Source organism: Pseudorca crassidens, chromosome 10, assembly GCF_039906515.1.
Source record: "Pseudorca crassidens isolate mPseCra1 chromosome 10, mPseCra1.hap1, whole genome shotgun sequence".
NCBI lineage: Eukaryota > Metazoa > Chordata > Mammalia > Artiodactyla > Delphinidae > Pseudorca > Pseudorca crassidens.
In genome coordinates, this window is record NC_090305.1 from 66,348,075 (window position 1) to 66,410,277 (window position 62,203).

A 62,203-nucleotide genomic window follows, 5' to 3' on the forward strand; every position below is an offset into this window, starting at 1 on the left:
GATGACCCATGACAGGTATGAACGTGAGACAGAAACAAACCTTTGTTGTGTAAGACATTGACATAACTTAGCATGAGTTAATGGATACAGCGATGTTAGATTTCGCAATTTTTATTTCAGCCAGAAAAGGGGATTTCATGGGCCTTTAATTTCACCTAAGTATCTTATTTATACAAGAAGGTTTATACGGTTCAAATATGATGTTTTATCTTGCTGGTATTATGACTAATATGGCTACACCATCAAATGTTGCTCCCACAGTAAACTTCTAGTTTACTAGTGAGGCTGGACTACATATCTGGGCCATAATTCAAAGTAGCAAAAAAGGGAGTTTTCATTCTAGGATTATGGGACCGTAATTAATGTCCTTCCTGACAGATTTCAGAGGCTTCTGCAGGCAGCAGCAGAACTGCCTATCTCATTTTTTTTTTAACATCTTTATTGGAGTATAACTGCTTTACAGTGTTGTGTTAGTTTCTGCTGTATAACAAAGTTAATCAGCTATACGTATACATATATCCCCATAACCCCTCCCTCTTGCATCCTCTAGGTGGTCACAGAGCACTGAGGTGATCTCCCTGTGCTATGCCTGCCTATCTCATTGATACTGGTCAATGCTGGCCATTCTTGTCTGCTCTCTGCCTTTGAAAGGGAAGATTCACCCTGGTTGACGCAGGTTTGCCTGTTGAGTCCAATGAGCCATTGGAAATACTAAAAACAGGAAAATGATCCTTTCTCAGGGAACAGTTACTAATCTAAGGTAGGACCCCAATGGGCCCTGTTTACTGGTGGGGAGAGTCTGTGCATTAGCAGCTAAAACCCAGCCATTTGGTTCTCTCTTAATTCCCTTCCCTGGCATCAAGATAGTGGGTCAGAATTGAAACTCTGGAGAAGAAAACTATGGGGAACACTTAAAGGACAAAGCATGGACCTTCAAAAAGGCAGAAAAAGGAAGGAGCAGCAGCATGGAACCTGAGGAAACAGAACTTCAAGGAGCACATGTCCACAGGATCAGACATAGTAAGGGGCTCAGGGAAAAGAGATGTGAACCCTACTAAGCTTGGCCATTTGGGAAGCTGGGGCTGTCCTATTCCAGAACTGCTTCAAGGGAGTGAACAGGTTAGAATCAAACTACAGTGGGGTGAAGAGAGAATGACCCAAACACCCACCTGACTTGCTGAAGTGAGGGCAGCCCTCTCTGACCACGCTTTAAAGAGCCTGGCTGAGAAAAGTGGGAATAAACTGGTGACCAGAGGTTAACCGGAGGTTGAGGGCCAATAAGGCCAAGGGATAGATGTACAGTTGTCCCCTGTACCTCGGTATTTGCAGGGATTGGTTCCAGGACACCCCGTGGATGCCAAAATCCAAGGATGCTCAAGTCCCTTATATAAAATTGTGTAGTATTTGCATACAACCTATGCATGTCCTCCCATATATTTTAAATCATCTCTGGACTACTTATAATACCTAATACAATGTAAATTGCAAATTCAAGTTTTGCTGTCTGGAACTTTCTGTAATTTGTTTTCAAATATCTTCAATCCTCAGTTGGTTGAATTCAAGGATGTGTAACCCATGGACATGGAGGGCCCACTGTGTTCCACATTTTCCTATGTCTATATTTGTACATTTACTATACCTGATGCTATTTACTTAAAATAGCAAATACTCATAAATCTTCTTGATACCCGGCTTCTTCCACTAATCCCTTGATTCCTACTCTCTATTCCTTCCCGCGCCTTAGAAACACACACACACACATGCACATACACACTCAAACACACACACACACACACACACACACACACACACACAACTATATGAGGGACCAACAGGTGCCCTTGAGGAAAAGAGTTGCTTGGCCCGACCTTAGACTCCAGACCATCAGGCGCTAAGCCCGAAACTGCCGGAAAGAGTGGGAGTGGGAAGTGGGAATACAGGGAAGGAAAGGTTCCACTGGGCAGGTGTTTGGTCAGACACATGATTCCAGTATGAAATTCTAGAAAAGATGAATGGCACTTTATAGGAAATGAAAATCAACAGCATTTCTAATTTTATTTCTTGTTAAGATGGTAGCAGGGATCTGTGAAAACTGATGGGCTTGGCAAAATCCGCCCTCAGGAAGGGAGAGGAAGGGAGAAGAAGGATCACGGCTGGAAGCAGGGAGGGGCCCCCGGGGAGGCGGGGCAGCTTCTCTTCAGGTTTGACCTCTCAGGAAGGCGCAGGCTTCCAGAAACGCTGTGGGACACAGCAAAGCAGGAGATTCAGAAACTGATTCCTTTTTTTTTTTTGAATCAATACATCAATCAAAGAGGACACTAAAACAGACTTTCCTCTGCCCTCCTACCACTGTAGGTCAAGGCTTGCCATCCCCACATTTCCCCACTGTCCGTCCTGCGAAGAGCTACAGGGCCCAAGGGAGCACACAAAAGCTCTGGTCCTTATCAAGCTGCGAGATTCGCTGTTCTGGCCTGAGTGACACAGCTGCCACCCACTTGTCTCCAGGTAAATCAGCGGTCACACTCTCAAGTTCACAAGGTATTGATGGTCCTCGAATTTGTTCTGGAATGTGAGCAACTGATCATCTTCATGCAAATCTGCTTGCAGTGATATCCACCTACTCATTCACTCATTCATCCATGAATCCCTCCTGAGCACAGGCTTTGTGTGAGCCTCTGTGTTAAGTGCTGAGGATTCAACACAGACAGATAAGCCCTGCCCTCAAGGGGTGTACCATCTGTGCAATCCTGAGCGGGCTGCTCACGAGAGTAGACCTGCAGCGCAATTTCTAAGCGTAGCCCTAGATCCACCTGCATCACAATTCCCTGAGATGTCCGTGGAAATAGCAGGGTTTCCTTGGCACTCTTGACATTTGGGGCTGGGGAATTCTTTGTTGTGAAGGCTGTTCTGTGTGTGCTCTGTTTAGTAGCATCCCTGCTTCTACCCACAGATGCCAGCAGCACCCCCTATATCATGAGAATTAAAAATACCTCCTGGCATTGCCAAATGCCCCAGGGGCAAAATGATCCCCGGTTGAGAACCACTGATATAGAGATTCTCAGCCCTTCCCCAACCCCTGGACCACCACACAACACCCACCGATGCCTCCAACTCCCCTGGTGAGGGACCGGGAATAGGAACCCAGACGACATCAGTGCACAGAGGAGGCAAAACTTGCTGAAACTCGAGAATCCTTGCCTGGAGGCTCACAACACTCTGCTAAATGCTTTTAAAGGGTTAAATTATTGTCAATACATTTTCCGGGCTAAAATGTTTTTTGAGAATTTGTATTCTCTATGGTTAGTACTTACGGTAACTGCCTAGAAAGCAGAATTTGTCATTTGTCAATATATATGTAAATATACGTATACCTTTGTGTGTATGTATATACATACATACATATATTTACAATCGCTATCAGCATTATAAAAAGTTAGCATATTACTAAGGGTTTATTTTATTCTCTAGCTCTTTCACCTCATCAATGAGAGTGTAATTTCCCAAAGTATAGAGACATTGTATTGCCTTAACGTTTTTTTTGTTTGTTTGTTTTTTTGTGGTACGTGGGCCTCTCGCCGTTGAGGCCTCTCCCGTTGCGGAGCACAGGCTCCGGACGCGCAGGCCCATGGCCACGGCTCATGGGCCCAGCAGCTCCGCGGCACGTGGGATCCTCCCGGACCGGGGCACGAACCCGTATCCCCTGCATTGGCAGGTGGACTCTCAACCACTGCGCCACCAGGGAAGCCCTGCCTTAACGTTCTTATACCCGCTTCATCCCTAGAATGTTTGGCCCTCCAACCTTGACCTTCACCCGCGGTGGTTTCCCAGTGATGCTACCTATGTTCCACTTACGGGAGGTTGAGCATTTTTTCAGGTTAGCAATGGCTGTGACATACTCTGGTCCCAAATATTTTTCATATGTTGTTTTGCCTCCAAGTTTGGCCAGACACTCAGTGTTGTCATTGAACAGAAGGTTTTTGGTCTCAGACTGGAATAAGCAAAACCTCTCCGGGCAGTGTTTTCCATTTTTCCCAAACTGAGCCTGTGTCAAAAGGGCAGACAGTAAGAGAGCAGCGGAGGAAAACAGGAGAGGTTATGGATTCGGGGAGGCCAAGGGCATTTCTTCGGCACAGGATCAGCCACAGGAAAACCATGGGGCAAAAGGAGCTAAGTTCTGGAATCACTCCACTGTCCTGGCTAAGTCTTCCCCTGCCCCATGGCCCCCTGCTCCACACCCCAGCCCAGTGCCCAGGCCCCTCACCACTTCTGATCTCACCTCCCGCCATCTTGCCTTTCTTTTTAATCTGTGGCCTCTCCCCTTAGAACTTCTTCTGTGTGACTGGGTGACAGCTGAGGATTTTGAGATCCACCCTCAAAGTAATCACCTCTAGCATTCTAATAGGCCAGCTCTCCCAGAGAGGCAGACTGCATTGGAAATCCTCTCTGCCACGGACCCAGTCATTGCCTTGGGCAGGTCACTTAGCCTCCCTTGGGCCTGGTTCCTCCTCCATGCCCAGGCCTCCCATGGAGGTGAGCTGCAAGAACCAACCACCTGCATGGCAGCAGACCTCTTACCAGCACCCGTGAGTGTGCACAGTGGGGGCTCCATAAATGCTAGTTATTGTGCCAATTTTTACATTCTAGGGCCAATTTCTTTAACGCACATCTAGAAACATGCCATTTTAATACAGAGCTAGATGTCCTAATAGAGAATCCCAGACTTCAAGGAAATTATAGGATTTCCTTCAAACCACTTCACGTAGATAGACTTAAATCTATACAAGTTCTGGGTTTGTTGTTTTTAGAGATTACAAATGCAGGGGCTCTGTCTAGAACATCCCCAGTCGGCCCGGGCTCTGGAAACATCAGCAGAGTAAATCACTCTCTACCTGGCTATGGGAGGAAGGCTCAGTCGCCTCCCTCATTTGCCTGAAGAACAACAGGAGACTCAAGGAGAGAAAGCATCTCCCAGCCAGACCGTGAGCGCACGTCCAGGGCCATGAGACTCAGGGCAGCCCCCCAGCGTGGAGCAAATACTCTCATCACCAGCTTCAAGCAGAGGGATGGGACAGAAAGGCTGGGGATGGGTGGATTCCCTGAGCTCTGTGATTGCCCCACCTAACAGGAGCCCCTGCAGGAGGCCCTGGTGACCCATACCTGTTGGCGGAGCAGCACCTCTTCCACGTGTGCTGCCTTATCGCTCCGAGATACCACGGCATGATTTGGGGCCACAGCCAGGTAGCAGCTCTCAGCCTCTGTCACAGGCTTCCTGGTGCCATCGAGACACAGCAACTCAAAGTCCTCCCGATTCAATTTCCTAGCCGTGGCCACAGTGTTCTCTCCTGGAGATATAAAGAAGGCAGCATCAGCCACGGCTGCCACTCTGAGGCAAAGCATCCTTTCCGGGTGGCTGTGACCATCCACCGGCCTCTTGAAACGCACACACTGGGGTTGCAGTGATGTGAAGGAGAGCAAATAAAGCTCCACAAGATACACAAACTTCAAACATATCAAGCATCAGTGCTATATCCTCACGATGGAGTATTACTCAGCAATAAAAAGGAGTCAAGTTCTGACACACGCTACGACGTGGATGAACCTTGAAAACATTACGCTAAGTAAAAGACGCCAGTCACAAAAGATCACATATCGTAGGATTCCATTTATGTGAAATGTCCTGAATACGCAAATCTATGGAGGCAGAAAGTGAATTGGTGGTTGCCAGCTCTGGGGGAGTGGGGAAGGGACTGGTAATAGGTGTGGGGTTTCTTCAAGGGGGTTTGTGAAAGTTCTAGAATTGGATTCTGTTGGCAGCTGCACAACTTTGAATGTGCTGGAGATCACTGAATCCCACTGAATCTACACTCTGAATGGGTGGATTTTGAAGTATGTAAATTGTATCTCCACAAAGCCGTTACATTTCTTTAAAAGAAAACCCTCCATGTATGCCAGATTCTCCAGTGAGTTCCAGAAAAAGAAGTGTTGGTTTGTGTTCAAGAAGAAATTGTTGGGACTTCCCTGGTGGTCCAGTGGGTAAGACTACCAGCTCCCAAGGCAGGGAGGGGGTCCGGGTTCGATCCCTGGTCGGGGAGCTAGATCCTGCATGCTGCAACGAAGATCCCGTGTGCCGCGACTAAGAACTGGCTCAGCCAAATAAATAAATAAGTATTTTTTAAATAAAAAGAAGAAGAAATTGTTTCCTTTCGTATTCCAATGCTCTTAGTGTAACCAGAGGAAGGACAGGAACATCTATGGGTTTATCAAATATGCTTTCAGTCAATTCCGATAAAATACAGTTGTGAAATCCCAGAGAAGCTTAAAACTAAATTTGACACCCATCTGATCCCTGAAGATCACTTAGATTCACGGTTCCTGAATTCGAAATGAATTCGAAATGTAACTGTACACAGTTATACCTGTGTGTGTGCAAATGTAGCTTTCGTGGTCAGGTGGCTGCTTCTCTCCTTTTGCCCTGTCCCCTCAAGAAAAGACTTCCTGCATTCTCTTAGCTTTGTCCATTCAATACTGAGATCACCCCAGATTTACATGTCTGGCCTCGATTGCTCTCCCCAGGGACTTGGAGGAGTGGCTCTGGCTGTGGCTGTCACTGAAGGGAAGAGGCAGAAAGTGGAAGCAGCCCCTTTGAGGGGGGAAGTGGCAAGTGCTCTGCGGCGGGGTGGAGGGCTAAGTGCAGCGGGTAGGGAGAGAGGTGCAGTTTGGAAAGCAGCACACTGCTGGGAGTCTTAAACTTGGTAATTAGTATTTTCACCAGAGGTCAGAAGAGAGAGTGACTTATTCCTCTATTGGCTGAGGGATTTTACCTTCTATCATCTGCATCTGCCTATGATTTTGTCCTCATTAACTCCCCAAGGAGTTTCCACACTGAGGGCTCACATGGGCTGAATGAAGGCTCCTACTTCCTTGTTTAAAAGGGGAAATTTAACCTGCATATGTCCAAATTTTTTTTTCATGTATCATCCACGTTCAGTTTCCAATAGGCTGAGACAGGAAGATGGTGTGCTTCTGTGGCTGACTAGACAAAGCCAGGGAGATAGTTGCCCCTGAGTATGGCTGGTGTGTGTGTGTGTGTGTGTGTGTGTGTGTGTGTGTGTGTGTGTGTGTGTGTGTGTGTGTGTGTGTGTGTGTGTGTGTGTGTGTGAGAGAGAGAGAGAGAGAGAGGAAATTTGGTTTCAAAATCAATGTGACACCTATAGATGTTACTATGTTGCATACTGTGGTAAAGTATTTTAGAATTAATTTGATCCAAGTCTGGAAAAGGTTATAATATTTCCCAATTGCAAATTTGAACAGTAATCTGTGTCGTGATGGCAAAGATTCTTCTTTGAAGGGGAAAGGGAAACATCTTTACCTACCGTTAGTATTCTCCAAGACAGTGGCATCTTTCACAAATGCAACATCCCCAGCGTCCTCAGCCAGGCACCTAAAATGTTTCAGAGAATAAAAACATTGCCAGGGCTTCCCTGGTGGCGCAGTGATTCAGAATCTGCCTGCCAATGCAGGGGACACGGGTTCGAGCCCTGGTCTGGGAAGATCCCACGTGCCGCGGAGCAACTAAGCCCGTGTGCCACAACTACTGAGCCTGCACGCCTAAAGCCCGTGCTCTGCAGCAAGAGAAGCCACCGCAATGAGAAGCCCGCGCACTGCAACAAAGACCCAACACAGCCAAAAAAAAACATTGCCAGAGAAGAAAAACTACTAGAGTTTTCATAAGTATTCATAATACACATTCCAAAAACTGAAACATGGAACTAAACATAGAAAACATAGAGACAAATATTTCCAGGAACTTAGAGTTTAAAATGGTAGGTTGAAGATATATGGGTACCTTCCCTCCTTCTAAAATTCCAATAAAATGACATGAATGAGATTTTTTTTTAAGCCATAAATCTATGAGCCAGAGGAAGGCAAGAGGGAAAGAGAGAAGATAATAATGACAACGTTTGGAGGTAGAGAACAAATGGGTGAGCAGTAATTGACCCAAAAGAGCAAAGAAAGCTGTGACATAAGTTGGAAGTGGGGGGCGCCCAGGAGAAAGCTGATGTGCATGGCAGAACTCCAGAAAGACTCAACAGTTAGAAGTACTAGGCACCACTGAAAGTAGCTGAGAACAGCAGCACTAGATACAGCCTATATACATGAAGGGTAAATATATATATGCCCAATCCGATGAATTAAAAGAAGACTCACTAAAGAAATATCATTGTGAAGTTTCAGAACACTGGAGGGAGATTTAAAAATAATTTTTAGAACTATTTTATTTTTTTAAATCAAAAACTTTTCACAAAAATAGTTTTCAAAGCATTTTACATTGGATGAAACACAAAACTCATTTTTTCCTAAAGAGTATTTTTCATTCATAGGTAAATCTCTGTAAATTTGGAGAGAAATATAAAACATATGTGTCTGATTTATTTACTCTTCACAAAATATTCTTTGTGTAGACCTGTTTGTCTAAGACACTTCATGAGCCTTCTACAGCTTCTCTCTCAGAATTAGGAAGCCAAAAATAAATTGTTGAAAACTCAAAAAACAAAATTCTTTTCAAGAAGAAAAAATGTCATATACAAAGAATCAGGGATCAAAAAATGGTACCAGATTTCTCAACAGAAACTCTAGCTTTAGAAGACAATGGATTAATGCTTTTAAATTTCTGTATTTGCTCGATTTTCTGTCTATGTTACATTCTGCATAATTTTTTCACATATTTTCCACATTGCTACTTCTCTTTTTAGCTATGTTTAATCTGTTAAACTGGTCAATTATATAGCAAACTTCAATTGCTGTCATTTTTTTCCTTTCTAGAAGTTCTATTTATTCCTTTTTAAAACTACTAACCTGTTTATTCTGTTTTTTGCTTCTGGCAACTTTTCCCGTGTGTTTGTTTCACATTGCTACAATTACTTTTTACTGTGTCCTGCTCATTGTTACTGATAGAGTATTTCTGAGCAGTCTTTGAGGCTTAAACTGAAGATGCTGTCTTCCAGACAGATTCTTAAAGGGACTGCTAGTCTGGGACCACTTTTTAAAAAATTATGAGTTGAGAATTTCTGGACCATCCTAGGGGACACAAGTTGGAGCTGCAAATCCATGCAAGAGCTGGCCCATGGTTTCAATTTTTCAGGGATGGCATGTATTTTCCACCCTGTTTTCCTCAGCATCCAGGCAACCTGAAGCCTCCTAGGAGTGGGGTGGAAGTTACTTCTGGTTCACTCCTACCTTAAAGGTGTATGTAACCTCTGAGTTCAAGTTTGTCAGAATAGCTACTGTCAGGACAAAGGGTCTCCACCTAGGTCTCTGAATTCCTATTCCCCTTAGATTTTAGTCTAATAATCCCTTGTTACTTTGTCAGTTATTCAATGCTCTTAAGAACACAGGTGTGTGTGTGTGTGTGTGTGTGTGTGTGTGTACTTAACCCAACATTTTTGCTTGTTTGTAGTGGGACAGTTGGTCAAAACAGTTAATGCTCCCATTTCCCAGATATGGAAATCATGTCAAAATTCCTAGGGAAATTGTTTTCCAGCCTGTACTTAGTTATCCAGCCAAACTATAAATCACTTCAAGAGTAGACTAAAGATGTCTTTAGACACGTAAATACTCAAAAAACAGAACTCCTATTCACCCTTTCTCAAGAACATGTGTTCTATTGCAACAAAACCAAGAAAACTAAAGATGTGGGATCCAGGAAACAGGTCATTTAAGAGGAAGTAAGACAATGAAAAATCCCAGAATGATGCTTAAGGGGAATCCCCAGACCACAGATATGTAGGGGGCCTCGAGAGGACCAATCCAGACTGGGGAGGAGGGTGGAGATCTTCAGGTGCAACATTCGCAGGTAAATGATGAATCTGGGACAGCATCCAGTCTGTTTGTGCATGAATTGCTAGATTTATGCTACTAGTAGAAGGTATGGGGATGAATGAGTGATTTTTTAAAAGAAGTACAGAAAATTAAGCAAATTTTAAAAAGACACCTATCAACTCCAGAGTAAACAAAAACTCTGTTCAATAAGGGAAATATAATTTTATTATGTCATATATTTAATATGAGACTAATATTTACATATTCATAATAAAGTAAGCACTAAATATGTCATACTCTTGTTGGATACTAAAAGGAGGTGAAGTTTGTGGTTACGGGTGGAAGAAACACAGGAGCAGTATGAGAGGCTAGATCTTCTTTCATAATGGAAAGTCAGCAGAAAATAGCTGACATTTAAAAATCAAGAACCAGCAATATATAAGGATGTTAGTTAGAAACACAGAGATAAATATGGCTCTGGTTCCACTTTCAATTTGAGCAAAAGACAAAGCATTTCCTTCTAGTATAAGTAGGAATACTAAAGTGTAGGTGTTTCCAGTGAAATAATACCTTACCATAGGTTTGAAAAAGAAAACCACATGGTTTTTTATCAGACATGTTGTCTATTCAATATTTCTGAGTAGAATCACATCACAACTCTTCCATTTGCAAAACTTTAGCCCCTTAAAGATATTTTTGTACATTCACGAAATTTTTTTTTATAAGTCACTCAGAGTATAGCAAAAGCTACTTTTATATCATGCCATCACTGGAGAGAAGGCTACTGAATTTACATTAAAAAATTCAAAGACCAGTTTGGGCAGTCATTCTCAGATACATGATGCCACCTGGTGGTGAAATATATTCTTGGAGAATACAGAAAAACGGATGGGGGAGAACCCTGCCCTTCAAACCCCTAATTGTACCACTGAGAAGTAACATCTAGATTATAAAATGAAGACTGTGGAAAGATACTGTGATTTATTAAGTGTTTATAATTGGTGAATTCTAAAAACTTATTTTTTGGTTTATTTTTCACTAGTGGAGAATAACACTGCGCTATTTTGCCATTTCTAAGGCCAAAATCAAAGAGAAAAGTAAAACGTGAAACATAACAATGACCTAGGCTGGGGTAGAGGGTAGTGCCTGTGAGAAAGAGAATTCTTCCCCATAAACTGAATTGCAGAAAGGACTGATACCACAACCTCTCCCCATTTGATGCTGAGGATGAGGACATCGAGGCCCACTGAGGTTGACCTTGGCTCCAGGCCACAAGGGGGAGACCAGCAGAGCTGAGGTCAGACAGCCCCGGGGCCAGTCCCCACTCTTGGGGTGGTGGGTGCGATGGGAGGAGCACTCCCCAGCCCGCCCATCAGCTGATCCCCAGGCTGCCCCTTGGCTCTGCTGTGATGGGCCACATTGGGCCCCTTAGAAATGCAGTGCCAAGATGCTGGAGGATGAGAAACAAGGCCCCGTCCTGGTGAAGCCTGCCCACGGCACTCACCTGAAAGCCCCGGTGTAGCCATAGTACCTCTCCTTACTGTTGGGCACACACTTGTCCATGTTCCGGTCATCGCCAACACACAGTGCACAGAGCCTGGATTTCGGGTCAGCCCCAGGGGCACAGCTTTGATCAAAGAATTCATCTGCAGAGAAGAAGCACGGGGAGTCAGCTCTTCCTACCTGAGTCAAGATAAGCGGTCTTTACCTAACAGGTGATGTGGCTTGGTTTCCATTCATCATATTGACCAAGGCAGATAGAACACAGTCATTATAACACACAGTAACATGTTACCACCAACCCGGGCCCCACCAAGGTTCAGAAAAACTTGAGACTGTAGGTACTTGAGACAGGAAACCTGACTGGGGCTGGGGAAGAGACTGTGTAATTGTACAAAGGGTCCCATCATCACAGCCTCGAGCTAGGGACTCAACTTGATGAACCTGATGGCCATCTCAGCAGAAGCTGCAAAACGTCCACTCCAGGATCTGATTTCCCCTTTTCCTCAGTAATAGGAACCCTGTTTTTTACCTGGGCACCTGGTCCCTTAGAACAGAGACAAGCCTTACTCTGTGGCTAGTAAGCCACATGGCTAAGTATCGCCAGTGAAATATGAGCAGGAGTGTTGGGTGCCAGTGTCCTGACATCCTTAAAAGACAGTTGGCACATGTGTTTTGCCCCTTCTCCTTCCCTTCCTTCATTCTGCACATGGAATGCAGAAGTGGGGACTGGACCCCCAGATGTGACATGGGCCATGAGCGACCTTGAGCACGGAAGCCACATATGTTTCAGAATAGCCAGATGTTTGAAACCTGGGCCCTTGACACCATGTAGTCGTCCTGCCAGCTCTGGACAATCCACCGCTGGACTCCACCCACGTGGGAGAGAAATAAACTTCTATTCACTTCTACTGGGGGTTTTCTGTCCTTGCAGCTGAACCTAATACAAACCAACCCACCATGTGATTTAACCCACAGTAAGGAGTTAACATGGATTAATACAGATTAAAAAGAGAGGAAATAAAGGTGACAAGAAAGCCCTGCCCTGACAAGCAAGTAGCACCCATTACCCAACTCGTGCAGCCCCTGCCACTGGAAGAGCCATGCCACGTGCCAAGCTCGGCCTAGGGCTGGGAGTGTCCCACTGTGGTCCCGGCAGCTTGCCCACAACCTGGAGGCTGCCGTGGGGTCATAGAGGGCGACACCAGTGTGCACTGCTAGTGAGGAACAGAGCCACACGAGAGCCCGCCAAGCCAGGATCACAAAACCATTCAAAATGCAGCAGGGCCCCACTTGAGCAGACGCCTGCCCGGGAGGTGAGCCGTGACAAGAATGTGGCACACAGCTCCACGTCACCAGGCCCACGGCAGGTGGGGCATGGCTCACATGTGGGGTGTGAGCACGGCGCGCAGCCAGGAGGCGAGGCTGAGCCAAAAGCCTGGAGGTCTTACACAGTTTCCTCTACAGCATGGAGTAAGACGTCAGTTCTGTTTAGTAACAGAAGTCATCTTTCATGAGGAAGGCAGATGGCTTTTCCCAAATTGAGAAGCCAGTGCCTGGGAGGAATTTAGATCCGGAGCTCCAGGAAGCAAAAAGTGACTTTTGTACTTCTCAGGACCTGCATCCATTCTTAGGGTGCAGAGAAACAGACCGATCCTCCAGTTTTGCGCCTTCGTGTGGGGTGGAGGGGGTGTGGGAAGTGCTGTGTGGAGAAGCTGCAGAAGGAAGCCGCAGGGGGATCTTGCTTACACCAGAAAAGGCCTGTAAGCCACGGTCAGCCTGCAAGTCCCCACACCTCCCCTCCCTGAGTTCTACAGAGGACCCCAGCCTGCCCCTGAGGATGGCCGACCCACGACTCCCTCGGGACTCCTACCAAATTTGCAGGAGCCTGTCCGGTTGGCGATCAGGCCCATGGGGATGTTCCAGCCTGCGGTCCTGTCCACGGCAGTGTGGCAGGACTTCTTGCCTCTCAGAGAATTCCATGTGAGCTCAGCATTTGCCTTCTTGACAACTGCCACGGCAAGATACCCTTGGACAAGAGAAGAGCAAGTCTTAGCCTCTCAGGGCCCGGTCCATGGACTCTGTTGCAGCTGTGTGCAACCCAAGCCAACGAAGGTCAAGAAGCATCACCAGGCAATGATTCCCCCGGATGACTGGCCACTGTCCAATAGACCAACAAAGTTTAAGCTGCTGCTCTATGTTAAGATGAGACTGATCTGGGTTATGAAATGAAATAGTAAGCTGATCCTTGAAGTCCTTGACCAGTCATATACTGCCCCTGAGTTATAAACCGGCAGTTCATTCTATTGTAGACGTGGGCTATTAAAGCCACGAACACTGACCAAGAAGCATGACCCCAAGAGTGCGTAGATCGCCAACTGCAACATGCAATATACCAACTGCATCAGGCCAGAGCATGATGGCTGCCGGAATAAGTGCTGTGTGGATGCAGGGGGTGTGTCCCTAAGGACCTCCCTGTGCTGAGAGAGGGTCAATGGGGTGCAGTCCTCCTCCTGAGAGCACGCACCGGGCAGACTCCGCTGCCGGCAAGTGCAGAGCTCTGCCGAAGTTGAGGAAGCACCAGCTCTGGCAGGCAGGTGGGCTGGTGCACAGGGCAAGGGATTTAGCACAAGGGACCTAGTTCCAGGCCAGGATCTGCCACAGTATTATCAACGACTGTGAATGACATCCAGGACACTGTTTCCGCGTCCATATGAGATGGGGGTGTGACACCCCACCTTCACCGTGGTCAGGACAAAATGAGGAACTCTTATATTTCTCTGCCATGTATGAAGGTCCGTAAAAACATAATTATAGTTACTCATCTGTGAATGATTTGCATCTGCAAAAGAACTTACAGCTTCCATGGCTGCATCTCTGTGAGGTTTTTTTAAGTTCCCACCACCTCCTCCTCCAGATACAAAAACTTACCCTTGACTCTGAAAGTGATCGATTCCAACTCACCTTCCGTTGGTCTGTGCACACAATCTAAGCTGTTGCTTTTGGAGGATTCTGAAGAATAAAGACAAGCAAAAGGTCATTAAACACATGTTTTATTGTGATCATATATTTTTCAAAGGTACACACATATCAAAGAACATATACTGGCATGGTTTTGTGTATATGTGTTTTTAATACAAATAAATGGCATTGTATTATAGACTTCACTAAGTTTCCTCCTTTTTTTATTTTCAACCCAATACTGTGTTTTTAAGCTCTTTTTTTTTTTTTTTTTGGCCGTGCCATGTGGCTTGCAGGATCTTAGTTCCCCGACCAGGGATCGAACCTGGGCCCTGACAGTAAAAACACCGAGTCCTAACCCCACTGGACCGCCAGGGAATGCCCTAATTGAAGTATAGATGATTTACAGTGTTGTGCTAGTCTCTGCTGTACAGCAAAGTGACTCAGTTATACACATACACATTTTTTTAAATATTCTTTTCCATTATCATTTGTCCCAGGAGACTGGATCTAGTTCCCTGTGCTATACAGTAGGGCCTTGTTGTTTATCCATCCTATATATAATAGTTTACATCTACCAACCCCAAACTCCCAGTCCCTCCCTCTCCCTCTCCCTCTCCCTCTCCCCCTTGGCAACCACATGTTTGATCTCTATGTCTGTGAGTCTGTTTTGTAGGTAGGTTTATTTGTGCCATATTTTAGATTCCACATATAAGTGATATCATATGGTATTTGTCCCAATACTGTGTTTTTAAGTTCAAACCGCCTTACTGTCTGTAACTTATTGAGCTGAGTTAGGGCTCCTAAGTTCACTGCTTCCAATATTGTCACTGACATCTTCATACACGTCTGGGGATGTACCCAGGGGTGGAACTGCTGAAACTAACGTCTGGACAGTTCAATCACCACATAAACCAATCAACTATCTTTTTTGTTTAAGCCACTTGGCAATGGGATTGTGTCATTTGCAACCAAAGTACTCCTACCTAATCCTCGCCCGTTGGAGGTGAGGGGCACCTTGTCTCACCTGCCTGACCTCCTCTAGTTCCCTCTGGAGAGGCTAAGGATAAAGTAGCATTTCTTATGTCCCTTCAGCATGGGGAGATCCACGCTTTCGGACTCAGTAACTGGCTTCTCCATAGGAAAAAGTCGCATCACTCCTGTTTCATGGGATGGATAATGTGAATCTGTAGGTGTTGTTTTATTGGAAAAGTATATTTAATTGGTTTATAACATTATTTAAGTTTCACGCATACAGCATTATATTTTGACTTCTATATACCTACCAAAAGTTTAGTTTCCATCCATCACCTATAGCTGACGCCCTTTACCCCTTTCCCTCTCCCCCCACTCCCCCTTTCCCTCTGGTATCCACTACTCTATTCCCTGAATCCGTGTGTTTGTTTTTGTTTGATTTGGTTTGGTTTGTTCCCTTTTTTTTTTTAATATTCCACATAGGAGTGAAATCAGAAGGTATTTGTCTTTGCAGAATCAAGTCCAAAGAGACTGTCCCAGCAGTTCCATGCAGCAGAAATGCATACACGTGCTCACCAAACGACACAGACACAGACGCTCATACCAACGCTATCCACAGCAGCCAACTGGAAATTACCCAAATGCTCATCCACAGTAGAATAAATAACTGCAGTGGAGTCACAAAATAGAACACTACAAAACGAGGTATAACGCTGAGCAAAAGACATTTTTAAAAGCACATGCTGTGCAACTCCTTTTACATAGAGTTCAAAAACGGGCAGAACTGATCTGTGCCATTTGAAGTCAGGAGTCATTACCCTTGCTGGAGTAAGGGGGCTGGTGACAGGAGGACACAAGGAGACTTGTGGAACCTGCTGTGTCCTGCTCTGGGCCCTAGCGCTTGGGGATGTACCACTGTGTGAAATGTCCTTGAGTTGTACACTTGTGTGCACTTTTCTGCATATATATTATACTTTACTAAAATCTTTTTAAAAATTAAAAAGAGGAAACCAATCTGGGCTTTGTCAGTTCTCACTACAATAGGCTGTGTGGGTAACAGGGCCCCTTTCATCTATTCTTTCCCCTGATTCTCCTGTTTGAACGTATCTGTCCATTTTAATGTCTCCACTTGGACCCACAGAGTGGGGTTACTCCTCTCTATACCCCACCCCCGAAGCCCTGAGGGAATAAACCAGAGAGGACTCTTCTCCACTTACTTTGGTTCTCTGCCAGGACAGGCACCAAACCACACTTGCCCGCAGTGTAGATATATCCTCCATCTAAGCTCAGGGCATCAGCTTCTCCTTTCTGCCAAGACAAAGCATATCTCCAGCACCACAGTGAGGCTGTTTCCTGTCCCGCCTGCCTTTACAGCTCTAAGAGAATGGCTGTCAGGTGCCCCAGTAAAGCAGCAAGGTTTGAACTGAGGACCCCAAGGAAACACCATGTGCACTATTAATTCTCTACCAGACCTACATGCCTTTCATGCTGTCGCTTCCATTGGAAAGACCGGGTACAGGTAGCCCGGTCCTCTGAACAAAATCCCTTTCTGCACTTGGAGTACTGTTGGGATGCCCTCCTGGACCAGCCTCCCTCACTGAGGAGACAGATGGGAAGAGCTGGTCTTGTCTAGTCTCTGCTCATTAGCACTACACTCAAAGTGCTACACAGAAGCTATTCAACAGGTGGGCAGAAACAATTAAATTCACTCACCATCAGAATGAACGAGCCCACGCTCCAGAATTGGAACATGGATTCATCAAGATTGTAAAACTCCCTCTTTGACTAAGTAATAATTTTTTTACAACATTATTAAAGCTAATAGGAGATGTGGATAAAGATTTCTATTCAAGGCTGCACAGCACAGGGTTATTGTTAACAACAAAATAAGGAGACAAAGAAGAATAGGGTCATGACTAAACTGTGCCACACCATATAAAAGATATCGTGAAATCACTTTTTAAAGTGTTTTCAAAGAATATGTCACGTGAGAAAATGGCCATGATACACTGTTAAGTGAAAAGGACTCAAACTACGTAACTGGAACGACCCAGTACTGTTCCGAGCCTAAACTGAGATGAACCGAGAAATCCTGGAGTGGGAAGTTAGCAAAACTCTAACTGTGGTATCTCTGCATGAGGTCCCAGTGTTTTGTTTGTTTTTACATCACATCTTTCTATATTTTCCAAATTACCTGCATTCATCGCAACTCGTTCTTAAAATCAGATTGGAAAGCCCACAGTAAACAGATTGCAGACGGAAAGCTGTGTCTGTTCCCACACTGCGCAGGAGCGAGCAGACCCCGCCCCCGGGGCCGTAGCGCTTCTAAGATCCGCCTCACTTCAGACCAGATGCCCGTGACCTCGGTCTCGGGCGCTGCCCCGCCCGCACCGCCCGCAGGCCCGCCGCCGGCCACCTACCAGCACCAGGGCGATGCAGTCCTCGGTGGTGGTGGCCGTGGCGCAGGACACGTTCTGGTTGCTCTGGAGGCTCCACTGCCGGCACTTGCGCTCCTCCTCTTGTCCCACCGCGCACCACACGACCCGCGCGCGCCGCGCCTCCACCTCCGCTGCAGCTGCCCGAGGACATGGCGGTCGGCAGGTGCCCTGAGCCCAGCGAGGGACACCCAGGCCCGCCGACCTCCCTGGAGCGCCGGCTCCACTCAGAGCCCCCTTCCTGCCCCGACGCTCACTGGGCGGGAGCTACTTCCTCCAGAGAAGTGGAATCAGACACCTGCGCCTCTTCCCTTGCACGTGCTCCTCTCCCCCCTCCACTCTCAGCTCCCCAAACCCTTCTTCAGGCATAGCCCTCCTTGTGTCTCATTTCTCTTCCTTTGGAGGCTTCCCCGGCTTCTAATCCACCCTTCAAGCTTTAGTGTAATGAAAGAGATACCGAGATATTGCCTAATATCTCTGTCCTACTGGATAAAAGCTCCAGGACACAGAAACAGTGGCAGCCCCAAGAGATGGCCTAGGGGACCTTAAGCCCTGTCCTGACTTCCCCTAAGGCAGGCAGTCACCACCACTGACAACAGCGCAGCTTCCCAGTTCACCCAGACTCCATCTGAAGCCTCCAGTGGAGAAGGAGCCATGGCTGAGCTGGCCCAATGTGGTATCCCAGCCAAGTTCAGGGCCCAGGCACTGGGCCGTGTCCCACCAGGCCTCTGGATTTATCCCAGGAGGGGCCCTGGCTCTCTTGGTTCATGTTCATACTTCTCACTTCCTGGGAGGCAAACTGACTGTTTCGTCAGGGCTGGGGAGCCTGACGCACACAGGGACCTGTGGCAGTATTATCAGGAGGCGACACATTCCTTTGGAGACACTTTTCACCTGACTTGGTGCACAGAGGATGCTCACACTCACATCAAACCTACCATGGTGAAGACCTCTAGTGGCTTGGAGATGGCCAAGTGACCACTACAGAGCAGGGCCAAGCTGCCCATGGGGTGGGGGTGAGGTGCTCCCCGAAGGCCTCACCCATGGCTCACCACCCACACCAGCCTGCCCTTGGGGCCTGCCTGGCCCTCACTCACTTTCCCTCAGGCCCTGCAATGCGGTGAGGTAGCGGAAGCCCAGGTACAGCCCAGAATCTATCTTTGAGGGGATCCTCAAAAACCCAAGGGCAGAGTCTTTGAACAGCAGGTCCTTCTGCCCAGGAGGAGAGCCAAAGAGCTGGAACCCCTGTAGAGCGCTTTTTCCAAACTTCTCCTAATTAAGGGAAAAGAGAATTATGATGTCAGTGGTAAATAGGAAACAAAAACACGATGTTGAAAAAGAACATCTGGAACTTAGGGATGACTCTGAGAGGAGGAACCTTGGTTGACTTCCTCCCATAGAGGGACTCCAGCCATCCCTGTGACATAGCTCAGTTATGGCTTCATCTTTAAAAAGTTGCTGGGTTCCAAGCACCTTAGAGTCCTGAGAATATTGCATTGTCCTCCCCCTGCTTCTACTCCAGCCCATGAGACACCACCAGTCCGTAATGCTAGAAGGGGCTTCGTTGTTCCTGCTGTGTGGAGTATGGCCTAGAGACAGGCAAGCCGCTGCATCTGTGCAGTGGGGCTACAGAGGACTTCTACAGTGGCAGGTAGTTAGGGAAAGAAGGAAGGAAACCCCCCCACCACCAAATCCAAGCAGGTTAGGGGTACTCTGGGTGGGGATACCTGTGCCTTGAGGAGAAGGTTCCAGATCAAGTCCTCCTTGCCATCCACACTTCGGGCCACAACAGCATGAGAAGGGATCTGGGCTAGGTGGCACTCCTTGAATGCATCCACTGGCTTCCGAGTATTGTTTGGGCAGAGCAGCTCATACTGGTCCCTGTCAACCTTCGCTGGCAGGTTCTCTAGGGAAAGAGGGAGGTGGAGGGGAGGCCAGATGAGGCAACCCCAGACAGTAGCCGTGAGCTGTAGTCCCCCTTCCCCCATAGAATTTGAGCTGGAGGAGACATCTTACACAGTTGACAAAACTGGGCGTCAGAAAGGCAGTGGATTGCTCCAGAATGTCCAGAAAGGTAAAGACAGTGCCCAGAAAGCCTTAGGGGCAAAGCCCACGTTCCTCTGATTGCATCATACAGGCCCTGGGGTTGCTGCAACTCCTGCCTGGCAAGTCAAGGAGGCTGAACCAGACCCATCTGTTTCCCCGGCAACTCCACCTAGAAAAGGGTCACATGACGGAGACAAGCCCAGGGGGCCAGCCAGGGGCTGCTGCCTTACCCACATCTCCAGCAAGAATAAAAACAAGAAAAATTTTAAAGCAAGAAATACAGTTGAGCCACTTCTCAACACTTGGGTGTATCAAAAGAAAAGATTATTTTTATGAGTGAGTTCATCCCAATTTGGAACTGTTCATCTATATCACATGTAAACTGCTTCAGAATACATAAAGTGACGGAAACTGACCCAAGTTGTTTTATGAGCTTAGTATAATCTTGATCTCAAAATCAGAGAAAGAAGTACAGGAGGGAATAATTACAGACCTATTTTACTTATGAACATAAACACAAAAATCTAAAATAATTGGCGAACTCAATATAACAGAGTATTTTAAAACTAATAGATCAGGATTAAGGTTTATCAGTTTATTCCATTCACAAAAGAATGGCTGAATGTCAAAGAAGCTAAAGTAATTCATGACAAGAATGGGTTAAAGGAAAACCATGAGATCATCTTAATCCTAGTAGGTGCAGCAAAAGCATTTGTATGTTCAACATCTATATGTGCTTTTTTTTAGTTTTGGAAAACAAGTAACATAGAGAACTTGGCAAAGGTATTAAACTTGATAAATGCCACATATCAAAATATCTACAGCAAAATCATTCTAAAAGAAGAAAATTTAAACAGTCACTTCAAAATCAGGAACAAGGCAAAGCTGTCATGTTGCCAACACAGTATCAGACGACCTGGATTTCACAATTTACTAAAGAAATAAGAGATGTAAGCACTGGGAAAAAGACAAACTCTAATTTTTTAAAGATGAGGTACTCACCTACATAGAAAAGCCAATGAAACCAAGAAAAAACTAATAAAACTAACAAGAGAGTCCAGCAAGGCAACACTACAAAAATCAAGTGTTACTCTCATTAGCAATAATAAAACAGAAACTAATACAGAATATGATACTATAATAGCAACTAAAACCATTGAATAGCTGGTAATTAGCCTCATTAAACAACGCAGGAAGGAGTTCCCTGGGGGCCTAGGGGTTAGGACTCGGTGCTTTCACTGCCGTGGCCTGGGTTCAATCCCTGGTTGGAGAACTGAGATCCTGCAGCCGTGCTGCGCAGCCAAAATAAAACAAAAACAAACAATGCAGGAGACCAAGAGAAAAACGTTAAGTTCTGTAAGTTCTATTAAGGGACATAAAAAGAGGTGTGATCAAAAGGGAGAGATTGGGCTTCCCTGGTGGCGCAGTGGTTGGGAATCCGCCTGCCAATGCAGGGGACACGGGTTCGATCCCTGGTCCGGGAAGAGCCCATATGCCGCAGAGCAACTAAGCCCATGTGCCATAACTACTGAGCCTGTGCTCTAGAGCCCGTGAACCACAACTACTGAAGCCAGCGAGCCACAACTACTGAAGCCCACGCGCCTAGAGCCCGTGCTCCGCAACAAGCGAAGCCAGCACAAGGAGGAACCTGTGCGCAGCACGAAGACCCAATGCAGCCAAAAATAAATAAATAAATTTATTTTTAAAAAAAAAGAAGGGAGAGATTTATCATGGTCAGGGATTGGACAGTTTGACATAAATATGTCAATTTTTCATGAATCAATTTAAATTCAATACAATTCTACTTAAAGTATGATGTTTTTAGAAATTCAACAAAATAATTCTAAAATTTTAGTTAGAAAATAAATAGCAAAGTGTTGGGGGAAGGCGCTTGCGTGCACGCTCTCTCTCCCCAGACCCCCACAAGCTATTAAGAACCATTACAAGCCAGAGTAATAAATGCAGAAAAATACAAATAGACCAATGAAACAAAATAGCTCAGAAACTGATCCATGATTATAAACAAGCTTGATGTATAGGAGGCTCCACATATCAGTAGGAAAAGGGTGGAATTTTTTATAGTCGTTACTGTAAGGAAAATGATCTCACTCTAAAGGGGGGAAATGCTGAAGCTAAATCCATACCTGATTTCCTAGGTAGAGTACGTATGAACAAACAAGTGTGTGTTAGGGAGGGGAGTCTATAAATCTTATTGTAGAAAATATTTATGATCTGGAGGGAAGAGGGCATCTTTAAAAGTCCCCAAAACACAAACCAGCAGGGCAAAAGTGACCAATTTGACCTTATCAATATCAAGGGCTTCTGTTCAACAAAGGTGCTACTGACAGATTTTTTGACTGAGAAAAGACGTTCCTAAAGTCTAGAACCAACAATGGCTGGATATCTAGAGAGAAGGAATGCCTAGCCTTGAATCAAAATCATGAAGAAACAGACATGAAAATCAAGAGGAAAATAGTCAGAGATCATAAAAGAAGAAAGGGAAGCCCAAACTACTAGCAAATATATTGAGATGATCAAACTCACTAGACGTCAGAGAAATGCAAAATAAACCAACAATGACACATCTATTGCTTTACAACCATAGATAATAAAATGTGATGTGTGTGGACTTCCCTGGTGGCGCAGCGGGTAAGAACCCGCTTACCAGTGCAGGGGACACGGGTTTGATCCCTGGTCCGGGAAGATCCCATATGCTGCGGAGCAACTAAGCCCGTGCGCTTAGATGCAACAACTACTGAGCCTGCGCTCTAGAGCCCGCGAGCCACAACTACTCAGCCCGCACACTGCAACTACTGAAGCCCACGTGCAAAGAGCCCGTGCTCCACAAGAGAAGCCACCACAATGAGAAGCCCGGGCACCTCAACGAAGAGTAGCTCCCGCTTGCTGCAACTAGAGAACGCCCACACGCAGCAACGAAGACCCAATGCAGCCAAAAAAAAAAAAAAAAAGTGATGTCTGCTTTCCATGGAGCATTTCTCATCTATTAGAACCACTGAACCAGACAAGTACAACAACACAGATAAATCTCCAAAACAAAATGCTGAGCGGAAAACCTTGATCACATCATGATCGATAACGATCAGTAAAGCTTCTGTGAGCTTAGAATCCAGAAACACAAACCAGCACTACATATTTTGCAAGACCACCTATATATCTCGGAGGACACGTGTCAAATACGTTGGCATGGGCGTCTTTGAGGGGGAAGAGAAAGACAGCGGGCATGGGAGATTTCAAGAAAACTGATCATTTAGAAATAACATAAAGTAAGAACACATTCCACTGAATTATTCCACATTCCATTGAATTATTCCATGAAATAACATAAAATAAGAGCTATGCTCTGTAGGGAACCTTGATGATCGTGGGGCCAGGAAGTGAGGAGTCAAATTAGCTCACGACTTGGAATTACAATAAAATGAAATGAAATAAAATAAGGAAAGAAAAGGAAAGGAGGCAGTACCCGTGGCTCTTCCTCTCTTACCAAACACTGTACTGTCTTTCACGAAAGCCACATCTCCAGCCCCGTCCTGCAGACACCTGTGGGATGAGAAAGCACCAGAAGGGTCAGCACAGAGCGGCCCTCCCCGACTTCTTCCTCGTGCCTCCCTGTGGAACAGGGTCCTGCGGCTTGTCTTCTGTGGGCTCCTGATCTGTGGAGGGCAGGGCCCTCAGGCTTTGGGGCATCCCCACTGGGAAGGCTTCAGGGGTCACCTCCAGGTGAATTCTGAGGAAGAAGGGCTCAGGTGCTGGCCGGAGACCCCTGCTTTCTGCTTTAAGGGCTGAGAGGGCCAAACTTTGTCCTTCTACGTAAAAGAGTTTCGAAGCCTCTACACCAGAGGGTAAAAGTAGTGTCCTTAGCCATGTAGCTTTTTTCTCCCAGGACTAAGTGGCAGATGTGCCCTGGCCAGTGGAGAAGCAAGGAGGCCTCCCTGCGCAAAATGCTTGAGTCCGAGAGGCAGATGGGGGAACAGGGGCAGCATCAGTTGGGTGGGGGGTTTGCAGAGAGGCGCTGGGGCCAGTCAGTCAGGAGGAGCCCACCGCCTCCTGGCTCTGGGACAGGCCAGGCTGCCCTGCCTGGCCAGGAGCCTGGGACTGGTCTTCTCATGACAAGACTCCTTCAGTCCCTCTGTGGTTACGGAGGGGACAGAGTCAGCAGGAGGAACCCAGGACAACAGAGGGACAAAGCCCGATTCAGGGTTGTCTGGGGGGACAGAAGGGGCCACTGGCCAGATGGCTGCTCATGGGGCTGGTGCAGAGGTAAAAGGGCACATGTCGGGCCTGGGGGGCTAGAGGGAAAAGTGCACTGGGAAGGTGCACTGGGCACCCTCTTCGGACTCAGTTTCTCTGTCTGCACAGCAGTAGGACTGGACCTCCTCGATGGTCCCCACTAGCTGACTGAGCTCTATTTGGGACCAGAGACACAAGCGCTTCCTAGCCGGAGGACATGTGGGCCGCTGGGGAGAGGAGGACAGTCTCACTCACTTGAAGGCACCAGAATAGCCAAAATATGGTTCCTGGGAGGAGCAGGCACATTTATTTCTCCCTGTCCCTGTGCACAGCTGACAGAGGTTGGGGTACTCTTTGCCATCCACGCAGGGAACACAGCTGGCAGAGAAGAATTTGGCCACAGCTGTTGAACAGAGAGAAATGAACCAGAGTGTGAGCCCACCGGGCCACAGCCAGTGGCACCCCCCAGTGTGCACTCCCTCCACCCCTGCCTGTCAGCGTTTGCAAAGCTAGCAGCTCAGAGAGATGTACTTTGGCTGAGAACAGACTCAGCTGCCACCTCGCAGGGCTGCTGATGCGGGTAGACCCTGCCCCTGCAGGCTTCACATCAGTTAACTTCACCCCTGCCTCGGAGTCATCCCACACGTCCACCTGGGCCATCCCGAAGTGGCTTGTGTATGTGCCACTGGAGTAGAGACCCCGGCCAGAGATCACCCCCAACACCCCTCCCCCAGCCATCTTACCTTTCTGGAGGGGCTCAGGTGGCCCTGTCCAGTTCAAGAACGGGCGAAGTGTCCCCATAGGTATGTTCCACCCGGCGGACCTGCCAAAGCCCGTGTGGCAGGACTTCCGGCCTTGTAGCTGGTTCAGCTGAAAGTTGCTGCCCTTCTTCACTACAGCCACGGCATAATACTGGGTTTGGGGCTCTGCAAAAGAGCAGAAAGAATCGAGAGCTCTTAGCCTGGACCGGAGGGAGAGAAACAGCCCACGCTGACCGAGCCCCCAGTGGGAAGGGGAGTGTGTGCTGCCGTTTCACCTGGTCACCGCAGCCCAGAGCCTGCTCTGTTTCCCCGGTGGGTCAGTGACCGGCCCAAAGAGCCCAGGGACTCCATTCCCTGTAAGTGTGATGCTGCCCGAGACATCACCTCTGTGGCTCATCCACTCTGACTCCACGGAGCCCAGGGCCCAGGCCACCCCACCTTCTGGGTCCCCAGGGGCAACTCACGCTCTTCTGTCCCATAGACCTCTGCCGCTACCGGCCGCAGTTTGTAGGGGTCCAGGCCTGCCTCAAACACCAAACCACCATCCAGGGTCACAGCATCTGCCTTTTTTGCCTGAAAGCAGAGACCAGACCGGATTAGGAGAAAACCCACGCTGAGCCACGCAAGTGAACTTCAGAAGGTCAGAAGCCTCCATGGCTGGAAGGATCTTCCAAAGGGTCAGCTTTCAGTCATGTCCTCGCAGGTGCCATGAGAGGTGGCACAAGCCCAAGGCCCCTCTTTTTGGGTAATGAGCCCCAGGGGAACTGCTTTGACTCCTGAGGCTGGCGGGTGGCCGCTTTTTCACGTGGCTTAGATCTCTCCGTGGATCGCAACCTTCGCGGTCATTTATATTAAAAGTTGTTCTAGGTGCTTTCTCCCCTGTTTTTGCTCTATATTTCTTTTAAGTTCTTGTTTATTGAATAGAATTTTTAACTCTTAATATATCTTAAACTTATCATAATAATAGACCACGTTCATTCCCTTTGGCATATTACCCCTCATATGCTTACCTATTTCTCATATTTGCAACCTGGTATAGATAATGTTTTGCGGACTGTTTTATTCATCTAAAACTGACTACATTTTCTTACTTCTCTAGTGCCTTTATTGATTTCATGATATTTCATTATAAATGTGGCTGTTCCGTAATTTATTAAGCTAAATTTTAAAAATTCCCTCCAATGTTCACCACTTGGGTTCCTTCTAACTCTTTGCTGTTAAAACTGTACTTTTATGGACAGCTTTGTCCTCATAGCTTGTTTTTCCTTCTGATGACCTGTTGCCTTCGGATAGGCATCTGAGGGTGGGATTGCCCAGACAATAGGCATTTTATCTTCAAGGCCTTGACTGTCATTGCCATTCTGCTTTCCAGCTGACTCGTTTCTAACCTGGAATGCCACTCGCTATGAGGATCAATTTCACTATAGACTCACCAGTGGGCCAGGGTTTCATTTTATTAAGGGTTATTATTCAGGAAATGCGAGTGCTAACAAATTGCTTAGATTTGTATTTCTCTTGATTATGAAGGGGAACATTTTCGTAAGTATTTTTATTCATTATGAACTCCATCTCCTCGTGTTGTTTTTCTTATATGATCCTACGTTTCTTACCAATTGACTTAGAGTTCTTTATAGAGTGTAAATGGCAGTCACTTGTCAGAGCTGCCGCATATTCACTCTGGTGCTTTCAAATTTTTGGCTTATTCACAATTTCTGTGGCAATCCCAGTTTCCCTACACGTGGTTCTCCACTTCAGAATGTTAATTTCTGCTTTCAAAATAGCATCATGTCCTATGAGAGAGGACAGCTCCCAGCTTACAGGTTTCCATGAAGAAGGACAGAGGGAGCAGGGAGAACACATATTCTATTGCGCTCGGATCCTGTCCCTTTCAGTCTGGTCCCACCCAACCTATGGCATGGACTTACTGCAATGGCCTGGATACATTCAAAGCGAGAGGTCCTCCACACACAGGTGACAGAGGGAGTACCCAGTCTTTTCATCCTCCATCGCCATCGGTAGCATTTTAACCACTCTGGTAGTGATATGGCGCACCATCGAACATTTTTCGTAGGGACAGCCAGACACAGTCCTGGGAGAAAGAAGCCGAGGAGTGAGGGCTCCACCACTGCCCATGGAAGAGACGGCCTCACCCTCTCATGGAGTTGTCCTCCCCTTCCCTCTCCATTCTGTGGCTAAGTCAGGCCACTCTCCTCAAATGGAGGTGTCTTGCTAGCCTAATGACAACACCATGCTGGCCAGAGGGCTGTACTTCTCAACAAATTAGAGGAGACGATCTGGATCGTTGCCTTCCTATGACTGACATACTTCCTATTCCCTGAAAAAAAACAATGATGCTGCCTTCTATCGGTTTATGGAGTTCTTCTACCTGCTTTCTCCCCTGGAACCTGGGAGGCAGGCAGGGAAGGGATGATTACTCCTGTGTTTCTGGTGTGGAATCTGACTCTCGAGGACACTGAGTGATGGCTGCTCAGCAGTGGCAACGTCCCACCTGGAATCTGGGTCTCTCTGGATTGTTGTGGCTACGAGCGTCTCCCAGAGGATGCCAAAGGAACAAAGGAAAATGCATCGCACGCCTTGTCAGTAGCTGCAGTAGGTGTTGTCAGTTTGGGTGGGTTTGCCTGAGTTATCACCGTTCACCACTGTACCAGAGAGAGGACTCTTATGGGGGGATGGAAATGTTCTAAAACTAATTTACCGTGATGGTTGCACCACTTGGTAAAGTTCCTAAAAATCGTTAAATTGTACACTTTAAATAGGTGAATTTTATGATATGGAAAATATACCTCAGTAAAGCCGTTACCAAAAACAAAAAACTCTTGGTTGCAAAAGCCGCCTCCCCTTTAGGATGTGCTTTGGGGTGGACCATTCAGCCCTCTGCAACCTCCTATTCATGAGCCTTCCCCTGCGCAGTCAGACCCACCAGGGTATTGAGACACCCGCCAAGGGTGTGGCTGCCACACCCTTCCTCCACCAGCCGTCATCCCAGGGACACCTCTGGGGGTGTAATCTATCCTTGGAAACCTTCCTGGAACTGTCCCGAAGTGAGAACTGGCCTTATCAGATTCAGCCGTTTGTGACCCAATAGCACGTCCTGGATGCTCTCTGTATACACAGCACTGAGTGATATGCAGAGGAACGTGCAAGCAGACAGCACCAGCTCTCACCTCCCATCTGGAGAGGCAAAAGCCCCCAAAGAGGACGCTAAGTATGATGAATGCTCTAGAAGAGAACAAATACCAAGCCAGGAGTGATGTCCCCATGACCTCAGCCAATAATGGGGGGGTGGGGGCATTCCAAGAGGTGGGAACAATGGGCCACGTGCACAACGACAGTTGCAAGCACATTCTACGCAGGTCTTTACTCAGCCCTTCATGTGTTCTGTCTCCTTCCAACCTCCCAGCCCCTCCTTATTGTGAATTTTGCTGATATCCGCATTTTCCAGGTGATGAAACTGTGGCTTCAACTAGTTATGTGGCTTGCCCAAGGTTTCACAACTAATAAGTTAGGATCTAGGATTTGAACCTAGGCAGTCAGACACCAAACCCCCTGCCTATTTAGGCTAACTGGGTTAGAGACGGGCTGCCATGGAGATGGGGCTGGTAAAGTGTTTGGGGTCAGATCATGGAGAGCCTCCAATGCTGGCCCAAGAAGTTCTTATTGGGAAGCAGTGGAGCAGTGACTCATTGGGAGGGCAGGGACAAGTGGACTGAAACCTGGGAACCAGGCAGAAAGGCATCGAGAATGGAGAACAGGGCCCAAATAAGGAGTTGGTGTCCAAAGTTAGCTTAGTAATAGATGGGACCTGAAGGGAGAGAGCAAAACGAAGACCACGTCTCAAGCTGGGGGGAGGGCGTGAGCAGGGGCAGGAATGGGAACATGGGGAAGAGCTCGTTTGCTCCCCTGGGAGGGGATGAACGAAGAAACTAAAGCGTCACTGAGAGGTTTTCTGAGATCCACAGTCCCCAGCCCCCCCAAACACCAGGGCCGGGTGCAGAACACAGCATTCTGCTCATCCCCTCCACAGCTCCCACCAGCCAGCTCTGAAGCTATGTGCCCCTCTCAAGACAAAACGCTCCCTGAAGCAGGTCTGGGCCTGGCCCCTCCTGTATCCCTAGCCTTGCTCCTGATCTGTCTCAGTCACTCAGATGCTGCCCACCTGAGCCTCGAAGGAATCTTCCTGAAAGTACAAATCCTCAGATTCCTTCTGTGCAGACATGTAGTGCCCCTGTCTCAAAGGCAGGGGCTGGGATGGAGTTACTCTTCCCACCCCACCCAGCCTTTGCCAGCCAGGACACACATGAGAAGCAGGGCAGGAATCCCCTAGGGCAGCTGCCACTCCTTCCACTGGGTAGGACAAGGGATTCCGTGACACTTTGGGACGTTGGCCACCATCCCATGGACTGCAGGATTTAAACTGCAGACCTCTGTGGGGGCCAAGACAACCAAAGATTCAAGTGAAAATGGAACCCAGTGGTGCAACTCTGAGCCAGAATCCAGACCACCGCCCGTAACCACCTCTAGGAAAGCAAGGCTTTCCTAGGAGGCCCTACGGGCCTCTCCCAGGTGGCCCTGACCCTGTGCTGTGGGCCCAAGCAGGCCACGTGTCAGGGAGCAGAAGGGAAGTTGGTCCTGAGCAGTTGGTCCTGGCTAGGCCAATCCTGCCTTAGAGAAGAGAGAAATAACCAATACCCATGGGAAGGAATTTGGAGAAGGGGACCAGAAAAGACAGGGACAGGTTTGGGGGCATAAGCTCATTGCTATCCTTTAGCCACCCCTTTTCATCCAGGAAGCTCCCAGCCCAGAGTAGATGCCCTAGGACAGGAGGAGGCTGCACTGGGCTGCCGCTGGGGGAAGGGGGTGACACCTGGGCTTTCACTCTGAGCCTCATGCACACACACTGCCTAGGTGCTGATGCCCTCGAGCCCTTACCGCTGCTGCCCTGGACCCTCCCCCTCCACTGCAGGAAGCCCTGCCCTCACATTTACATCACTAATGTCCATCATAGGTGAGTGTCCTGGGAACATCCCAGAAATTATTTCAGATACTTGGGTACAGAACTAACAATTGTTTAGTCCTTCTGTTTAGTCCCCTTCTAGTCCTGGCACATTAAAAACCAGAAACCAATCACCTCTCTCACACCCTCTGGCAGAAGGGTCCCATCAGCAGAGTCTGTGCCACCACCCCTGACCTTCTGCAGTGGGAGGCTTGTGTACACCTTTGCCTACCACAGAGCAGGTGGACCCTGCCCCCTCCTCACAGCTGTGTGGGAAGAGAATTGGACCATTTTTAAATGAAACTAAGGTTCAGAAAGACTCTTGCGCAAGTTACATAGTCCTTGCAGGAGCTGGGATCCCATCTCCAGTCTCCTGTGTATCTTGGGCAAGTCGCTCACCCTCTCTGAGTCTCATTGTCCCCCTCCATGTATACGCATGTAACAGTACTATGGGTAGGACAAAATGGGACAGGGACCCGGAAGACCCTTCGGGGAGCTCTGCCAGCTCTAGGGAAAAGACCCAACCTGCTTCGCGGAGCCCTGCTCGAGCCCCTCCCCAGGAGAGTGGGCGGGAGCCGGCCCACTCCCGGGCTCCTCCCCCGCTGCAGGCGCTGGTGCCCACCTGGCGGTGCGCGGGACCAGGATGCCCTCACTGAGGGGCCAGGGGACCCGGACGCCCGCCCGGAGGGGCGTGCCCCCAGGTACCCGCACTCACCAAGGGCCCCAAGGGACAGCAGGGCGGGGAAGAAGAGCTTCATGTCTGGGCTCTTGAGGCGACTCCGGGAACGAAGGCTCTGCCACCTGCGCTCGCTCTGCACCCGTTTATCCAGCGCTTGGTGACCTCACGAGGTTAGCCACGCCCTGCGGCCCAATAAGCGCCCCCGCCCCGCCTCCCCCTCCCCCTCCCCCTCCCCAGGTCTACTAGTTGCTTGAAGGGAAGCAGCAGCGGGGAGAGGACAGAGGAAGCCGGAATGGTGCCTGGGCTGGGCTTGGCACACCCGAGAGGATACCCAGCCCACACCCACCTCTCAAGTCTGCCCTGGTGCTGCCTGGATTGGGGATGTTTTTCCTCTCCCACTAGTCTGCAGCCCCTAAGTTCTGCCCTCCCTCTGGTCTCAGTGCTTCCTAGAGAGTGGGACACAGAGAAGCGGTCCTAAGGTGAACCTTTGTGGATCATCTTGACTGTACAGATGGTATCTAAAGTGCTGGGGAGCCCGTTAGGACAGAAGGATGCCCCTCCATCTGCATGCAGCAGCCAGCCCAGCGTTCGAAAGGGGACTCGCTGCCTGTCCCGAGGTCCGCAGCAGGCGGGCACAGCTAGCGGAGGTGACAAGAGGCTGCCCACTGCCTGACCCAGGCTGCCCATGGGGCCCTCCTGAGACCACAACACGACTCCCAGAAAACAGAGCCAGAGGCCTCAGTGACCAACAGCTGTCTCCCGGTTCCCTCATTTACCAATGTAAAGGATAGCCTACCACTTGTTTTGTTTTTGTTTTGTTTTGTGGCAGTATGAGATGGGAGATGGGAATCTCATTTTGATAAATGTCCTATTTTGTCCTCAGTACACAAGCCGACCCTATTTCAGGAAGCTGGTTTTAAATTCTAAAACTAGAAGTCTGCTTCTACATCTCTTAAATACACTCCCTTGATGCACAATGGCTCACATACAGGGGTCTCCAGTGCAGCCCTGCTTATCGTTCACTGATTGCAAGCAAACTAAATGTCCATCACGGTGTGTGTGTGTGGGGGTCACACAGAGCAAGGGTCCCTGACCCCCGGGCCACGGACAAGTACTGGTCTGCATGGCAGGAGGTGATCGGCAGCGAGCGTGCAAAGCTTCACCTGCCGCTCCCCATCGCTCACATTACCGCCTGAACAACACTCCTTTACCAGCCCCTCCCCGCCCCGTTCCATGAAAAAATTGTCTTCCACGAAACTGGTCCCTGGTGCCAAAAAGGTTGGGAACCTCTGACATAGAGCATGGTTCTGTGCCTACAGGGGGACACACTGAAGGCCCCAGAAAGAGCAGGCCACCCTGCATGTATTGATGTGAACTTAGTTCCAGGAGATGCTAAGTGAAGAAGTCAGGTACTAACGATGAGGGAAATCGCAGGTCATCTAAACATTCCCTCTACTGTTTAGTCTGGACAATATGTTATTCTGAAATCTGCTTGTCCTGAAAAGCTGGTCTTGATTCTTTGCTTAGACTACTTGGTACAAAAACCATTTCTTGGAGCAGAGGGGCAAGACCTAGGGAGACAGCACTGTTGAGAGTGGGCATGTAGCGAGCAGCACTTGGCCATGGAGAAGCAGAGCCAGCCCAAGTCTTTGAGGCCCTCAGGGAGGCTGTGGGGCCCTTCTGTCTGGGTGTGGATGCTGCCAAGGCACGACAGTGGTGTCTGACCAGGGATCCTGCTTGATGGGCACAAGAGTGGGGTCCAAGGTTCAGCACCAGAATCACCAGCCAGGCTTTGGGGTGACAGATCCAGGGTCTCTCATTGTTTGGAAATACAGTGTCACAACATTAAAAGTTGCTTTCATCAATAATTGCAATAAGCTGTTTCAAAAATAATGAAGTAATACAAAACTGGCTAGTTCTCAGGAGCACTGAAACATCTTTTTATGTAAATTAGCAATTTGGCTTTGCCTTTCCATGATTATAAAAGAACTAAGAAATGTCACAACCCATGTCTGTATCTCCAAGTGCAAATTAGAAAAGGGATGTGTTGGGAGGTCAGAGGCCTCTAGATCCTCTTATATCTGCTGGCAGGAACACAGAGAACCTGGGGCCAAAACAGAGAGGCTGAGCTTAAGGGCCGCCCTGGAGGCAGGACTGCGGCAGGCAACAGGGCAGACTGTTTGCATGCTGTGTCTTCGGGAAGGCCCAGCCTCAGGCCAGGGATGTGCTCAGCTGAACACCTGCCCAGCAGCCCCCAGGCCATCTGCAGGGGAAGCTGATGAAGGGGGTGGGCCTGCCCAGAAGACAAAGTTCAACTGATCTGTTATCAACGTTCATTCATTCACTCTTTCATGCCAGAACTGGTGGGTGCCATGAGGGACACAGAGAAGAGGGGTCCGTCCTTGCCCTCAGGAGCTCATGGCACAATGGGGGACAGGGGTAGGCACAGGCCACCTGGAAAGAGGCAAGGCAGCATAAACAGAGTGAGGGTGGAAGCCAAAGGAGGCCTGACTGACCGGTTCCCATCATGAGGGTCCCAGAAGACTTTGAAAAAGAGCATTTGACCTGGGTACCTGAAGGAAAGGTAGGGTTTCTACAAAGAGAATTCCAGGTAGAGGAAAGAGCCAAGTCAAGTCTCTGGAGCATGGATCCGGTGACCTGGAGGAACAACAAAAAGCCGCTCTGGGCTTTCTGGCCTGGAACGCTTATTGAAGAAGGATTAACAAAGTCACCTCCTCCATCCTCAGCTCCACACAGGTGTCTCTGTGCCCCTGGACAGCTCTTCCTGCAGGTCCAGCAAGCACTACAGTCAGTGCATCTAAAATGGAACTCCTCTGCTCCCTCCAGCCCTGCATCTCCTCTCATATTTCCTACCATTTTCCACCAAACCCACCAGACAAAGAGCCTCGGAGTCATCCTCAAATCCTCTGGCCAGGTAGCCCTACATGTGTGCCGGGCACTTCATGATTAATATTGGTTGAATGGATGGGTGAATGAGTGAGGAGGAAGGACAGAGCAGGGCAAAAGATCCTGCCTGCAGTGTGTCAAATCTGAAAGACAGAGCCTGGTCTGGCTATGCCGGTCGCCCCAGAGCCTGTGTGCCTGGAGTCATCAACTTACCCGTTAATTCAACATCCATCTATGGGGCACCTCTGATGTGCCAGGAGCTGGGCCAGATCTTGAAAAGCCTGCAGGGAGGTAGGACCCAGGTTTCTAGATGCTGAGACGGTAGCATGGCATGAATATAAGGAATACAAAGAAGGTGGATGTGGTACAAACCCGAGTGTAATGGCAGGAGCTGGTGTTTCACAGGCAGGTGAGGGAGGCTCTTCCCCAAGGACCCCACCCTCTCTCCACTCCCGAGATTCACACAGCGACCCTTTGCTTGTCCAAGCTAAGCCCTCCCGACAAATGGGCAGCAAACCCCACACCCTGCCCTCTCTGGAGTCCTCCAGCTTCAACCCCCAAGAGAAGTGTTGGAAGGAAATGAGGGATCTGGGCAGAATCAGCACCAGATGGAGTAAAGGAAAAAAGGAGTTCCCAATGGGCTTCCCTGGTGGCACAGTGGTTGAGAGTCCGCCTGCCGACGCAGGGGACACAGATTCGTGCCCCGGGCCGGGAAGATCCCACATGCCGCGGAGCGGCTGGGCCCGTGAGCCATGGCCGCTGAGCCTGCGCATCCGGAGCCTGTGCTCCGCAACGGGAGAGGCCACAGCAGTGAGAGGCCCGCGTACAGCAAAAAAAAAAAAAAAAATTTCCCAAGACATCCACTCCCATGGGGGCTTCCAGGCTGGCTGACAGGAGACGAAGGCCTTGTTTCCTGCCCCTGCCAGTGGTGTGAGGTTACTGGCTTGGTAGAGAGCCACTTGTTAAATATTTAGGGATGTCGTGGTGGTTTGTTAAACCATTGGTAGCTTGGAATCAGTCATGGTGGGAATATTTACACCATGGAAATGAGCAAATTCTATAAATCATGTCATTCTTCCCTGTAAGAAAGCCAGTTTACAGCACACCTCTGCCTGTTTGTCATTATTTGGAGGCATGCAGTGCCCGTGTGTGTGTGAGGGGGTGGGGGGCATCCCAGGAGGCAGAAGATAATAATCTCAGCGTTTAGATGGCACTTTCAACCCCGAACAGAGCTGCCAGTCACTTTGTCTCCTGTGACTCTAACAATAGCTCTCTGAGGTAAGAAAGTCACTGTTTCCGCTCTAAAAAGAGGGAAACTGAGGATTGCCTGTGGTCACGCAGTGAGTGAGATACGGAGACCAAATGACTAACCCCGAGTCTCCCGTTAGGCCCGCAGCCAGGCGCGCTCTTTTCCACCGGGCCCAGAACTCTCTGAGAGCGCCGGATACAGAGACTGGGGCCCAGGGACGGCCTCCGCTCTTGCTCTCAGCGGCAGTATTGGACCCTCCTGTGGATCAGGCACTGTCCAGCCCCTTCACACATCAGCCATGGCTTCACAGAAGCACCGTGATGGCCTCATTAGACCTCATTCCAGACGAGGGGATTCAGGCAAAGTAGCTCGTCCACCATCATGCAGCTAGAAATCTGTCACTGACCCCTGACTCCTGTCCCATGACCTCTTATTGGTTTGGTCAATCCTGTGCTGACCACCCTGGAGAGAGATCAGGAAGTAAGCAAGAATGAGCAAGAGATGGATGGAGAGCTCCCTGCCTTCCAGCCAGTGTGATGACCGTGATTTCTGGAGCAAGGCCTTCGCTGGAGCTGGGCCCTTGCATAGAGCCGAAGGTCCCCAAGAGTCTTCAGACACGCCTGTGGGGTTTGGGGTGCCGTCACGAGGGAGCTCAGCTGAAGCACAGTGGCAGGAAAACCATGCTTTTGTGAACTAATAGGTCTTATTGCCAATTGTTGCCCAATTTACAAAGAACCCACAGAGACAAAGCATTTCCATCTCCATGCACAGACTTCTTCCCCTTCCTCCTCCTCACTACCCCTCCTCAGAGTCAGGATCCTTGCCCCGTGGGGACCCTCTCCTCCCAGGGCCGGGCCCTCCCGGGGCCAGCACCCGCAGACCTGCTGAGGGACACTCTCCCCAGTAGTCGAAGGGGCAGTGGAAACACCCCAGGTTGGCCCAATTGCAAGATTTCAGTCTTGCTGGTCAGGGTGGCACCCCATGTCCCTGGCAGAAATCGGATTCCATGAGCACCTAACCATCACACCACTGAGATGAGAATGCGCAGTACGCCAGGCCTAGGGAGAGTTTTCCAGGAAGGTGTCAGCGAAGGGCAGCCTGGACGATGGTGGAGGCTGGCCCAGGGCCAGCCATGCAAATTTCTTCCCAGAAGGAATGAGGCCCTTTGCCCAGGGAAATGCCCAGGCGGGAAGCACCTGAGCCCTGGGGGCCCTTTCGCTGCCCCTCTCCTGGGGCCACATTCTGGGAGGGAGGGTCCTGCCCAGTGGCCTTCAGGATCTCAGCTCAGCTGGCCGGAGGCCTCCATGTCTGCTGCCTGCACCCCACGAGGGAAGGTCGGATGGGCTTTCGCTGAGAAGGAGCTTGAGATGGGTACTTAGCGGAACAAGGAACCACCGTTTTCCTCCATTTCCCTGGGTGAGGCCGTTGCTCCGTCTCTCCAGCTCCTCTGGGCCAGGAGTGCTCAGTCCCCAGACCACTGCTCCAGGTGGGCTTCCCTTCCTCAGCCCCCCATTCACTTCTTCCCTGGACAGTCTGGCAGGCTGGAGGGCCCAGGGGAGATGTGGTTAGAAGCTCAGGAGGTGGGTTTGGACAACTGGGTTTCAACCTGCTCCGCCCTAAACAGCCACCTGGACGTGGGCCAGACTCTCAACCTTTCTAAGCCTGTTTCCCCAGGTGTAAAAAAGGGACACAAATAATACCCACCTTGCGAAGTGGGCAGAGTTCAAACCTGATGTTTGAGATGCATACGCAGGCTCAGTACAGGCAAGCTATTGTCCATATTTGCAGACACTCATGAGTCCTCACCGTGTGGGGCTCAGCTGGTCACAAGGGTACAAGGGGAGCAGAAGTGGCCTCTGGAGGCACCTGGTCCAGCGGGAAGGGCTGTGTGTGCTGAGAGCTGCCTTCCAGTGTGCAGATTTACAGACAGAGGTGTCGCAGGGAGCTTTGACAGCGAAGGGAACAGCGCACCTGGGGTGGAGACAATGGCAGAGGTAGTTTCCCCACATGCCCCTCCTTATCACAGAACACATGGTCGCCCCAGGTGCCCCCATGTTCTAAAGTGTTCAGTCTCACCCTGTCCTGCTCTCCGGCCCCTTCTCCGTATCTCTGTCTCTAATCCCGGCCTCCTCCCCTCTCCTTCTCACTTTCTGTCTCTCTCTCCTTGGTTTCTTTCTCCATCTCTAGCTCTGTCTCTCCCTCCCTCCTTCTTAAACATGTGTCTGCAGTTGTCCTGGGTGCCCCTCCTCTGGGAGCCTGCACTGAGCCTGACTCAGCCTCCTTCTACCACAGTCATTGCAATTACTGGCCCATCTCCGGCACCCAGAGCCCCCAGCGCTGAGCTCCAGGGGGAAGGGTCTGTGGCTGACCCATCTCGGGCCCAGGAAGAGCCTCACTGAGGGCTTGTTGACTGAGTGAGTGTGGAGAAAGCTGGGGCGAGAAGCCAAGCAACCCCCCGCACCAAATCCTTTGGTTACAATTCTAATTGATGGCACCCTTCTCATCCCCCCGGAGGTGGGAAGAAGCCCCAGCACAGTGTGGTGGGGGGTGGCTGCACCCATCCTTCCTCCTCCCTACCCTGTGCCCTGCAGAGGCCTCCCAGCAGGGGGGACATTCTGGTCCTGCCTCGGACCTCGGACCTCGGGAGGGAGCAGGAACATCAGAGCTGAGAGAACCCAAGGCCTTATCTGATGGAACAGAGGAGGAGGGGCCCTGCACAAAAGCGCAGGAGAGTCGAGAAGTGCCCCACCCTGTGCTGTGCAGCACCTGCCTGCCTGGTGTCCCGAGGAGGGTCGGTAAGAGCATGGCAGCAGGGAGCGGATGCGAAAGGCTGAAGCGGAGATTCCTCCATCAACCCCGGCACCCAGCACTCTCCTACAGGGAAGCTAGGACCTACTTCTAGCAAAAGGCCTCTTTCCTCCCCACATCAGCTTCCAAAGACAAAATGAGAGGGCAGCAGGAGAGCACCACGGAAACGCCAGTGATGAGCTGGGAGAACCGTGGAGGCAGGGTTCCAGACACCCCCAAACCCTCCTGTGCCTCCCTTTCAAGGCCAGAAGTGCTTTCAACTTAGTGGGTTAGTTTGCAGTCAAAGGCTTGTTGGAATCTCCAGAGGGGTCCCTGGCAGCCTAGGGCCTCTCACTAGCACCTGCCAGGGGGGGTCTTCCGTGGGGACACGCCCTTTCCATTCCCTTCCCTTCCTTCCCTCCCAGCTCTAGACTCTAGCCTCCTCGGTCCTCCTTCTGTTCCTATGCATCTTCTATTCAGCTGCAACCAGAAGTGAAAATAGCACAGACCCAGGGCCCTTCAGGAGGTGCTTGCCCGTGAGCTGTGGCATTTATCCTACAAGTATGTCTTATCCCAGAAATGACACTCTCCCAAGGTTGCTCAGCAGGCACTAGGCCAGGGCTCCCTCCGGGCATCCTGTCCACTCGTCCTTAACCTCCTGTGTGTTCACACTGAGAGTGAGAGGAGGGGTATGGGGGTAGCAGGAGGCCCCTTTTCTTGATCCACCAAGCCAATCTTGACCCTGAGCAAAACCTTCCTGCAGCGAGAATTAATTTCCAAAAATCCATTCAGGAAAAGACTCTTAAAGCTCAGCCACCTGGTTGTCCCTCTTGAAAAGAGAGCTGACCCCCTGGAGCTGTGGTGTTTGTGGGGGACTCTGAGGAATCTGAGGGGAGGGGGCTGGGGGACAGGAGAGCAAGGGCTCTGAACCAATAGCGGTGTTGCCCAATGTTGCCCTATTTGTAAAGGAAACTCAGCAATCAAGGCTTCTCTGCTTGTCCTTCCTGCCCTTTCTCCTTCCTGCCCTTTCTCCTTGCACCCCGGAACCCCTGCCCTTCCTTGTGGTCTTCTCTTCACTCCAGTCTGGTAGGGCTGGGCCCATGTTCTCAGTCTCTCCGGGTTGATACTTGTGTGTCTTTCTGATTCCCTTTCTCCTTCACCCACTGTGTGTGATCCAGGGCCCAAATGTACCGAGTCCTTCTTCATTCTGCCCTTATGTCCACATGTTCCTTTCTCTTCCATGGTCACAAGATGGCCCTGGGCTCCTGCCTGGGCTCCTGACCACTCCCTTGCCTCTCGGCTCCCCCACTGCAGTCCGTCCCTGAGGGAATCTTTCAGAACCACAGAGCTAACAGTGGTTCCAAGTCATCTCCCCTTGCCCCGCCACCACCACTACACCCTGTCCCTAAGGAATCTCATCCCCCTTCCCCCTTCGGATTAAACCCACTCTGTGCCGAAAACCCCCAGAACTGTATTGCCCACCCAGATCTCATGCCTACTTGGAGGTGCGCTCAGCCGTGAACCAGACAACTCATCCTGAAATCCCACCAGCACCCCAAAGCAGCACACCCAACTTCCAGTGCTGGACAAAGATTGAGTAGACACATCTCTCCCTGTTCCTCCTGCTAAGTACAGCTTAAACCCTGGAGATGATAGATATAGTGGTGTAAACAATATGAATGAATCATCTTAAAGTTGTAAAGGTAGAGGTTCAAGTTATCCTCAGTGGGCTAAAGAACACCAGGCTGTGCTCCTTCTGGAGACTCCAGAGGAGCCCACTTCCTGGCCTTTTCCATCTTCTAGAGGCCCACCATATTCCTTGCATCTTGGCCCCACCTCACTCCCACTTCTGTTTCCAGCATCGTATCTCAGTCTCTCACACTGACTCTCCTGCCTCCTTCTTATAAAAACCCTTGTGGTTACATTGGGCCCACCAGGATAATCTCCCCATCTCAAGATCTGTAATTCAATCATATCTGCAAAGTCCCTTTTGCCACGTGAGGTAACATACTTATAGGTTCAAGGAATCAGGACATGTACACCTCTGGGGTCCATATTCAACCTAACAGGCCAGTATATTGTGATAAATTGTGTGTGCGAAGTAATACCTAGAGCAACCATTACGTAAATTATACAAAGAGATACACTCAAAAACACTATAGACAGGGCCTTCTCTGGTGGCCCAGTGGTTAAGACTTTGCCTTACAATGCAGGGGATGAGGGTTTGATCCCCAGTTGGGGAGCTAAGATCACGCATCCTTGCAGCCAAAAAACCAAAACATAAAACAGAAGCAATGATGTAACAAATTCAATAAAGAGTTTAAAAATGGTCCACATCAAAAAAAAAAAAACCAAAAAACACTATAGATAAATCAAAATGGAATTCTAAAAAATGTTTAAGTAACCCACAAGACAGTAGGTAAAAGAAAACAGTGAAAATGTAAAAATAGGGAAAACAAACAAAAATTAAAATAAAATGACAGATTTAACCCTAATATATCAATAATTATATCAACTATAAATAGTCTAACTATTCCAATTAAAAGACTGGGATTAGCAGAGTGTTTTAAAAAAACAACCCTGCATTGGCTGTCTACAAGAAACTCACTAAAATATGTAACAACATATCTAGGTTGAAAGTAAAAGAATGGAAATATATATACCATGTAAATGTTAATTAAAAAGAAAGTAGGAGTGGCTGTATTAATATCAGATAAAGTCAAATTCAGAGGAAAGAAAATTATTAGGGGCAGCTTGGAATATTACATAATGGTAAGAGTCAACACACCAAGAGATCATAACATCCTAAATGGGTATGCACCAAAAACCAGAGCTGATAGAACTAAAAGGAGAAATAGATAAATTTATAATTATAGTTGGAAGCATCAAACTCCTCTCTCAACAACTGATAGAACAGGGAGACAGCAAATCAGCAAGGGTAAGGACCACTCCAACAACACCACCAACGAAGATCTAATCAACATTTACGGAACACTGTCCAACAACAGCAGAATACACATTGTCCTCAAGTGTCCACAGAACATTTACCAAGATAGACCACATCCTGGGACATAAAACAAACTTCAACAAATTTAAAAGAATTTAAATCGTACAAAATGTGTTTGATCACATTTAAATCAAACTAGAAATCAAGAACAGAGATAGGAACACCTCCGAACACTCAGAAACTAAGCTTCACACTTCTAAATAATCAATGGGTCAAAGAGTCAGAAATGGGGACCTTGAGTTCCTCCCAAAAGACAACAAAGTCATAACCTTGAATAAGAACCTACGTAGTTTTAAAACAAGCAACCAAGCCAACATTTTGAGAAACGCAGGTGTGAATGTTCAGATATGGGGGAGACACACACACAGAGACAGAGACGTAGAGAGAGAATGAGAACCCATTATTCTTTGCAGAAGCCCTCTGTGAAATGAGATCACTTTCTTCTGGCTCTCTCCTCCCCCACATCTCCCTCTTCCCCTCCCATACTGTCCTGCAAAGGGCTATTCTTGAATCCCATGGCTCTTCTGATCTGGCTATAGCCAACTGGCTTAAATTGTGGATCACCTACTCAAGCTGGCCATGGAGTCTTTTTTGAACTTTTAAAAAAATGACTGTCATACAGAAAAGTGTAAAAATGTAAGTGTACAGCTCAATAAATTATCCCAAAAAGAACACTTACGTAACCACCACTCAGGTCTAAAAGGAAAACATTGCCAATTTTCAGAAGCCTCTTTATACCTCCACTCAAACCAACACCCCTCTCTCTGTCCCCAAAGTTAACTACTATTCTAATTTTTAACACTATAGTTTACTTTTGCCTCTGTTTGAACTTTATGTAAATTGAATCATACAATATGTATTTTCTTGTATCTGGTTCCTTTCATTGAACATTATGTTAGTGAGATCATCCTTTTTTTTTTTCGTTTTCTGATTTTTATTTTGTTTCCTAATAATTGCTAGTATTACAAATACAATCTATTTTTGGATATTATCCTTATTATCTGGCAACCTCATTAAATTCACTTATTAATTCTAAGGCCCCTCCTAGCAGCCTCACTGGCTCATCTTGGCATTTTCTAATCCATCTTCCAGTCAGCTGCCTCCTGACTCTTAGGTCTTACCTCTGCTCCTACCTCCAAAATTCTCTGGGCTACAAGGAAAGATTTCCCAGAGCCCATGTGGTCACTTGGCCACTTCCTCAAGAGCTGAGGGTCATTATGTTGGTGACTAAGGACAGGTGATGTGCTTTGCAGGGGCCGCAGAGAGTGCCACGGACTGAGGGGTGAGTCCAGGACTAGCTTGTTCTGAACCCATCATTCCCTAGTCATCGGGAATGGTTCACCTTGTTGAGGAAGCAGCAGCAGGGTGCAACATGGATGCCAGATGGCCAAGATGAGGGTTTAAAGGCAGAAGATGACTCGTAGAATGAGGAACTGGTAGCAAAGCCTGGGGACGTGCTAGATGAAGCAGAGCCCGATGACTATTTGCAAATGGAGGCAAGAGTCAGAGAAGTGAGCAATTTCCAGGATATTTGGAAATATTCTGGCTTGAGGTTGTTCCTACGAAATAACTTGAGCAAAAAAAAATCAGACACTCTCAGAGTTGAATGTTTCCTTTGATGCTATTTTACAAGTAGGGTCTCTAAGCCCAGAGGCGGGCATGTGGCCTGCCCAGACTCGCCCAGGGAGGGCTAGGTAGAATCTGGCTTCCTGACTCCTTGCACTAGGGGAGGAGTGGGGTTCCTTTCAGTTGAAAACATCCTCATTGAGCATTTATTCTGGTCCAGGCACTTGTCAAGAGCTGTGTCAGCAAAATGAACCAGACCTGGTCCCTGCCCCCAACAGCAACAAACAAGTGAGCAGGCAGTTACCATGATGGGAGATGAGAATGTCCAGGAAAAGGCATGGAAGACCATGCCTGTGCTCAGTGCCCTACAAATGGGAGAGGGAGTCTGCCTCCCACCTGTGGCAGCTCTGAAAGGGGCAGGGAAAGTCCCCACACACCCTCACTCTGGCATCTTCCAGCAACCTCCACAAGGTGGCCTTGCTGGAACCAAGTGACTGAGAGAGAGTATAAGGACGAGGAATTGTGGGGCCTTGTGGGTAACTGGAGGAACTCCCTCTTTTACTCTGGGAAGGTAGGAGCCACTGCGGGGTGGGGGCTAAAAATAGACTGAGAGGGAGCAGAGAGGCAATTGCGCAGGCTCGGCAATAATCAGGGACAGAGATGAGACAGCTTCGCCTGGGGTGCAGCAGTGGGGAGGTGGAAAGACAGGTTGAATTCTAGGCACATTTGATAGGTGGACACCATGGGATTTGCTTACATTACCGGGGGATACGGGGTGTGAAGGTCAGGAGTGGAAGACGACTCCAAGGTGCTTGGCCTGAGAAGCTCAAGGATGGACTTCCATTAACTGAGATTTGGAAGACTCTGGATGGAACAGATCGGGAGGGGGTGGACCAGAAGTTCCATTCTGGACACCATCGGACTGACAGACCCCTGGACCTCCAGACGGATTGTGAGAGAGGAAGCTCCCTGACTCACCACCACTCAGAATGCACTGGTACTGCAGAAGTCAAAGGCAGAGGTCTGGGGCTTTATTTAAAATTATTTTGGGGGCCATGGGTCCATTTTCTCCCCAGGATAATGCTGATGTCTAATTACCCAAAACACTGTCCAACTCCAGGGCCTCATGAAACACTCTGTATCATGCTGATGGATCATTCTTACATGTTAGGAGCCTGGGACAACCTTCCTAATGGCCCCCTCAAGTCCCACTCTGACCCTTCTGCCCCTGCCCTACCCACGCCTGCAGCAGTGGAGTGCAGACAATCTCCCATTCAAGCCTTCAGCTTATCGGCACTGTTCCATGCATGTCGGTTCCTTCCTTGCACAGGGACCCAGAAGGGCTGGAGTGTTTCTCTGTATGGTCCACGTCTAGCACAGAGCCTGCCTCTGTGAGTTTCATGACTAACAGTGCTTCGTGACTGATTGTTGACCACTGCTTCGTGATCGATTGTTGGCTCACCCCTGAGCGAAAGAGAAGGAAACATCTACCCTGGCTGCAGGGAGAACAATGGGTGCATTCACAAGCTTCAGAAGGGCTTGTGTGCATTTTTGGACAATGTTTATTCATCATTTTATGGGCCACTTTGTGTTGGCCACAGATTTCAGTGCACTAAAGAATTTACTGAGATCAGAGCTGAGCAGTGATCCATAAGATGTGAGAATTAAACCCATGAGAGAAGCCTTGAGAAGGAGAAGAGCTTTCTCACACTGGGCTTCTGCCCCAGGGACAGCCTAGTTCAGGCTTCCTTCCAGGTGGGCCATGGGGCTGATAGATAAAGGACAGGAGACCCGGACAGTAGGGATACAGCTACCAGTGGAGTTGCCCCCAGCTCTGTGCCCTCTGCCATTGTTTATGGGAAGATACTCCAGCCATACTCCTTGCCCTGCAGTGCTCACAGGCTGTTCCCGCCCTGATACCTGGTGCCTCCCCTCATCACTCAAATTCTCAGAGCCAGCAAAGGGCAGGCCCCTCCAGGAAGCCGAGTAGCTGCACCTGCGTGAACTCTTCCTTCCTGCAGCCCCCCTCCCCGCCCAGATCACACGTCAGCAAGCGGCCCTACGGAACTAGCGTTTGCTTATGGAATCTTTTGCGGATAATTATCACCCAGCCTGTGTCAGCTAGTTTGCTCCGCCATGGCCTCAGTTTCTAGGAAACTGCTGGTCCTGAGATAGGACTACAAAGTACAACTGAATCTTGTTTAAAACCCCACAAACAGACATATGAATGGGTACAACCCATTTGGAGAACCATTTGGCAGTATCAGCTAAAGCACAATAAGCCCCATGACCAGGGCTGGGCTGCTAAGTGCTTAATAACGGGTTCTGGGAGTGTAATTCCAGCATGACTGTTGCTTGATGTATTTTTTCATGTTAAAGAGCAAGATGAAAGAGAAACGACTAGATGCATGTCAGAACTTCACTTATTTGTCGGTGATGTGAGCAATGTCTTTCCTGAATCAGATACATAATCGTTTTCCAGTACCATACAACTGAAAAATATTTTCTCAATTGTTTGTGCTATTTATGATGTTATAGCTACAGAGATGACACACTTATTAGTTTAATCTGCATTGTGGACATTTTCTCTATCACTTTCTTAAGTCTAACTCTAGACAATCCATAAAAAACAACAATCTATTAAGCCCTGATTTGTAGCATTTGCTAATTTCCAAGGTGACTGATTTCATATTGCCAACGTGGATGGACATCACTGAATCTGGAGTTGGGAAGAGATGAGTAATATCACGTTACACAGCGTTCCTGCCAAACAGGTAACAATAGACATAAATAACATCGAGAATAACGGGAATGCAAGGGAAAAAGGTCAGAGTGGGGCAAAATTCTGCAAGCTCCTCGCAATCTAACAGCTGGTTTTCATGAGCCCAGATGAGCCAGCTCCTGTGCAGCCCTGCCTAAGTGGACACCTAACAGAACTGTGTGCACGCGCGCACCAAAAGCACAGACAGGAATGTTCACAGGAGCATTACCCCTAACATTCAAAATGTCTCTTAGTGGTAGACAGGAAAAATAAATTATAAAGCAACAAGAATTGCTGCTACCCACTATAACAGGGCTGAATCTCAAAAATACAATGCTGAGTGAAAGAGATCGGACACAAAGTTGTGTCTACCTTAGTGCATAGCTCTGACTGTGTTTATATAAAGCTCAAGAACAGGTCAGCTGAGCCTATGACCTCACAAGATAGGAGAGTGGAAACTTTAGGCAGAAGGGGTGGGAAAGTGATCGGTGGGGCAGGAGTGGGGCTTCAGGGTGCTGGTAATGTGGGGTTTTTTCTTGATTTGGGTTGTGATTACAGGACGGTGTTCATCTTGTGATAACTCACCTAGCTGTACGTATATTAACCGTGCACTTTTCTACACGTAGGTTGTACATCAATTAAACGTTTATTTTTAAACGCCACCAGCATGAAGGCAAACGACTGCATCCCCCAAAGGGGATGTGTCAAAAATGCTGCGCTGGGAGGCCCTCTGGAACCTGCAGGGCAAATCTTTCCTTGATAAGCAACCTCCTCCCTCAAACGTCAACCCTTGACAGCGGCTGAAGAGAGGAAGGGGAGGGGAGAGGAAGGGGATGGGTATTTGTAAATGGACGAAAGTTGTGGTTACCCAAGTCACAGAGGGATGGTGTTTGAGCTGGGCCTGGGCTCAGAAGGACGGAAGGCAGAGAAGGAGGGAAGGAGGGAGAGGAAAAGAAACGAGCATGTCTGGCAGACTCTGCCCAACACCTGAGCACAGGGACAGGTGCTGTTTTGGACGCCGTGTGTGCACAACACATTGGATCCTGAGCCACCCCTGCGAGGTAGGTCCTGCCATCACTCTGCCCATTTCACAGATGAGGACACCAAGGCTCAGGGGCGAGGTGACACCAAAGCGCCCTCTAGGCAGCCTCAGGCCCTGGGAGCTGTGCTCTCCTCACCCCGCCCCACGCTCATTACTCCCCTAGGAAACTTTGTGTCTCTGCTGGGAAGGTAGTGCCACGAAGGGGCTGAATGTCCTGCCAATGTTCACCTCCCTCTCACACTGGCACTGAGACTTCATAATCTGGGGGCCCCAGCATATTGCTGTTAAATCAAAATTAGCTGTGGCTGATGAAGCAGGGACATCAAAGGGGCCCAGAGGGGGAATAAGGAAACAAATGAAAAATCGAGTCAAATGTTCCCAGCAAATGCTGATACCTCGAGTTCCACAATCTGTCTCATCTCTCGCCCCCAGCCCCACCCACCTCGAGTCAAGCAGGGCAAGAACCTGCCGCCTTGGGGCAGAGAGGCCAACTCTTCCATGCTCTTGGGGGCCGCTGAACTAGCTCCAGACTGGGAAGAGTCTCCACGACCTCTGGGTCCGGCTCCAAGGCCGTGCTTCCTCCCTGGCCAGCCTCCTGCTCTCCCAAGCCCCTGCCAGCCCCAGGAGGAGCAAGCCTTCTTCCTTTCCTTCTGTGGATTAAATTCTGGATCGAGTCAGACCCCAGTCCAGCGCTCAGCTGGATCGAGGACCAGGGAAGCTGGGAGAAAAAAGCTCAGGGGGGCAAGCTGGCTGAGCCAGAGGCAGGCAGCCTGGAAGGTGACGACAAGGTCTGCTGGCTGGGCTCCAGGCTTTGTTCTCCTGGGTTCCGGTTGTGCTCTGGGCCCAGACCAGCCATGAGGCCTGCAAGACACTGTCCACTGGGGCGGGAAGTAGAACTCTCTGCTGGGGAGAAAGAGAGAGCAGGAATGGCGTGTGGGGCAAAGGAAGAGAACTGGTGGCAAGCAGGGAGCCCTGCAGGGCAGGATGTCCCCACAGCTCCTGTGACAGCTGCTGGCGGCAATGGAGGACCACCCACTTGCTTAATGTCAATCACCAAGCAGGGATGCCAAGGTCACAGGCTGAGGCTGGTGGGAGTGAGGTGGGGTTCTGAGGACCCATGCGGCTCCTAAGGAGAGTAGGGGGCCTCCTCAGAGGAAAGAGGCTGCAGGAGGTACCTGCCCCCTAGGAAGCCCTCAAGCCACACCCTTCCTGTGCCCAGCCCCTCCTTCTTTAGAGAACCCACTTATGCCGACTGGCTCCTTTGCTCCCATGGGTGTTGGCCGTCACACCTGTGAAGTGGTTCTTCCGACATCATCTCCCTCAAGCTTTTGGGTCAGGGTTCATTGCTGTGGTGCTGGCCATTCGTGGTGCATTAATTGTCGCTACCATTGGCTAGGTGGGAACCAAGGCATCCCGGGCTCTCTTCCCCAGGGAGGCTGGGGCTGAGGCAGCGGTCTGAATTGAAGCTGGGAGGACTTCAGTGAGATAGAACCAGAACTGCCACCCGCCATGCAAAGGGCTCAGGAAGGAACTTAGAAGAGAAAATGTCCTGGGGAACCTTCCTCGGAATCTTTTAAGGCCTGTCACAGCCAAGGAAGAGGGCTGGCCTGTCCTCTAGAAGTGAGAGAAGGAGTGAGCACAGGTGTTTGGGTTCTGTGAAGAGAGCCTGCTGCTACAAGGAGCAGCTGTGCTCCACCTCGGGGGAGTTCCTCTGCAGGGAAAGCCCACCCTCCTGTGGCCCCTCTGACAGACCCCCATCCCCACCCTCAGGCTGGGCAGGAACAAGGAAGCAGCCTGGTTGCCTGCTTTCTTACCCACAGCAGTGCCCTTTCACGCTGCGGGGGGAGGAAAGGCCCGAGGGAGAAACGATGCCAAGGTTGGGAAGGGATGGCCTCAGACGGGCCAGGCACCTGGAACGTGGGTACGACATAGACCAGCCACAAGATGAACGGCAGCCTTCAGCTTCCAACAGTGCACCTGGGCTACAGGAGAGGCATTTCTAATTCACCTCTTCGAACCTCAGTTTTCTCATCTCTAAAATGGGAGTAAAAATCTCCCAGGGCTGTAGCAAGGATTCGATATTTATATTTTTTAAAAACCTTGGCACTGTGTCTGGCCCATTAGGGAAATGTTGGTTACAGCTTTGGCTGTTGGGATCGGTTTCAGGTTGGTTCCCGCAACCTTTTGGCATGCCCCCATCCTTTTGTTTTTTTGAGAACCTCCGTATTTTCTGGCACCACAAGATGCTACAGGCTCATCTTGTGTGTTCCCCACCCACGGCCTAGAATCAGCCATTTTACCAAGCCTGCCTGCCTTCCTTTCACTGGACAATGATAGTCAGAAACCAAAGCCTTAACACCGGGTATACTTGTTACTGGGCTGTCTCAGCAGAGTGAGGTAATATAAGTAAAAGTCATACACGTAAAGTACACAGATGTACTCACATTGTTTCTGATTCTAGCCAGCTGTGCATGTACTGAGCTGCATACTGAGGTCTCCAGTCTAACCCGTCCCCGGGATTCACTCCAGCCTTCCTTCCTTGTGTGTCTGTAACTTCCCTCTCCTGTGGTATACACAACGTTCTATCATCCATTTACTTCTTTGTTCTACCCCAGCACACCTGCGAAGCAATTTCGGAATTGCAGCCCTCTGGGAAACAAATCTACCAATTACAGTATGCTCTTTACAGCTCCTTTCATCTTTAGCCTTACAATTTCCAGGCAAAACACTGTTTTCTAAAGTGATTCAGATCAGCCCCTTTTCCCGCCAGCCGCTTCAATGAGGTCATGTCATGCATTTGTATAATGTTCGTGTCAATCATCAACTTACCACCTCCCAGCTCTGAATGCACCCTTCAGCATATGCACTGAGCTGGAATTCCAGAGTGAGCGCGATGGTCAGCTTTCTCAGTAGAGGGCGCCGGAAGGACATTGCAGGAGAAAGGCGTCCTCCTGCCAGTTCCAGTGAGGGCCAGGGGAGGGCAAGGTGGGCGTGAAGACAGGCAGTCTGGGCTGCGCATGTGCAGCCTGGGTCTGGTGATGACCTTTTCCAGAGCCCTCTCCATACAGAGCCGGGAGCCCCGTGCAGCCTGCGTGTCCTCCTCTAGCGCTGGCGCCCGGACTTCCTCTCCAAGCCCAGGGTCACACATTGAGCTGCAGCCCCTGTGCAAGCCTCCACGTGGCTCAGGCACTCAGAAGGCCTCCTGGCCCCAAGGCCCCCAGTGAACGTCTCTGCTATCCCTGGGCTAACCGCACCGTCTCCAAGGAGACCCGAAGCCCTTCCAAGTTTGTCCTCCCTTAAGGATTCTCCCTCAGTCCTAAGTTTCCTTATACCTTAGAGTTACTCTTGGATTATTTTAGTTTTTTATTGACTCTTCTGCTGCCCTAGGAGCACTGCCTCTGGGAGAGAAGGTTAGCCTCGGCCCCAGAGGAATGTGTCCTAATTTAATAAAGCAGCCCAATTATGACACCTTGGGACCAAGGCCAGTGGGATGAGAAATGCAGACTCAGGTTGGTGGCCCTACCCCTGGGCTGGTGGCAGGACAACTCCAAGTGCTGGTGAGGATTAGAGCAATTGAAACACTCATAAACTTTCAAAAAACTGGCTTATCTACCCAACTGTTGGGCTGCACCCCACAGACCTACAAGGCCTGTGCCTGCCCCACTTAAAGACCAAAGAAAGAGCCCGGAGTCAGCAACAGAGACGTCAGTGGTGTAATGGATGGGGGAGCTTACACGTCTGAAGCGAGGTCCTGGAGCGACACCCGATTGTGTGCGGTGGACGGGGAAAATGAACATGGTGGCAGTCTTCGCTCTGGGGCAGGGGGGAAGGGGAGATTACCAGTTACAGGGGAATTGATGTCAGGTGGGCTCATTAGTTACCAGGGAAACCAGCGGAGGGGCACGCCCCTCACCGCCCCTTTGATAAGAACAATCACCAGCTGGGGCGGGGGCAGGAGTTCAGGAAAGTCAGTCGTGTGTAAGATATAGGTGAAACAGACACTGGTAGGGCAGGGGAGGTACAGAGAGCCATCTTGAGTGGCCCGACCATACACCAAAAAAAAGGCATATAGGGCTTCCCTGGTGGCGCAGTGGTTGAGAGTCCGCCTGCCGATGCAGGGGACACGGGTTCGTGCCCCGGTCCGGGAAGATCCCACATGCTGCAGAGCGGCTGGGCCCGTGAGCCATAGCCGCTGAGACTGCGCGTCCGGAGCCTGTGCTCTGCAACGGGAGAGGCCACAACAGTGAGAGGCCCTCGTACAGCACACACACACACAAAAAAAAGGTATATAAAGGTGCATAAGAAGACATGTCTTAAGAATATGCATAGTCCCATTATTTGTAATAAGCAAACACTGGTGTGGATAAATACATTGTGATTTTCATTCAATGGAATATACACGATTAGGAATCAATAAATTATGGCGGCATGGCACAACATGGATAAATCTCACATACATACTATTGGGGAAAAGAAATGTTAAAAGATAAACTGAGGCACATTAAAATTTTCAAGAGTTTGAGCATGTATCAACTGGAATCAGGCAGCACCAGACTGAAGGTTGGCTGGCTATGCTCCACCGACAGGGGCTGGGGGAGGCTTTTTTAGAGAAGACACAGAAGCTAAACAAGGAGACTATCTGATTGGCTATAGCTTCAGTGGTTGCCTAATTTGGGAAAGCCTAGTTGGCTATCTGTGATAGGTTGTTCTTAAGTTTCGTTTTCTCAGATTCCAGTGCATTGATTCTGGCTAAGGTTTCAGTTTGCTTACAAAGACTACCAAGGCAGAAAAACCACCTCAGTCTAACGGACTCCTTCTTTAATTACCTTAACAGAAACAGGGGGCTGTGTTAAACATTTTAATAATAATTTTTATTTTTAAAAAAATGGTCATTTAAGTTTTCACTTTTTTTTTTTGCACCATTAACAACAGAATTATGAAAAACTAAAACTCAAAACACAAATAAACATGCTCCAAGAGAAGACAAAGGGGCTGAGCAGTGAGGGTCCCTGCCCACTATGGGGGTCTCCATTTTCATGGCCAGAGCAGGCTGGGAGCTCTGCAGTCAGGTACCTCGGGCCTCAGAGCACTCCTGAGTACTGCACCGGCCTGTACATCTCATCCAGATATCAGTAGGTCCCACTGAGCTGCCTCAACTGCTGTGCTCAGGAAGGCATTCATATGGCCAGTCACTTGGTCTCACATTCATTCTGGATTGTTCATTACATTAGCCCTGGCCCAGGCTCTGAATTTTAACTCACAGGGATGGTGAATTTCAGTCAATAAACAGATAATCAGTACTGAGAACTTTTATAATATAGAGAGCAAGTTGTCTTAATGAGAAGTAAAAAATTCTCAGTTGAATGATAATAAAAACGGAAGTTCAAATGGAACTTTTAAAAGTCCCAAAGATGGAAAATTCTGTTCTTAGGAATTAATTACCGATTAGAAGACTGGTTAGGGTTTTATCAGTCTGAAGGAGGAACTAAATTGGTTTACAAAGCTTTTTTTTTTCTTCTTCTTCTTCTTCTTGCACTCAGCACAGGACAGGGACAGAGCAAAATGAAAGAAAAACCGTGGAAGACATTTGTATTAAAGTTGACTTAAAGAGCAACTTCCTTGGGGAGTAAGATCCTAGAGGCTAAGGTGGCCAGATTTGAAAAAGAGACCCGTCCTGACCCAAATGCTCTTAAAGCTGGGACTCTGAAAGAGGGCATTATTTTGGGATGGATAGATCAGGGATGATGACACGTCCCAGCAAAACCCAACAGAAAAAGAGGCAAATTATTAGAGAGAAAATGGAAATTATCCTGCAGATTGGGAAGCTGTGGACAGTTGCCCTGGAAAAACCGACAGGAGCAATTGCAGGACCATGCCCATTCCTCCCTCACCCCACCCTCAGGCCTCGGATTGGGATTGTTCTACAGAGCAGCAACAGAATTTGGACAGAATTCATTTAACAATCATTCAAGTAATTCTTGAGCACCCAGGCACTGTATGGGTGGATAAAAATTCCCTGCTCTCCTATTTCAAATTGGTTGTTTCCTAGAAACTAAGGCTATGTCAGGACGCGATTTAAAAACAAACCCCCCCCCAAAAAAAATAAATGAAAAAAAATAAAAACAAACCCCCAAAAAGATAAATATAGAATGGTGAGAGGGAAAGAGTGTGGGAGGGGAGGTGAAGGGTGTTACTATATCTAGGGATTGAGGAAGGCCTCCCTACGGGGGTGACATTTGAGGGGAGACATGGAGGAAGTAACTGAGCAAGCCCCGCTCCAGCTTATCACGTTCACAGAGGAGTGAGGAGGCTGGCCCGGCCAGGGTGTGGCATCCGGATTGATTGATTGATTGATTATTTATTTATGTATTTTAATTTGGTTGCGCAGGGTCTTAGTAGTGGCAGGTGGGCTCCATAGTTGCGGCTCGGGCATCTGGATTTTTTTTTTTTTTTTTTTTTTTGCGGTACGTGGGCCTCTCACCATTGTGGCCTCTCCCGCTGCGGAGCACAGGCTCCGGATGCGCAGGCTCAGCGGCCATGGCTCACGGGCCCAGCCGCTCTGCGGCATGTGGGATCTTCCCGGACCGGGGCACGAACCAGTGTCCCCTGCATCGGCAGGCGGACTCTCAACCACTGCGCCACCAGGGAAGCCCAGGGCATCTGGATTTTAAAAAGAGCTCTTTGGCGACTCTGTAAAGGCTGATTTTTCAGAGAGAACACTATGGGAAGAATATGAATCAAGGGGCTATCAAAATTGTCCGGCCAACAAATAATGAGAACCTTTTCTCATTATTCCAACAAATAACGAGGAAGTGATGGTAGGTAGGGAAAAGAAGGAATGCACTATATGCTGAAGTTGCTTCCTGCTCCTTGCACCTGTTGGAAAAGCAGGCAGGTGGCCCCAGCCCTCAGGACTGCTGGGAAATGCCAGGAGGCTTTAAACCCTTCTGTATTCGTCTCTTCACTTACTACCACAAGCTGGGTGGCTTAAAACAATGAAAACGTATTATCTTACAGTCCTGGAGGCTGGAAATCTGAAATCAAGTTGTCAGCATTATGACTTATGTCTGAATGAAGCTCATCTAGCACATGTTTTCTCCATAGGGCACATCCCAGCCTTTGTGCTCTTAGAAACTCAGGACACTACTTCAGCACTACACTTGGGGCCACTTTAAACAACAGAGTCACCAACAAAAAGCACAAAAATTCGAAAAACATGGCACAAACAGACCATGAAAAGGACACCTGTTTACAGCATGAGAGCTGATTCAAGACGGCAGAGTGCTGTCTCGTTCCCTTTCAGCTGGGAGCATGTGCATTGGGTAACTCAAATTTTTCCCACTCTGTGCATGTCCCACGCTTTCAGAGATGGCCTCCTCAGAGCAGCTGACCCAGGGCCCAGCCCAGGGTTCAGAAAGAGTGTCAGCGAGTGTCTAGGCTGAGTCCTGACCCTGTTTGAAAGAGAATGGCCCCTGGCTTAGAAGCTGAGATGAATGTCCAGAGGGACCAGCCACAGCCATTCCCCATGAGGAAGGGACAGAACCTGCTGTGCCCTGGCCAGCAAAGAGGCAGTGATGCAAGCTCCTATTTATACACATAAATTTCCGTTTCCGGAGTGGATGGGTCCCTGTGAGAGTTGAGGGTGTTCCAAATAAGGTCCTGGAAACTGTGTTTGTCAAGCTCTCCACATAAGAGACCAGCATCTAAGGGCTCTCTTCTCTGTACCAGGCACACCTAGAATCCTTCCACATAAAAGGCACATTTTGGGCTTCCCTGGTGGCGCAGTGGTTGAGAATCTGCCTGCCAATGCAGGGGACACAGGTTCGAGCCGTGGTCTGGGAGGATCCCACATGCCGCGGAGCAACTAGCCCCGTGAGCCACAATTACTGAGCCTGCGCGTCTGGAGCCTGTGCTCTGCAACAGGAGAGGCCGCGATAGTGAGAGGTCGGCGCACCGCGATGAAGAGTGGCCCCCGCTTGCCGCAACTAGAGAAAGCCCTCACACAGCAACGAAGAGCCAACACAGCCATAAATAAATAAATAAATAAAATTTAAAAATAAAAAAGGCAAAATTCCTTTAAAAAAAAAAAAAAGGCACATTTCATCCTCCAAAAGCCTGAAGCCACTTGTTCACTGCCGCACAGACCAAAGACCCCTGACTTCCAGTCCAGACTCTCCCCTGTACCCTCACCCTCTTCCTAAATCTTTTCCTAATCTGCCCTGAGGTTGAGAGTACGTGGGAGGAGTACAGAAAAAGAATTTGAAAGAGAAATTGATTAAGCGGGCTCCCCAAATCTGGTTAATTTGTGACCCGAGCCAAGTAACATATAGAAACAAAACTGGAGGGTGAGGAGGGCAGACTCTGATGGCCCAGGGTGGGCCTGCTGTTGAAGGAGCTGAACTCTGGTGCAGCAGCAGAGGGCGGGAAAGAGGTGCCTGTGAGGTTGCCAAATGCTGCCGTGGCCAGCCCCTCCCCCTCCCCCTCTTCCTCCCCACCCACCCCCACTGCCTCCCTCCCTCCCGCTTCTATCCCTTCCTTTTCCATCTACAGCCCACTGCTCAGACTGCCAGTGCCTGACCCAGCTGGTGGATGCCACCAGGCAGCCCTAGGACTGGTTCCCCCAAAAGCAGGCTCTGTAAACCTTGCGGGAAGGAGGGACACCTCCGTCTCCCTCTCGTGTGATTGCTACCAGGATCTCTCCAGGTTTCCCTTCCCTTCCGCTTCCTCGTGTGGTCTCCACCGTAACCGTAACCGAGCATCAGAAGCACTTGGGGAGCTGTTTAGAAACGGTGATGCCCAGATCAACTCAATGAGAACTTCTGGGGCTGGGACTAGTAGTGTCCCTGTGAGACACGAATATGAATATCCCGCTCTCTTCTCTTCAGCCCCACGGAGCTTTCCCAGGCCTTGGCATACCCCACCCCTACCCCAGAAACCCAGAATTCTCTGGAAAAACAGGTAAGTGATGTTACTCATGGTAGTTAGAGAGGAGACATTCAGCCTATGTTAATTTAATTGCGACAAACACTCTCACACCCTTTAATACTTGTGTTCAAATATTTATATCATTTAAGCGCACAGAGTTTTCAAATTAGAATATTCTCACCAGAGCAAGGGGCTAAAGGTAATCTTTACGTGACCCAGAAACACTATTTGGGTATCTTTCAACATCTCCTTACATCATTATTTTCAAAGGTGGTTTTAATGAAACAGAACAGGATATGACATTTTCACACAATATCTCATACCAGCTACAAAGTCAGACCGATCCTTTGTTTAAATATTCTCTGGTCACCACCTTGTTATCTGAATGAGCTTTACGCTGCAGAAGAGTATTTGCATTTGTTCAACTGCAGGGGAAAAGGAGGAGGCCATTCTCCCCTTCAGGAGATCTCTTTCTTCAGCAGCAGTTAGGAGGCGGGCACAGGAACTTCTTTAGTTAACACCAGGCAGGACCAGGGAGTGGACAGTGGAACATGTACTGAGTGGGCCCTACAACCTGAAGGTGGGAGGGAAGGTGGGTGAGGGAGGGAGGGAAGGTGGGTGCTCTGGGTGGGGTGGATCTGCGCACAAGGCAGGAGGGCAGGGAGGGCAGGAGTGTTCAGAGGATGGCCCGGAGTGCAGGGCTGGGGTTTAGTGTGGAGGCGCGGATACGGCCTTGGGGGAGCATGAGCCTGGCAGGGCTAAGGCTGGTAGAAAGGCAGGGCTGGCCTGTGAGGGGTCTGAATGCCATGCTACAGCCCCATGTAGCTGGGGGTTTCCGCCTCTGGAAAGACCCGCAGCTGCAGTGTGGAAAGTGGCTCAGGCCGCCCTGGAGGTGCCGGCAGGCCAGGACAGAGGCTGTTCTGCGGGCCTGAGCTGAGGTAGGAGCTGCCAGCCTGGAGGACTCGCTCAGGGCAGGGCTTTCCTCTCCTGCTTTAGCACCCACCCTGGCGTCAGCCCCGCTCCTCTCTCCTTCCTCCTTCCCTAGCCTGTCCTGGAGGAAGCAGGGGATGATGAAGCACCTCGGAGTGTGGCCATGGCCTCCCACCCACGTGGGGACTTTGTAGCCTCATCTCCGGGGCAAAGGAACTACAACAGCTTTGGTCTCCAATGGGTGGAAGAGTGGGCTTGGGAGTTGCCTTGGCCAGCTTAGTGTCTGTGAAACACAGTCCCACAGAGACTTGGCACAAGCAAGGAAGTAAAGAGCAAGGGCGAGGATGCAGGGATGCAGGAATTTGAGCAAGGTCCCAGGAGGGCCGTGTCCTTCTTTGCATCTCTCCTCCCGGATCGTGAGCACAGCAGCCCAATGGACAAGGATTTTCAAATGTTACTTCTAGAAAGGAAAACTGCAGCCTGTCTCCACCATCTGTAGGGCTTCGGAGGTAAAAAGGTGTGTTCCCAGTTAAAGGTGGGCAAATAGCAGAGCCAGGCTGAGATCCACCCGTCCTGACACGGAGTCCAGGGCCCTCCTTTGGTAATATTTTGCTGGATGAAGCCATGCATTCCGTGTCTTTCGAAATTCCCTGTGGAGCCTAGTGCTGTTCTCAGAACTTGGAGCCAGCATCAACTGACCTTTGGTCCTTGGGGCAAAGACCTGGTCCATGAGCCCAGTCCAGGGACATAAAGGGAGAGTGGGTCTGAACCCTTGCTCTCTAAAGTGGGAAACCTCATGTCCTGCTCCAGATCCGTCAGAGCCCGGGAGACACTGTCGCACCCAGCTCACGGGGACAGCAGCGATGCGTCAGGACATGGAGGCGTGGAAGCAGGTGTTCCAGGAATTAATCCGGGAGGTGAAACCATGGCACACGTGGAAACTGACACGAGACAAAAGCCTTCTTCCTAACATCCTGAAGCCAGGGTGGACACAATACCAGCAGTGGACCTGTGCCAGGTGAGTAGGGAATGCGATAGCAATATTCCAGAAAATTCTTGCTTATTTCTTACGGTGTACACTCGTTACTTGTCTTGTTGTGCTCACGCTTGTAAATTGAAGATTACAGGAAGGAAGGTGCCCTTGATCCAAGACGTTTTGGCTTCATTAAAAATTTTTCCTTTTTACACTGAACCGCAAAACCATAGCAGGACTGGGCTAATGCCCAGATACAGAGAAAACAGGCTGCGAGGGGTGAGGGTGAGAAGCAGTGAGGAAAAGAGAAGGGGAGGAGTGGAGGTTATTTCCCTCAACCGCAGGAGAGTTGGACGAGCAGGACCCAGGGCTCATGCTCCCTGCATTGGGAGACCTAGGGTCCAACACAGAGTCCGTGGGGAGAGGCCCTGTGTGCTGAGGAGAAGCGTCAGGGAGGGGGCAGAGGACGGGGAGAGCTGAGCAACACTCAGCAACCTTACCCCTCTCTACTCCAAGCTGATGGAGTCTTTTTAAAATAGGACCCTCAGAAGTCATCCAGAGTCTCACCCTCTCTTTTCTAGTTGGGAAAGCAGAGCCCCAAGGATTGGGGGTGGGAGGCTGGGACTCTAGCTCGGGACTGGGGCCGTGCTCATTGCCTGCCCACCAACCCCTCGCCAGGAGAGGGTCCGGGCAGAGGAAGCAGAGCTCTCTTCTCCTGGTGGCGCGTGGTTTTCCCAGGCCAAGAGCATGGGAGCAGAGTCTCAGCTCATTTCTCCCGGTTCTGGAGGCTGGAAGTCCAAGATCAAGGTGCCAGCTGCTCTTCTGAGCCACAGGCTTCTCCTTGTGTCCTCACATGGCAGAAGGAGCTAGGGCGCTCTGTGGGATCGCTATTATAAGGGGACTAATCCCATTCCCAAGGGCTCCACCCTCACAACCTAATCACCTCCCCAAGGTTCCACTTTCTAACACCATCACCTTCAACGTTAGGATCCCAACATGGGAATTTGCAGGGGGACACAAACATTCAGACTATAGCACTTACCCACACCCACTTGTATCTATTTTTGGATTTCAGTTCAGGGTTCTTGGGGCTGTTGCACTTGTAGCCTTTGACCCACTTAAATCTACATTTGAAGAAGCCTTGATTTGGGGTCAAGAGACTGGAGTTCCAGTCCTGCCTCTTCCACTCACTGGGTCTCTGGGCGTGACAAGTTCCCAGCGTGTGCCTCATCTCTAAAATGATCACACCGGACTTCGAATTTGCCCAAGATTCCTTCCAGCTCTGATGGCTTGTGATTTGCTGTTTTCATGGCAGACACATCTGTGGGTCACAGAGCATGCTGGTGGTACAATGGAGATAGGAACAAGGGGCTCGGGATTTCTTCCCCACTAATCCATGACCCGGATCAAATCATGTTTCTGTGTGCCCCTCCGGCACAGCCCACAACTGGGCCATACTGGGCCAAGCTGAGGGTCTTGTCTTCTTTCTCCACAGGTTCCAGTGCTCCTCATGCTCTCGAAATTGGGCCTCTGCCCAAGTTCAGGTCCTTTTCCACATGCACTGGAGTGAGGGGGAATCCAGGGGCCGGGTGAAGATGAGGGTCTTTGCCCAAAGATGTCAGAAGTGCTCCCAGCCTTCGTTTGAGGTTCCCAAGTTTACAGAAGGGAACATCTCAAGGATCCTGAACAACCTGGTGTTGCAAATTCTGAAGAAATGCTATAGAGAAGGATTTACGTTGGTGGAGATTCCTATGATCAAGGAAATCTCTCTTGAAGGGCCACATGACAGTGACAATTGCGAGGCATGTCTGCAGGGCTTCTGTGTGCAGAGTGAGTTAGGTCTGGCCATGTGGTCACCAGTATCCCCATTACCTCCCACAATAAGCTCCCCCATCCTCGGGATCACCACCGAAAAACCTTCTCCCACGAGGAGTAGCACCGGAGGGGATGCAGTGAAGAAAAAGAAGGTATTACCCAGACAGTCGTTTCCTGAGACCACACAAGCTGAGAGCCTCCCCATTTCCTGGAGCCCGAGAGCAAACACCAACTTCCAGGCAGAGAGAAGAGACCAGAACTCCTTCAACAATTGCACTTTCTCTTCCCACACAGCCCAGCGTACCAGGAGCTTAGGCATGAGCTGCTGCTGCTGTCTCATGCTAATAATCATCATTGTAATTGTGGTAAAAACCACTATCTGAGCCTGGAAAGCATGATGTTGAGTTTATCAGACACACAGTCATCTATTGTATAATCCCATTGATGCAAAATATTCAGAATAGGTAAATCTAGAGATGGCAAGTAGATTTGTGGCTGCCAAACAAGGGACTGGAGGGAGAGGGGAAGTGGGGAGCAACTATTTAATCTGTATGGGTTTTTTGGGGGGGTGATGAAAGTATTTTAGAGGTGATGGTTGCACAACACTGTGAATGCACCAAATGCCATTTATTTGTTCATTTTAAGATGGTTAATTTAATATAAATTTCACCTCAATTTAAAAAAAAAAGAATGCTGCAATTTCATTCATTCTCTAGAGAACTGAGACTGAGGCGTTTATGGCTCACAGAACAGTTTGGAAATCTTAGGAAACCCGGGGGCCCTCTCCCCAGATGACTTTGCACAGACCTTCTGACGTCAATCTGTGGAGGCGTTTGCCGTCCAAAGCATTAGTCTGAAAAGCCGGGTTCTAGAGCAGTGGTCTCCACCGAGGAGCTACACGCAGCTGAGGGCTGAGGCAGGACCATCTGCCCAGGTGGGGAGATATCCTTACAACTCCATTTAATTTTTGTTTGTACTTAACTATTTCTTGTCACATGTTTTATCATGTATGTTAATATATTAGTAGAATGGTATAGTGATATGATAAATAAATACACACCCATTTGGAGTGGGTGTTCAGTTTCTCATTGACAGGGTTGCAAAATCAAAAACATTGTTACGGGGGACCCTGTTCTGAAGGACCAAGGGTGGAAGTCTGTCCATGGATTCTCACCAGGATTCTGAAACCAAGTTGCTTTCTATACAAGTTTTCTATTCTGATTAATGAGAATAATTTTAAGACTCATTCTCACATCTTTTTTATCTAGAAATAGGAATCCTTCTGTATATGTAGCTAAAATGAAAGCAGTAGTCATTTACAGCAAATGCTCCTTTTCACTCGCCCTTGTCTCCTTCTCCATCTGCCTGCCTCTCTCATCAACGACAGTGGTTCCTGAAAGCACAGGCTGCTCAAGCTGGGACAGTCTCTAGAACTTTTTCATTTTGCAAAACTGAAACTCTGTAGCCATTAAACAACAACTCCCCTTTTCTCCCTTCCCCTAGGCCCTGCTAACTATCATTCTTCTTCCTGTTTGTATGAACCTGCCTACTTTAGATACCTCATACATGTGGAATAATATAGTATTCGTCTTCTGGTAACTGGCTTATTTCACTTAGCATAATGTCCTCAAGGTTCATCCATGTTGTAGCATGTGACAGGATTCCCTTCCTTTTGGGGGCTGAATAATATTCCACTGTATGTATGTACCACACTTTGTTTATCCAGCCATCCATTGATAGACGCTTGGGTTGCTTCCACCTTTTGGCTGTTGTGAGTAGTGCTGCTGTGAACATGGGTGTACAAATATCTCTCTGAGACTCTGCTTGCAACTCTTTTGGCTATATACTCAGAAGTGGAACTGCAAGATCATATGGTAATTCTACTTTAATTTTTTGAGGAACTGCCATGATGTTTTCTACAGCAGCTGTACCATTTTACAGTCCCACCATAAGGATTCCAATTTCCTCACATTCTAACCAACTTATTTTCTGTTTTTTTTTTTATATAATAGTCATATCAATGGGTGTAAGGTGATATCTCATAGTGCCTTCGATTTGCATTTCTAGAAAATGCAATTTTTTATGATGTAAGTTTACACTTTCAAGGCAATATCAGGAATAATATTTGTACAACTCAGCACAGAGATAACTATTGGGAACAAAACAGAAATGTGTAGCTAAATTCTTCACAGACTTGCTATTCATGTTCAGACGTTGAAGCATAGTCTACATATCTGTATTAGGCAAACTCCAGGAACTTAAAATGTAATAGTGGGACAAGACAGAACAAACACATGCCTAAGAAACAAACATCTAAGAGAAAAGAGGGTGCCCCAGCAGCCCATAAATAGCTGGAAGCTGAGTGACCAGTGAGGTGGGGAAGGCATGCTGGGTCATTAATATAAAAAGGGGTTCTTAGTGGAAAGCAAATCATAAAATATTAAAGTGGGGATCAGCCTCAGAAATTGTCTTCTCCAACTCTATTTCTTACAGGTGGGGAAAATGAGCCTCACCCAAAGTGAAGTGATTTTTCCCAGGATTATACAGTGCATTTGTGAAAGCGCTGGCCTTGCAATCCTGGCTCCGAGTTCCAATGTTGACTATCGGCCCCTTCAGGAGGTTACAAAATATGTTCAGAAAGTCACAAAAATAAACATGCTCTAAGTGAGAACCAGGGACTTCCCCAGTGGTCCAGTGGCTAAGGCTCTGCACTCCCAATGCAGGCGGCCCAAGTTCGACCCCTGGTTAGGGAACTAGATCCCACATGCCGCAACCAAGAGTTCGCATGCTGCAACTAAAGACCTCACATGCCGCAACTAAAGACCTCACATGCCACAATGAAGGTTGAATATCCTGCGTGCTGCAACTAAGACCTGGTGCAGTTAAATAAATAAACAAATGAATAATTTTTTTAAAAAATCAGTGATGGAATTAAAAAAAAAAAAAGTGAGAACCAGATCTTGTTTTGGACCACTTCATTGCCCATACCTGGGGTTACAGGAGCTACCTGGGGTTGACCAGTCACAACTGAAATTAGACTCTAGTGTAGCAGCTGATTACTAAAGACTGAAGTCCTAGCCCCAGACAGTGTCCATCCTTCCCTCAAAGCCACAGCTCTACTGGTGCAAGCTCAGCCTTGGGTCCTCTTTGTCTCCCTGGTGAATTTTACAATCAAGGCAAGTTCATCTATTTAACATCATATCTTCTTTGGTCCCATTACCAGTGTTTAGCTGCTTTCTTTCCTAAGAATTATGAGTGGTGCTAAGGCCCAATACTCAACTATAATTTGCTTCCTCTGTAATTTATATTATGCTGCAATAAAATGACATAAGCATCTCAATTTTTCACTCTGGTGAAACAGCTGGAGACTCTAAGCAGAGATTTGAGCTGCCTATTAACACTGCAGTTTGGCATCATTTCAAGTTTTAAAGCTTAGATGTAATTTCCTAATTTTTAGAAATAAATCCAATACACATACCATAAAATAAGCATTTACACCTATATACACTACAGAACGATAACTAAGAAAACATACAGATGACCAAAAGCACATGAAAAGATACTCAACATCACTAATTATTAGAGAAATACAAATCAAAACTACAATGAGGTATCACCTCATACCGGTCACAATGGCCATCATCAAAAAGTCTACAAACAATAAATGCTGGAGAGGGCATGGAGAAAAGGGAACCATCCTACACTGCTAGGGAGAATGTAAATTGGTACAACCACTATGGAGAATAGTATGGAGGTTCCTTGAAAAACTAAAAATAGAACTACCATATGACCCAGCAATCCCA

The 62,203-nt window shown here is 48.7% G+C and overlaps 2 protein-coding genes across 4 annotated transcripts; one reads left to right on the forward strand and one right to left on the reverse strand.

Moving 5' to 3' along the window:
* Positions 1-2,030: 2,030 nt before the first annotated feature.
* On the reverse strand, positions 2,031-49,818 carry LTF (lactotransferrin). 3 transcript variants are annotated; one of them, XM_067754118.1, is made up of 19 exons: positions 48,609-49,818; positions 48,202-48,377; positions 36,299-36,565; positions 26,671-26,834; positions 25,210-25,318; positions 24,728-24,910; positions 24,240-24,387; positions 23,239-23,294; positions 19,418-19,596; positions 18,788-18,962; positions 17,676-17,830; positions 16,473-16,563; positions 14,284-14,331; positions 13,193-13,348; positions 11,324-11,465; positions 7,374-7,441; positions 5,158-5,342; positions 3,853-4,042; positions 2,031-2,238 (listed from the first exon to the last, which is right to left on the reverse strand). In XM_067754118.1, exons 4-19 carry the CDS (start codon positions 26,743-26,745, stop codon positions 2,198-2,200), a joined length of 2,001 nt encoding a protein of 666 aa, XP_067610219.1. In that variant the 5' UTR covers positions 26,746-26,834; positions 36,299-36,565; positions 48,202-48,377; positions 48,609-49,818; the 3' UTR covers positions 2,031-2,197. The 3 variants fall into 3 exon arrangements, with proteins under 3 accessions (XP_067610219.1, XP_067610220.1, XP_067610218.1); XM_067754119.1 differs by lacking the exon at positions 36,299-36,565; XM_067754117.1 differs by lacking the exons at positions 36,299-36,565; positions 48,202-48,377; positions 48,609-49,818 and adding an exon at positions 30,475-30,619.
* Positions 49,819-56,350: 6,532 nt separating this feature from the next.
* On the forward strand, positions 56,351-59,486 carry RTP3 (receptor transporter protein 3). Its single transcript, XM_067754122.1, has 2 exons — positions 56,351-56,630; positions 58,081-59,486. Exons 1-2 carry the CDS (start codon positions 56,476-56,478, stop codon positions 58,781-58,783), a joined length of 858 nt encoding a protein of 285 aa, XP_067610223.1. The 5' UTR covers positions 56,351-56,475; the 3' UTR covers positions 58,784-59,486.
* Positions 59,487-62,203: the final 2,717 nt, after the last annotated feature.

What these genes read in the sequence shown, in the direction of transcription:
- LTF (XM_067754117.1), bottom strand. Translation starts at nt 30,517, where the DNA reads ATGAAGCTCTTCTTCCCCGCCCTGCTGTCCCTTGGGGCCCTTG. An exon ending in AATGTATCCAGGCCATTGCA is followed by an intron (nt 25,319 to 26,670) that starts GTAAGTCCATGC and finishes CTCTGCTTTCAG; the next exon opens with GCAAAAAAGGCAGATGCTGT. An exon ending in GGCTATTCTGGTGCCTTCAA is followed by an intron (nt 23,295 to 24,239) that starts GTGAGTGAGACT and finishes CTCATCCCACAG; the next exon opens with GTGTCTGCAGGACGGGGCTG.
- RTP3 (XM_067754122.1), top strand. Translation starts at nt 56,476, where the DNA reads ATGCGTCAGGACATGGAGGCGTGGAAGCAGGTGTTCCAGGAATTAATC. An exon ending in CAGCAGTGGACCTGTGCCAG is followed by an intron (nt 56,631 to 58,080) that starts GTGAGTAGGGAA and finishes CTTTCTCCACAG; the next exon opens with GTTCCAGTGCTCCTCATGCT.